This window comes from Salvelinus sp. IW2-2015, linkage group LG25, assembly GCF_002910315.2.
Source record: "Salvelinus sp. IW2-2015 linkage group LG25, ASM291031v2, whole genome shotgun sequence".
In the NCBI taxonomy this organism is placed as follows: domain Eukaryota; kingdom Metazoa; phylum Chordata; class Actinopteri; order Salmoniformes; family Salmonidae; genus Salvelinus; species Salvelinus sp. IW2-2015.
Genome location: NC_036865.1, coordinates 16,422,178 through 16,494,266, shown reverse-complemented (window position 1 = coordinate 16,494,266; position 72,089 = coordinate 16,422,178). Strand labels below are relative to the sequence as shown.

The window sequence follows — 72,089 nt, the reverse complement described above, 5'->3', positions numbered from 1 at the left end:
TTTGATCAGTTTATAGAACTCAAACTCAACCCTAAGCGCGCAGAGACCATTCCATAAACAATAGTAAAGGTCTGTTATCCCCCCACCTTTGACCCTGTTTCTCCTTGTTAGCCAATAAGCTAATTTTGCCTGAGCAAACAAAAAATTCAACAAAACACATTTTCTTTTCTCCTTACTCGAATACCTGTATCCCATTATAAACATCCCAACAGCCAAAAACCACCCCCAACCTCTCACACAGACATTCCAACAGAGACATTAATGGCATTAACCTGGTGCACACAGAAAACACATGAATCACCAGTTCATTCATTTGACAGAAAAGGACACCCCTGCCCAATTCCCGATCAACACGTGCCAACCAGGCTGTTATCGGCCAGCGGCTCCATGAAGAACCCTCCACTGGAGGTCCCCTGACCTCTTTTGGTACTGGGGTTTGTCAGAGCGCCCTTCCATCTAAAACCCACCATACTCTCCGCCCCACATACCGCCCTGCCACTATGTGCGCTTCACTCCTGTTAGCACTTCTAATGTTCCTAACCTAACGCAGAAGTGTAAGAGCTTTACCTCCCACCCGCTCAAATTCCCCCAGGCTCGGAGTGTAAAATCTAACAAGTCTTCCAGACCCCCTTGCCAGTCTCCAGTCTCTGCCGTCACCTGCAGTGGCGGAAACATTGTGGCCCCTCTCCCTTTGGCCTCTCAAACACCCCCCTTACCTGCTCAGACAGTGCCTCCTGGACCTCCTCCAGAATCTCTCCAAACAGTCTAAGAGACGTTATTCCTGTTTGTTGCCCAAGACCTCCGGGGTTTTCCACCCCTCCTCTCCCAGCAGTCTCAGTCACCTCTAGCCTTCGTAAACCCCCTCCATCAGTTGCCTCTGCAGGGTGGCAGACTGAACCGATCTCAAAGGATGCTGGGTTGTGGAAAATAGGCTCCTCCCACACCCCACTGCCCAGGCCTCCACACCCCCTTCTCGTATGGCCTTAGCAGCTGCCAGGCCTCAGCACCGCAGAGTAAAACTCTGAGAGACCTGCTGTACTCAGCCTCTCCAGCTTCATGAGGAACAAGCTGCCGCTCCAACCTAATTCACCAGCTCTCCTCAGCAGTTGCTGCATGCTGGTTCCTCCAGCCAACAGTCCGGTATGCATACAGCAGTCTCTGCAACCGCCCTTAGCCGGAAATACATGCCATCCGTGCCCTTCCAGTCTCCACCAGCCCTTTTCCTCCTTCGTGGTAACGCGTCATGTACAACACTCTGCCTTCACCAGTCGATGTCCCGACCAAAAGAAATCCGACCAGCTTGCGTTAGCAGTCTGCAACATAGACACGGCGGGAGGTGGTTAGACAGCCAGGTTTATGCCACAAGGAAGATGCCACCAGGTTGTTATATTATCGCAGCACACCTGCATCCTCTATTATGACACTTGGGATAAGGAGTCCACCTCCACCTGGCCAGTCTGACACCACTGCCTGTGACAGCCCCTCCAGTTCTTCCTGACCCAACCTCTCCGAGCACCACGGTAACACCCCCAACACTTTAAGCCCTTTCCACAAACCCCACTGGCAAAACGCCGCCTGGGAGCAGAGGAGGACCCTATCCCCCCCATGCCCCACAGTAAACAGAGACTCTTGCTCTTTCCCCAGTTTACCTTAGCTGATGAAGCTGCCTCTCGTACAGCCTATCCCAGCCGGTCTCTAGTTCCTGACATCATCTTGACCCATCCCTTGACCATCCACTACGAGAAACCATCACATCTGCGTATGCTGGAGTAGCGCTCATCGTCACCACACCCATGCCTGTCGCTAGCACACTCCCTGAGTTCTCCTGGCGAGGCATCCTATAAAAAGTGACTCAAATGGCTAGTGGTAGTATAGCGTGCGCCAGATAGAGCGGCATCCCTTGATCTCAAAGCCCCGTCTCACCAGACTGCCTCACTGAGCCCCCCCCTCAACCTTTAACCATAACATTGAACACACCCCAAGCATACAACAGCTTCACAGCCAGGTCACAAAACTCTTACCAAACCCAACACACAGACATCACATTAAACCAATATCATATCCCACTCTATTTCAAAAGCCTTCTCTTGATCTAGAAGAGACCAGTCCAAAGTTCACAATTAGAACCTCTTAAGAACCAAGCTCCAAACATTCCCTAATTCAAGAACCAAGTCTGTCCTGAGTAGCGTCCCCTGCATCAACTATGTCTCGGTCCTTGTGTATAGATAAGATTCCAGATGGGACTTCAGTCTGTTAAAGAAGGACCTTGGCAATAAATCTTTAGTCCAGCCACAGAGTAATGCCAACAGGCCTCCGAGTTCGTTAATTCACACAAGCTCCCCTTTTTTTGGGCAGGAGAGTCAGAGACCGCCCGACGGCAGCTCATCGGCAACTCTCCTACCCCGAGTGCATCACGCAAGACGCCAAAGACAGTCGTGTCCAATTATTCCCAGCAGAATTTTTGTTAAAATCTCCACTGGGAGTCCATCGACCCCGGTGCACACGGGGACAGTTCTGGGTTACGGCCTCTGCCCAGTTCATGTGACAACAGAGTGGAATGTCCCATTTCCATCCGCTCTGTGCCGAGCAGAGGCTTAGGGAAGTCCTGCGAACAAAACCTGAGGCCACACCATAGGCATCAATCAATGTTTCTAGCCCTGATTACAATCAGTATAAAACTCCACAGTCCGCTCCCGTCATCCTCCCCCACCACAGACGGTTCACCCGCCCATCAGGACAGCCGTAGACAAATCATACCCTGCTTCACTGGCCTTAGTCAATTTCCAAACCAAAGAGAAAGAAGGATGCTCGAGAGCATCCATCTCCTTGAGCATGATGGAAAACGCGTAGCTCATTACAAGTGCTCCCTATGCTTTAACCTGGAAAAAACTGTCCAGGTCCTACGTAATTCGGCCTAAATAGCCTAGGGCCTTACATTGCCTTGCCCCACCCATCTCTACTCTCCATACTCACTAAACACCCCCTCTAGTTCCCCAACATACTCTCCTAGCCTCTATGATGAAGAGCGTGTTACTTTGACAGAAAAAGCGAATCTGCACTCTTCCCCACATCCCACCATTGACTCAGAGACTCATACTCTCTTCTTCGCTGACCCCCACCTTCCCCAAAGGTCTGAAAACTGAGCAAAATAAGTGCATCTGTAAAGAGCTTTACATTGAACTTCCAATTGAGATGACCTGCCGGGGCCCTGGTGAAATAGACAGACCCGAGCCATGGTTATGTGACGTCGAAACCCCGACTGGGAAATGGTAGCGCCCAGCAGACCTATTGCTCTTGATCTCCTAGATATGCTAAAAACGATCAAGAGCGGGCTCACTCAACCCTAGCCCCAAAAAACCTTCACCCATGGTTATACTGTCTGTGTTGGAGCTTAGTTCTCCAAACATCCACTAGGTCATAACTGATTAATGATATCACCCCAACAACTGCCCACTGACATCTGAATGAGGCTCTTGCCCATTTCTGTCTTTTGTAAAATCCATTGTACCAGTTCCAAGGGGTCACTCTACCCGACACCAGCGATCTCCTCAGGCGCTACGTTGTGAGAGTTCCTGCTAAAGACTTCCCAAATAGACCCCCTTTCTTCTGCTACCCCTTGTTAGGCGATACACAGTATAAAACAAAACCCATGCTTGCTGTTAATTTCTGCTTTACCAACAAGCAACCTACCCTTTAAACAACACTCTCCTTTGAGGAGCAAATTTTACAGACTAGACCCCGTGCCCCAAAAAAGAACTATGCCACCCAGTGCCTAAGATTCTGTCCCATGGCATCTCAACACACTTGCCCCTTTCCACAGAGCCCCCAAATCAACCTTTCATTCACCCCATCACTCATGCGTCTCCTGCCAGAGAAGAATAACACATGCTACTTTTTCTTTGTTAACAATTCACCCAACACCACTCCTCTTCCCGCATCTCCTCGGCGCCATTTGAATATTAAGCGAGGCCTACCCGAAGAGTCTTCCATAAGAAGTGGCACGAAAGAGCCCACAGCAGAAATAGACCAATAGCCAAAGCTCAAAAAGCCCCATGTCAGAAAAGAAATCTAAACATTTAAACAGTGTTCTGAAATAAACCTTTTACGCACTTTGTACCCACTTCCCTCATTACCTAAACCGTTTCTTCACAGGTTGAGCAGGACACCCATAGCCCCTCATTTCTCATAGCTCATGCTTGTACCTGATCTTTTGACAAAAACTTTCTAGGATCAGGAAAAAAAGCCTCAAGATAACTGTTTTTTCCCCTTAGTATCATGTCAGAACCCTTGTCAGTTCTCCTCAACTGGTACTAGACCCACTCTGTTGACTGGCTGTGTCAAACTCCGGGCCAATTGAAAGAGTCTGAAGAAAAAAACTCCTCATCCTCTTCCTCAGACTCCAGCTTTCCTCCTCTTCTCTATCTCCCACCCTGACCACCTTCTCTTACTCTCTGGTCTTAGGCCTCACCCACAGACAGCAACCATTTCCAATGGTCGCCTTTGTCCACAACAACCTTTTTCCTGTTTCCGCTTGGACAACCCTCCGTCTACCTCGCACCCCCCTACTAATCTCTTACCACTTCCCCACTATACTCTCCTCATCCACTAAATAACCTGACGTAGACCCAGTATCATCCTACACCACCCTCCATAAGCAGACTAGGGCCAGCCTCAGTACCCACCCTCCATAGCATGACTAGGCCAGCCTCAGCTACCCACCATCCATAGCCTTGACTAGACTCAGCCTCTGCTATACCACCATCCATATCCTGCCTAGACCCCAGACCCGTCCATAAGCAAACTAGCCCAGCCTCAGCTACCCCACCATCTCTAGCCTACTAGACCAACGGCCTCTGCTCCCCACCATCTCTAGCGCTGACTCAGACCCACCTCCACTACCCCACATCTCTAGCCTGACTAAAAACTCAGCTACAGCGACCCCCACCATCTCTAGCCTGACTAGGCCACAGCCTCAATCTACCCCACCATCTCTAACCTGACTAGTCCAGCCTCTGCTTCGCATCTCCTTACCCCCTAAACACTGTGACTCGCATTCCCCCACTGCGCTTGTACCCTCACCTTTTCTAGCGGCCTTTGTGTGGCACGCAAAAACTCTGGCCCCAAATCCCCACATTCAAACACACCGTAGACTATACTGCTGGCTGGCAGAACCTCATAGAGCCCCTCCCCATGTCTCACTTTAAAGTGCACATTTAGCTGTTGCTCGTGTTGTCAGAAACATAAAACACGCCTCCCGGAACGAAACAACTGTTAAACGCATCGCCTGAAACCCTTGTGACAGTACACGGAAACCGCTAGCAAACTTACCAAAAACGACTCAGCTTCTTTCCTAATTTGCAATCATCCGTAATAAACGCAGGCAAAGTTTGCCACTGACAACTCGTTGAAGGTAGAGAAGGAAATGACACCAACACATCCCTTACAAAATATTCCGCTAGCAATTAGCCGCCTACCAACCAAATTAGCCCTTTCATGAACACAACCACATGCTTTGTTCATTCTAGAAGCAGAATGTATAAAACTCAGCTCCTACCTGTTTCACCGACCGCGAGCAGAACCTTCCACCTTAACTCCTTCTCAGGAACACACCTGAATCCAGCACATGTATAGACAGCGTCTCCTCCGCGCTAGGCTGAGAAGCCCACGCGCAACACCACAACTCCAAACCCCAGGGAAAGTTTCTCTTCCTCTTCCACCCTAACTTTGCAAAAAAAACTTTGGATACCGCTTAACAAAATGCATTAACCCTCCACCATAGAAAATAACATGTAAAGAAAAGAATCAAGAAAGTTAGTTAGGATAGTAGACTTCCACACCAAACACTCAAACTCCAAAAACACCCAGCATGCACTGCGAGAAGAGAGAGAGCCGAGAGAAGAAGAGAGAGGAGAGAAGAGAGAGAGAGAGAGAGAGAGAGAGAGAGAGAGAGAGAGAGAGCATTTTGTTTACAGAGGGATGTACTGTATCATAAGTTGTCAAGTCCTTGAACATTTCCAGTCGGTTCAACACTCTTAGAAAAAAAAGGTTATTTGGTTGTCCCAATAGAAGAACCATTTTTGGTTCCGTTCTTCAAAGGGTTTTCCTATGGGGATAGCCAAAGAACCCTTTTAGGTTCTCGACAGCACCTTTTTTTTACCCCGTTTTCTCCCCAATTTCGTGGTATCCAATTGGTATTTACAATCTTGTCTCGTCGCTGCAACTAAAGACTCGGGAGAGGCGAAAGTCGAGAGCCGTGCGTCCTCAGAAACACAACCCAACCAACCGGCACTGATTCTTGACACAATGCCCACTTAACCCGGAAGCCAGCCGCACCAATGTGTCGGAGGAAACACCGTGCACTTGGCGACCGTGTTAGCGTGCACTGCGCCCGGCACGCCACTGGAGTCAATAGTGCGCGATGGGACAAGGACATCCCTGCCGGCCAAACCCTCCCCTAACCCGGACGACGCTGGGTCAATTGTGCGCCGCCCCATGGGTCTCCTGGTTGTGGCCGGCTGCGAGAGCCTGGACTCGAACCCAGAATCTCTAGTGGAACAGCTAAGCACCTTTTTTTCTAATAGTGTACACTCAATTCAAATAAAACTGCCAAAGAGTGTGTCTCTGCTCATAGTTCTTCTTACTAATGGAATGGTTTTTCATAACTCATCACATGAATCAGATGTAAAGATGCTCTACCCTGCATCCACTTGCAGCTCTCGTTTCTCTCTGTAACAAATTCTACAGTACATTGATGCCAAACCCTGCTCTGGCTAATCTCCCACTCTGGACGCCATAATTCTCTTTTAGCCGCCTCACCTTGTCTACACTATCGATCTACTTCAATTCCAGCCTGGCCTTTTCCTCTGCTCTGCTCTCCTCCCCTCCCCTGTTGTATCCACCTTCCCTGATGCCTGGTTCCACTGGCTACCTCTACCCAGCAGCTCAGATCAGATTCCCATCATTGCTGTACTTTATCTCTCTAGTCAGCAGTCAGCAGTGCTGGATCACAAATTACCCCTCAGTATGTTGTCTATTACCATTCCACTTGCTGTATATTACAGTGCTATGTGCCATAAATCCCTCCTCAATGGTCTTTCTGCTTCTGTTAGCCACTGCAAGTGGCATTGGATTGTCCAGACATCCAGATATTCTCTCATTTAGACAGGTGCTCTCTGGCAGAATGATAAAATACTACACATATCCATCCAATAGCTCTGTCAAGTGCTGCATGGCTTTAGCACTGAAGGACTTCAAGATGTTTCCATTGTTACATATCTCATGATTAAACCTCCTGGTAGACACAAGAGCCTGAGAATTTATCAGCAAGAGGGTAGAAATGTCTGTCAACTAGGTGCAAATGTATGGTCTTTTAAAATGATAAACAACAACGGCACACATGAACACCCACAACAGAGGACGATGGTGTGATTAACCATCACACTCAGATTTGTAGGTGCAAGGAATCTCTCCAAAAGGAGCGGTGTTCTGTTTTTGTTTACCTGTAAATGCCTCAAGTTATAACACATCATTTTCATTTGGCAGTGGTGAAGTAGGAACCTCTGGCAATGTGTTCCTTGAATACCAATGGATGCACCTATCACTATCTTTAATATTTAACATTCTATGATGGAGAGAAAGTCAGTCACCCATGACCTGTCAGTCCAACTATGACCCTCGCTCTACTATGTGGGATAATTGTCTTGATTTAACATATTTTTCATATTCATCATAATACCCCAAACTCTACCAAAGTCCCCAGCTATCACAGCTTTTGTTTTAATTTAAGGGAAATGTAGGTATGGAAAATTGAAGAATGGAAATATATGCAAGACATGGAAAATCAAGACAATCTCAGTGAGCTAGCTATAACTTTTCCAATATTGTATCTTGTTTTACTCCCAAAAGTATCTGTAACCTGATTACAATATTTTTGTTGATAACATAACTGATTACAGTTACTGTTTTTTTGTTTTAATCTGATTACATGTAACCACCTTTATGCGCGATGAAACAATGAATAAGGTCGGGCAACCTGTCGTTTCCAAGTGAAACACCTACTTTTTTTTGTCCAATATAAATAACATTCTCCATGCACTGTAATTTACAAACTGATAAGAGGCTGAGCTGTTGATAAGAACTAGGTAAATGAGTAAGCTGTTTGGATAAGAGGATTGTAAATATAAATGACAATTGTTGTCACGCTCTGACCATAGAGAGCCTGTTAATCTCTATGTTGGTTAGGTCGGGGTGTGACTAAAGTGGGTCATCTAGGCAATTATATATCTATGTTGGCTTGGTATGATTTCCAATCAGAGGCAGCTGTTTATCGTTGTCTCTGATTGGGGATCATATTTAGGCAGCCATTTCCCCATTGTGCTTTGTGGGACCCGTCTTTCGGATGGGACGTTAAACGGGTGTCCTGACTCTCTGAGGTCATTAAAGATCCCATGGCACTTATCGTAAGAGTAGGGGTGTTAACCCCGGTGTCCTGGCTAAATTCCCAATCTGGCCAAACCATCACGGTCACCTAATAATCCCCAGTTTACAATTGGCTCATTCATCCCCCTCCTCTCCCCTGTAACTATTCCCCAGGTCGTTGCTGCAAATGAGAACGTGTTCTCAGTCAACTTACCTGGTAAAATAACGGTAAAATAAAAAAAAATAAAAAATAAAAAAATCTTGTCTAGGTATAGTTGCCTGTGAGCACTACTCTGAGCTTCACGTTTCGTTTGTTCGCGTTATTGTTTTTTGTTCTTTTAGTTTCTCTTCTAAATAAAAGGATGGAAACATACCACGCTGCATCTTGGTCCACTCCTTATAACGATCGTGACAATTGTTTTAGATATATTTTACCTTTTAATCGCTGGAGACAAATGGGAAACCAGTAATACGGCTGAGAACAGAAGCATATCAACATATAACATTTTCCACAGTGAAGTTGGAGACTAACTATAGGCTTCTGTAGCCATGCGCAAATGACAGATATAAATGTACACTACCGTTCAAAAGTTTGGGGTCACTTAGAAATGTCCTTGTTGAAAGAAAAGCACATTTTTTGTCCATTAAAATAACATCAAATTGATCAGAAATACAGTGTAGGCATTAACAATGTTGTAAATGACTATTGTAGCTGGAAACAGCTGATTTTTTATGGAATATCTACATTGGCGTACAGAGGCCCATTATCAGCAACCATCACTCCTGTTTTCCAATGGCATGTTGTGTTAGCTAATCCAAGTTTTTCATTTTAAAGGCTAATTGAACATTAGAAAACCCTTTTGCGAATATGTTAGCACAGCTGAAAACGGTTGTACTGATAAAAGAAGCAATAAAACTGGCCTTTAGACTTGTTGAGTATCTGGAGCATCAGCATTTGTGGGTTCGATTACAGGCTCAAAATGGCCAGAAACAAAGAACTTTCTTCTGAAAGTTCATTAGACAAGTACATTAGAGTGTCTAGTTTGAGAAACAGACACCTCACAAGTCCTCAACTAGCAGCTTCATTAAACAGTACCCGCAAAACACCAGTCTCAACGTCAACAGTGAAGAGGTGACTCCGGGATGCTGGCCTACTTGTGAGGCGTCTGTTTCTCAAACTAGACACTCTAATGTACTTGTCCTCTTGCTCAGTTGTGCACCGGGGCCTCCCACTCCTCTTTCTATTCTGGTTAGAGTCAGTTTGCACTGTTCTGTGAAGGGAGTAGTTCACAGCGTTGTACGAGATCTTCAGTTTCTTAGAAATTTCTCACATGGAATAGCCTTCATTTCTCAGAACAAGAATAGATGGACGAGTTTCAGAAGAAAGTTCTGTTTCTGGCCATTTTGAGCCTGTAATCGAATCCACAAATGCTGTTGAAGGCCAGTTTTATTGCTTCTTTAAATCAGTACAAGCGTTTTCAGATGTGCTAACATAATTGCAAAAGGGTTTTCTAATGATCAATTAGCCTTTTAAAATTATAAACTTAGATTAGCTAACACAACGTGCCATTGGAACACAGGAGTGATGGTTGCTGATAATGGGCCTCTGTACGCCCATGCAGATATTCCATAAAAAATCAGCCGTTTCCAGCTACAATAGTCATTTACAACATTAACAATGTCTTCACTGTATTTCTGATCAATTTGATGTTATTTTAATGGACAAAAAAATTGATTTTCTTTCAAAAACAAGGACATTTCTAAGTGACCCCAAACTTTTGAACGGTAGTGTACATTTATATCTGTCACTTTAGCTTCCTTGGATTTTTCATGTAATCAGTTATGCTCCAACCACTTATTCTCAAAGAACATTGGAAACTATATGAAACCATGTTGTCCCAAGTAGAGACTCAAATAGGCAGCAAGACTTCTATTAAATTAAACTATTATATTATGTGACTCCTGGTGACAGCTGCAACTGGCCAATGATATTTTCTATGTTATCCGTAATGTAACTCAACTTTATATAGCGAGGTACCGTGGCCAGCAAAATGTTTACATCTTTGTGTTTTATTCCATAACAACAGGCATAAGGATATGTTTCTGGCAGAGAGCCTTTGTCTGTAGTTACCATGGAGATAACACAGCACCATTATCTCTCTGTCCATCCCAACAGGACAGGCTTGTCTCAGACTCTCAGCAGGATGTGACATAATGAGGTCACCACACTGCAAATGTCCTTATTTCAGCCAAGTTGCTCTAAATTGCCGTCGAAATTGGACATATTTCCATGTCCTGAGGACGTCGGGAAATTACTTCAAAACCAGACACTAGGGCAACAGTGCCATCAAGTAGGGTTGGGTTTTGCTAGGGCGTTGTGGATAGGTGTAATCTCATGACTCTGGATCAGAAGGTTGTGTGTTTGATCCCAGTCGTAGACACATTGTTTTATGTTGACCATGAGAAGCAAGATTAACTTAACCATTCAGAATGATTGCCTAAACTTAACCCTTATTAACTTTTAAAAAATTGACTTTGGAGAAACGGAATATACAGAGCAGCAGGAGCAACAAAAACACAGAGAACGTGGATCAAATCAAATCATATTTTATTGGTCAGATACACATATTTAGCAGATGTTATTGCGGGTGTTAGAGAAATGCTTGTGTTCCTAGCTCCAACATGAACATCTGATTCTGCAGTGAGACTGTGAGAGCCTGTTGCTTATTTACCAAGGGGGTCATTCCGACCTGAGTTAAGCGCAGGTAAATGGAACGTAATTCCCTTTTTATGCACTTTTCTCCCTAGGTGTATTCTGACCTTGAACTTAAGCATGAGAATAGCATGCTATTTTCACCTGCTATTCGTTTGGGGTGAATATCAAAGAAATCAAGGTGTGGCAGAGGTGTGTCTACAGATACACAGTATTTTGACCTTGACTTAATTCCCTCATAATTCCACCACCTTTATGCGTGATGAAATTATGAATAAGGTCGGGCAACCTAGCGGTTCCAAGTGGAACAACATCTACTTTATTTTTTCCCATAGAAATAACACCAGGCATGCTCCATATATTGTAATTTACAAATTGATAAGAGGCTAAAATATTGATAAGAGCTAGGTAAACAAGGACATTCAGAGACTTGTCCTGAAGCAACTCCTGCACTGTCTTGGCTGTGTGCTTAGGGTTATTGTCCTGTTGGAAGGTGAACCTTTGCCCCAGTCTGAGGTCCTGAGCACTCTGGAGACGGTTTTCATTAAGGATCTCTCTCTACTTTGCTCCGTTCATCTTTCCCTTGATCCTGACTAGTCTCCCAGTCCTTGCAGCTGAAAAAAATCACCACAGCATGATGCTGCCACCATCATGCTTCACCGTTCTGACGGTGCCAGGTTTCCACCAGACATGACGCTTGCCATTCAGGCCAAAGAGGTCAAGGTTGGTTTCATCAGACCAGAGAATCTTGCTTCTCATGGTCTGAGAGTCCTTTAGGTGCCTTTTGGCAAACTCCAGGTGGGCTGTCATGTGCCTTTTATTGAGGAGTAGCTTCCATCTGGCCACTCTACCTTAAAGGCCTGATTGGTGGAGTGCTGCAGAGATGGTTGTCCTTCTGGATGGTTCTCCCATCTCCACAGAGGAACTCTGGAGCTCTGTCAGAGTGACCATCGGGTTCTTGGTCACCTCCCTGACCAAGGCCTTTCTCCCCCGATTGCTCAGTTTGGACGGATGGCCAGCTCTAGGAGGAGTCTTGGTGGTTCCAAACTTCTTCCATTTAAGAATGATGGAGGCCACTGTGTTCTTGGGGACCTTCAATGCTGCAGACATTTTTTTGGTACCCTTCCCCCAGATCTGTACCTCAACACAATCCTGTCAACATTTCTAAAAACCTGTTTTCTCTTTGTCATTATGGGGTATTGTGTGTAGATTGATGAGATTTTTTATTTATTTAATCCATTTTAGAATAAGGCTGTAACGTAACAAAATGTGGAAAAAGGGAAGGGGTCTGAATACTTTTCGAATGCACTGTCAGATGGTTCGTGGGAATCCATCAAAGATGGATCTATAATTTACCATCTGTGGTGAGTAATAGTTGTATTTTAAGACTGGAAACATGGCTAACCCCAAGTATGTGTAGCACAGGAATGTTAAACAGCAGAACTTCTGCAACAGAGACATAGTCCATCAACTGGAATGAGAAAGGACTTTTGGATATGAGTTATGAGAATACCAAATGGTGTGTATTTTACTGTGTGCCTTCCTCACTGGCAAATACAGATATGAAAATGTTTTATAACAACAACAAAATGAAAGAACTAATATTTCAACTGATAATAAGAATGCCACCATCATTCTGTTGTATAAGACTTAAAGAATGAGTGCAAACTTGTTTCAAAGGGAAACAAATAGGGTAGCCTCTAACATTTCCACAGAAGAAAAGAGCATGCTAATCAAAGAAACTGTCTGGCACGGAGGCAACCATAAATAAGGCTGTGAATATAACCTCACAATGAAATTACATGCCCCATAATGTGTGTGCAGGGCCTATAACAATAACCAATAAAATGTGGCTCTTGGTATGTTCCTTGTTTGACTTGGGGGAAGGATGTAATGATATCTCAAACTGTAACGTTATCATTTCTTGAGAGCTGAACTGTTCTGTGTTCAATATTGTTGTGCCAACCATGACCTTGTAGGCATAATTTCCCTCTCATTTGATTGCCTTGTTCTCATTGGTAGTTTGGAGAGGAGGGGGCTCTTTGAAGGCAATGCAATTTGTTTTGATCAAAAGTTTCATCACCCAATTGTGAGCAGATGATGAAACATAAGGAGATCTTGGCTCCTCGGAATACACTTATCATGTTCCAATTGCCCTCCTGAATAGGGCTTAATGTAATGTTCATGCTCTAGATTTTCTGCCATTTTGTATTGATTTCAGTGCTATATTCCCCTGCTCATGTTCATAATATGTCATTCTCAAATAAGCTTTTATTCAAAGGTTTATTCCTTATGGAGACCATTTCTAGTCCAATTAGCCTGATGAGCTAAGGAAGGAAATAACACAGAATATGGCGTGTGATGAATTAAAGGAGAGTTCCACAGCCTGTTGCATAATCCTTACTTATGTGATAACGTAAACAGAACAATTACTAACTACAGCGCATTCGGAAAGTATTCAGACTCCTTGACTTTTTCCACATTTTGATACGATAGCCTTATTTTAAAATTGATTAAATAAATGCAAATCCTCATCAATCTACACACAATCCCCCATAATGACAAAGCAAAAACAGGTCTTTAGAAATTGTTGCAAATTTGTTCAAAATAAAAAACTGAAATATCACATTTATGTAAGTATTCAGACCCTTTACTCAGTACTTTGTTGAAGCACCTTTGGCAGCGATTACAACCTCGAGACTTCTTGGGTATGACGCTACAAGCTTGGCACACCTGTATTTGAGGAGTTTCTCCCATTCTTCTCTGCAGATCCTCTCAAACTCTGTCAGGTTGGATGGGGAGCGTCTCTGCACAGCTATTTTCAGGTCTCGCCAGAGATGTTCGATCGGGTTCAAGTCCGAAGTCTGGCTGGGCCACTCAAGGACATTCAGAGACTTGAGCAGAAGCCACTCCTGCGTTGTCTTGGCTGTGTGCTTAGGGTCGTTGTCCTGTTGGAAGGTGAAACTTAATCCCAGTCTGAGATCCTGAGCGCTCTGCATCAGGTTTTAATCAAGAATCTCTCTGTACTTTGCTCCATTCATCTTTCCCTCAATCCTGACTAGTCTCCCAGTCCCTGCCGCTGAAAAATATCCACACACCATGATGTTGCCACCACCATGCTTCACCGTAGGGATGGTGCCAGGTTTCCTCCAGACGTGATGCTTGGCATTCAGGCCAAAGTGTTCGATCTTGTTTTTCATGGTCTGAGAGTCCTTTAGGTGCCTTTTGGCAAATTCCAAGCGGGCTGTCATGTGCCTTTTACTGAGGAGTGGCTTCCGCCTGGCCACTCTACCATAAAGGCCTGATTGATGTAGTGCTGCAGAGATGGTTGCCCTTCTGGAAGGTTCTCCCATCTCCACAGAGGAACTCTGGAGCGCTGTCAGAGTGACCATCAGGTTCTTGGTCACCTCCCTGACCAAGGCCCTTCTCCCCCGATTGCTCAGTTTGGCATGGTGGCCAGCTCTAGGAAGAGCCTTGGTGGTTCCAAACTTCTTCCATTTAAGAATGATGTTGGCCACTGTGTTCTTGGGGACCTTCAATGCGGCAGACATGTTTTGGTACCCTTCCCCAGATCTGTACCTCGACACAATCCTGTCTCGGGGCTCTACGGACAATTACTTCAACCTCATGGCATGGTTTTTGCTCTGACATGCACTGTCAACTGTGGGACTTTATATAGACAGGTGTTTTGCCTTTCCAAATAATGTCCAATCACTTGAATTTAACACAGGTGGACTCCAATCAAGTTGTAGAAACATCTCAAAGATTATCAATGGAAACAGGATGCACCTGAGCTCAATTTCATGTCTCATCCTAAAGGGTCAGAATTGTTATGTAAATAAGGTATTTCTTTATATATATATATATATATATATATATATATATATATATACACACACATTTTCAAACATTTCTAAAAAACGGTTTTCACTTTGTCATGTGGGTTTGTGTGTAGATTGATGAGGAAAAAATGTATTTAATACATTTTAGAATAAGGCTTTAACTTAACAAAATGTTGGAAAAGTCAAGGGGTCTGAATACTTTCCGAATACACCGTATATAGTATGGAAAACCGTTTTTTCTTTCAGTCACATTGATAAGGCAATCGAATTCCTCTATTTGGATTAATTCAAGCTATCTGAAATGGTTGTGTTAAAGCAAATGCAAGTCCCCAGAGAGAAGGAAGTGAAGACAACTGCATAGACAGGTTGGTTGTTTAGCAACAAAACCGATGCGTGCACAACTATGGGGCAAAACAGACAGGGTTGGCATAGATTGTTGACAACATGTAAACTATATTTTGTCTCCAATGGTTATTGAAAACATAAATACATTTACACAGTGAGCACCTCTTGTCTCTCAAATACATTGTTACAGATGTTGATTAGTTGGCTCGCAAATATTTAGCTATATTAGCATTAGCATAGATATGACATCTGTCAAACACCTCAAAACAAGACATGGTATCAAGAACAAGATAAAACTAGCTGAAATGAGCCACATACGATTCCCCACATGGCAGCTTCTTGTCATTGTTGCTAGCTATCTGGCCATCCAGAATTATAACCACACACAGCCTTCTGCTCCATTGAAGCACGCATCGTTTTGTGACATTGTCAGCTAACCTGTCAATACATATTATGATTAGATAGTTAGTTTTGCTATGGATCATCAACAGGGGTTGCAGTGAGTCATGTGTGCATCACTAACATAATTTACTATTCTCTGATGGCAGAAATCCAACACCCATCGATTAAAGGAAAATTCCAACCAAAAACTATCTTTTGGTATTTGTTTCATTAGTCCATTGTTGACATAGTCCCAAAATGTTTTGCTTGTCAGCAATCAAGTTTTCAAGATATGCAACTTTCAAAATATAAAAATCATCCCCATATGATGCATTATGCATCATATGATGCAAAATGCACTATCATATGATGCAAAAAAAACATATATTTTGAAACTTGATCAGCTTGATCAGTGACAAGCAAAACATTTTGAGACTGTCAACAATGGGCTAATGAAACAAATACCAAAATAAATTTTTGGGGTGGACTTTTCCTTTAATGTACTGATGTTTTAGTGAAAAAAATTATAACCTTTTCTTCTTTTGTGTTCATCCTGCCTTTTTGCAGGCTGTGAGTGAAAGATCATATAAATAATATACTGTATTTAGCATGCACCATAAAATCAGTTGATTCTGGGTGGATTACTGGCATGGTGTTTCCTCTCGCTACTGATAAAGACAGAAATAATCAAATTATACTGGTAGGGATGTCTGCAGTAGGATGATTCAGTCTGTCTTGCCATGTGGGAAACCAGGGATCTCTTTCTGTTATCTCCTCTGGGTCTGTGCAATATGGTACATGAAGGTTGAAACATTGTCCTTATTCAGTAGGTAGAATACAATGAACACGTTTAGAGCGTAGTGTTTTGAGTTATAGTACTGGTTTTCTGGAACATTTACATAATGTACAAAAATCATACCCCTCAAACTCAATTGGTACCCCAATGCATGTATGCTTATAGAACTTACTGTAATATTCAGGGAATACTGTAATATTCAGGGAAGACATGTTTAAATATGTTTATTCATAATACATGCATATGCTCCCTGACATTATGCATGAAAGAATTATAGCCTAGATATTAACATTTAACATTACATTATGGGCAGCAGTTAGCCTAGTGGTTAGAGTGTTGGGCCAGTAACTGAAAGGTTGCTGGTTTGAATACCTGAGCCTACTGGGTGAAAAATATTTTGCTCCATATTTTGCTCACCATACTACTATGGCTGATCCTGTAAAACAATACATTTCACTGCACCTATCCGGTGTATGTGACAATAAAAACATACTTTTTAAAATGTATTTTTATTAAGCAAGATCCATGGAGATATTAGCCAGCTCCCTCACAACATGCGTGAASTAATAAACAACATGGCATTCATTAGTTTCAAAGTCAAATACATCTAAATGGTTGTAGTGGGATTAAAGATTGTAATGAACTCAAAACTATTGTACATTGACACACACACACACATAAAAACTGTAACAGATGCATTACAATTGATCACAGTTTGCTTGCAGCACCCCACTGGGCACAAATGTCAATTTAACGTATATTCCAAATTGGTTCTACGTAATTTCATTGAAATTACATTGAAACAACATTGATTCAACCAGTGTGTGCCCAGTGGGACAGAACTGAATATGGAACATTTTGGGAAGTTGGGAAGTTTTTCCCAATAGGTAAATTTTCTTCCCATAAGAGACTGTACATGACCCCAACTTCTAAACAATGAAATCTGTATTCAGACAGGAAATAGTAGCTAGTCCAAAAAAAGCTTATTCATAGCCCTCGTCGATCCCTTTTGCAAAGGATCTTTTTGAAAGACCTCCTGAAGTCATTGTTGAATATAGTGTATATGACTGGATTCAGCGAGCTATTGCARTATCCGAACCAGAAAAAGAAATTGAACAATGTCTCAGGGACACAGCAGGAGTCACATATTGCGGTGAGTGTGTACGTGAAGAAGAAGGGGAACCAGCAGACAACAAACACTCCCATGACCACAGCCAGAACAAATGTGAAGCGCTTCTCTCTGTTCTGCCTTCCTTTCCACCGGCTCACTTTCACATACTGCTGTGCATCATCACCTTTAGGGGACGGTTCTCCTAGTTTCACCTGACACACTTTGGTCTTTTCCTTGCTCCGCTTCATTTTGATGGAGCACTGGTTCTCATTCCCATCAGACGAGGAGCACTCTTCCTCCACRTTTAGTCCATTGACCTCCTCGTCCTCCTCCACTCCATCTCTCCCTCCTTTGTTCCCTCTCTCCAAAGGGTCCTGCTGAACTAAGCCATACTGACTTTTATCTGGATTATCGTTTTCTCTTCTCCTCTCACCCGGAGGGGCCCTGGTTCTCTTCTTGGCAACCTGGTAAATTCGAACGTACACCAGAATCATGATCACACATGGGGCAAAGAATGAGGCGGTGCTGGAGAATATGATGTACCACTTCTCCTCATTGATCTTACATGTGGGACCCTCCTCTTTGGCTCCTTCCTTCTCCATCGAAATGAGAGGTGGGAATGATATAATGGCAGCCAGCACCCACACGAATAACACTATACATTTGATCCTGCGGGGCGTCCTTTTTGAGTTGTACTCAATGGCTTGAGTGACCGACCAGTATCTGTCCAGACTTATKGCACACAGATGTGTGATGGACGAGGTGCAGAACAGAACATCCAGGGCCAGGTAGATCTCACACCACACTTGACCAAAGTACCAATATCCCATCAGTTCATTAGCCAGAGAAAAGGGCATTACCAGAGTGGCCACTAAAATGTCTGCACATGCTAAGGACACTAAAAACAAGTTCTGAGGGGCTCTTAGGGCCCGGCTGGTGAACACAGCGATGACCACTAGGACATTGCCGAACACTGTGAGTAGAATAAGGATACCCACCAGTATTGTCAGAGGCACAGAAGTCTGCACAGTGTAAGGGAGCCTAGCAGGCAAAGTCCCGTTGCTGTTGGTCAAGTTATCACAACCCATAAGGATGAAGCGTGTGTCTGTATAAGAAGAGTCCTTGTTCGAAGAGCCACAACCGATCCACTATTTTCACACATTTGTTAATGAAGCAGAAGTAGCCTTCATTTTTGCCCACTGGGGAAAATAATGTCATATGAACAATCTAACAAACAAATCATCTCAATGTTAGTTMTTTTTGCTGATAAAAAAAAGTTGATAAAAAAATAAATAACCAGGTAAAAGAGAAAATACTCCTTAAACAGAACTGTAGTTTTACTCCCTCTTTGTTTTCCAGCATCAAAAAACTCAGCTTTACCAACTACAAATTCAGGAAAAAAGTGGTCAATTGTTATCCTTCAAAAACGTAAAATGGCCCCACGTTGTGCGTAGAATAGCATCTGAGCAGGATGATATTTCTCTGCCCACTGAAACACTAGTTGGTGAAACAGACCTTTATGTGGCAGAGGATGGGATTGCTGCTTTATATATGGTTTGGAGCCTTCGCTCCTCAGTCAGTATATTTCAGTGGGAATTATGGGCGGGGTCCAACTACTATCGCAGCTACAGATTAGTTGTATTGCTGCTTTCCAAACTGAACATTGACAATATATCGTCATTCCGAATATTCTCCGGATATACATATATATTTTGTATTTTGTGACTACGTCTACTGTTTATTAATGAGCCAAATTAGACATTGTTAAAAATGTTAATGACAGGAAATAGMCCAAGATAAACGCTGCAAGCAGTAAATTATTGTTTAATATACTAATTGGAGCGGGGGTTAAATTGACATGAAGACAACTTAATGGCTTTTATTTAAGAAGACAACATATTATAGAATAAGATTTACAGTCAGAGTTGACCTTTTACAGGTAATTCGTCAGGGAGTCGAATCAAAGACCCAATTGTTAAATTGAATCACCATGGACAAAAATTATTGGGATAAAGCCCCATCTGCTGACAAACCACGATATGACACTTTAGGATACTGTGGTATCGCGAGAAGAACATGTTATATCAACAATCGGCATTTCCGGTAAAATTTGCTGAGGAGGAAGGGAACTGTTTTGTTGTTGTCTACGATTTGATTTTATTAGAAACAATTAAAGTAAAATCTGAATATCTTGAGTCTGTATTAATTTGACGCAAATACGGGAAGGTAAGATTATTAATGAACATTTAATCATTTTGAATGAGTTTTTTTATTGCCAAAATTGTCATTGCTGCCAGCGGTCGCTGTGTTGTGGTTGTGATGATGGCCTAGCTACTAACGTTAGCTATCTAGTGGTAGCTAACATTCTAGCTAGTGATGCCTATTTGAAATGAATTTGAAAGTCGGTAGCTAGATTTTATACCTATCAGAGTATGGAAATATAGGTCAATAACTAACTAGTTACTTTAAAAACGAGTGAAAATGTGTTAACCTTCCCCTAACACCGAAATGTAACTAGCTAACGTTAGCTAAGCCTACTACTACTTAGCATAGTAGCTAGCTAACTTATTTGCTATTTGTTGGTCGTCACAACTTGCCACAAAGTCATAATTATAGATAAACTGCCTATTTTTACAATCTCTGTTTAAAATCCGTTTTTAAATCTAACCATAAACTTTACCACACTGCTAACCTTATGCCCAACCATATCCCTTGATCATGACTCAGTGTCATTCAATTTCACACAAGTAACGTTATTTGCTTTGGACAAAGACGTCTTCTGAAGGGGGGGACTTTTGTTAATTAAGAGCAGCGACGCTCGGTCTGAACATTAACACGCATCGCTTGCGGTTATGTTTTGGAAGCATAAGGAGCAGAGATCATATATTTTCAAATCGGCGGAAAAAAGGTTAAATTGATATTCACCTTTTATGGGTTTATGGTTCCCACGCGGACATATTTCCATGTTACAGCGCTTGTTTATGAAAACAGATGGAAGACCGAGTGGAGTAGCTGTGCTAATTGGCTGTCAAACACCAGTGGCGTAAAGTACTTAAGTATTACTTTAAAGTATTTATACTTCAAGTTGTTTTGGGGGGTATGTGTACTTCACTATTTATATTTGACAACTTTTCCTGAAATACWTTTCTAAAGAAAATGTTGTACTTCTTACTACATACATTTTCCCTGACAACCAAAAGTACTCGTTACATTTCGAATGCTTAGCCAGACAGGTAAATTGTCAAATTCATGCACTTATCAAGAGAACACGTGGTCATTCCTACTGCTTATTGCCTGGCAGACTAACTAAACACATGCATCTTTTTGTAAATAATGTTGGGAGTGTGCCCCTGGCTATCCGAAAATTGTGGTGTTTTCTTTGCTTAATATAAGGAATTTTAAATGATTTATACTTTTTTCTTTTGATACTTAAGTATATTTTAGCAACTACATTTACTTTTGATATGTAAGTATATTTAAAACCAAATACTTTTAGACTTTTTCTCAAGTAGTATTTTACTGTCTGACTTTTACTTGAGTAACTTTCTAATTAATGTATCTATACTTTTAGTATGACAATTGGGTACTTTTTCCACCACTGTGTTTTAACGGAAGGCAGACGCCTCAAAGGTGTTATTTTTAACTGTGTTAATTAAGCGATAAGGCGTGGGGGGGTGTGGTATATGGCCAATATACCACAGCTAAGGGCTGTTAAGCGTTACGYGGAGTGCCTGGATACAGCTCTTAGCCRTGGTATATTGGCCATATACCACAAACCCCCGAGGTGCCTTATTGCTATTATAAACTGGTTACAAACTTAATTAGAGCAGTAAAAATATGTTTTGTCGTACCCGTGGTATACAGTSTGATATACCACGGCTGTCAGMCAATCAGCGTTCAGGGCTCGTTACATCCAGTTTATAAAACCGGTTAAAAAATTGTCGAGTAAATGTGTATTTTGTATTTGTGAAATMATTTTTTGTGATTGGAAGTAGCGATTTCTGTTTATAGAACAATACTGTAATTGAGAGTGGAATCMATAGTCAATTCATCCTTTCCACAGAACATGTAATGTTCTTTGATTAAGGAGTAACGTTAGTCCAATATTGAGCTAGCCTAACCCTAGGAAATATGACGTTTGCTTCCAAAACCGGACTGCCACTCATAACCCCCCCCTTACAAAAGAAGCCTTCGTCCAATGACTCTTATGTGTAATGTAATGGCACTAAGAGTCATAATCAACGGCTAACCTTAAATGAAGACAAAAARCACATTTTAGTTTAAATGAATTTTTACGATGTAGCCCATTTTGACTTTGTGGCTGTGGTAACTAGTGACAACCATATTTGTTGTTAATGTATAGATAGTTAGCACCACTAACAAAGTAGTAGAAATGTATTGATTTTATTTGACACTTTAAAAACACAATACAAGCACATGTGGATACAATGCATTCAAAAATGTCTAGGATAACACAACTTATTTCCATTGTGGTCCTCTTCAAAAATATAAATCATGTTACCCATTCACAGCTAAAAGCTGAATTGTAATAAACATCACCAAAAATAATGAAAGAATGCAAAGACCAAAACAATAAMACATTTAAATAGTCMTTCACTGTCCAAACCCCGTTAGTTGCGACGACTTGCGAGTAGCCTGGCTCCGCCTTGCAAATCTTTCCACTGCCTTGCCATCCTCGCTGAGTTGTTTATTCGCTATTGTTACTTTGTTTCAAGTGTAATTTTACTCTGTTGTATCCCCCCCTTTCATTGTCCATTATTAGATGTCAGAGGATTTGTTGAAACAGTTGGGCAGCTACAAAGCCCAGTTACAACAAGTGGAAGCCGCCTTATCAACCGATCCTGAGAATGAAGACCTTCTCAAATTACAGAAAGACTTATCGGTAACTAGCTATCCATGTCACGAGTATTAGCCATGACATTTTTTGGTTTTTAAGTCAATGAGTGTCAATAGGTTTCTTAGTGTGYCTGTCTTCAAATGTGATTATTATCTCGGAACAAAATGACCTCAATGTTATGTATCCTTCACAGGAAGTCATAGACTTGACAAAAGACCTCCTGACGTCGCAGCCCTCTGAAGGTACTGCTAGTGCCAACAGCTCCGATGCAGCCCCCCTGAAACACAGCTGGAGCGTTGGGGACAGGTGTATGACTGTGTGGAGTCAGGATGGACAGTGAGTGTCACCAGAAGTTYCTCAGTCAATATTAACCTACACTGAACAAAAATATAAATGCAACCTGCAACAATTTCAAACATTTTACTGAGTTACAGTTCATAAAAGGAAATCAGGCAATTTAAATTAWTTAATTAGGCCCTAATCTATGGATATCACATTACTGGGAATACAGATATACATCTGTTGGTCACATATGCCTTAAAAAAAGGTAGGGGCGTGGATCAGAACCAGTCAATATGACCACCGTTTGCATCATGTACCGCGACACATCTCCTTGACATAGAATTTGTCMGGCTGTTGACTGTGGCCTGTGGAATTTTGTCTCAATCTTCAATAGCTGTGTGAAGTTGGTGGATATTGGCGGGAACTGGAACACGCTGTTGATCCAGAGCATCCCAAACATGCTCAATGGGTGACAGAACTGGGACATTTTCATCTTCCAGGAATTGTGTACAGGTCCTTGYGACGTAGGGCCGTGCATTATCATGCTGAAACATGAGGTGATGGTGGCGGATGAATGGCACGACAATGGGCCTCAGGATCTCGTCACGGTATCYCTGTGCATTCAAATTGCCATTGATAAAATGCAATTGTTAGTTGTCCGTAGCTTATGCTTGCCCATACCATAACCCCACCGCCACCATGGGGCACAATGTTGACATCAGCAAACCGCTTGCCCACACGATGCCATTAACGTGGTCTGCGCTTGTGAGGCCGGTTGGACGTACTGCCAAATTCTCTAAAATGACAGAGGYGGCTTAACATGAAATTATCTGGCAAGAGCTCTGGTGGACAKTCCTGCACAGTCAGCATGCCAATTGCACGCTCCCTCAAAACTCCTTCAAAACCCCACCACGGGGCACTCTGTTCATAATGTTGACATCAACAAACCGCTTGCCCAAWCCATGCCACACACGGTCTTCCATCTGCCTGGTAAAATTGAAACCGGGATTCATCTGTGGAGAGCAYACTTTTCCAGCGTGCCAGTGGCCATCRAAAGTGAAGATTTTCCCACTGAAGTCGGTTAYGACGCTGAACTGCAGTCAGGTCAAGACTCTGGTGAGGACGACGRGCACGCAGATGAGCTTCCCTGAGAAGATTTCTGACTGTTTGTGCAGAGGTCCTTCTGTTGTGCAAACCCACAGTTTCATCAGCTGTCCRGRTGGCTGGTCTCAGACGATCCCGCAGGTGAAGAAGCTGGATGTGGTGGTCCTGGGCTGGCATGGTTCCACGTGGTCTGCGCTTGTGGGGCCGRTTGGACGTACTACCAAATTCTCTAAAACTCCTTTGGAGGYGGCTTATGGTAGAGAAATTAACATTAAATTCTCTGGCAACAGCTCTGTTGGACATTCCTGCAGTCAAAATGCCAGTTGCACGCTCCCTCAACTTGAGACGTCACAACACAACGCCATAAACAATTACACATTTTAGTGGCCTTTTATTGWCCCCAGCACCAAATAATTATGGGACCAACACTTTATGTGTTGCGTTTATAGTTTTGTTCAGTGTAAAATAATCAACTGATACATGACCAATTTTACAATGCTGCTAAGTGGGAAGGTCATCTTTGTTAATCTTGCTTGCACACTATGGTCTTGACTTACCATTTGACCTACWCTCTTGTAATTTATATATTCAATGAAGCAGTGATAGACCTGACAAAACTGTTGTGAGATATTTTTAATTAAGAGCCTAGGCCCTGAATAAGAACAATAACAAACACTCAACTGTATTTCTTCACAATGTTGTGTAGTAGGGCTTGGGTCTGTGGCTCGTACTCACCTGCTTACAGCCGTGATTCTTTGACAGGGTGTATGAGGCTGAGATTGAGGAGATAGACGGCGAGAACGGCACGGCGGCCATTACCTTCTTCGGCTACGGGAACGCAGAGGTGGTGCCACTGCAGAACCTCAAACCTGCCGAGGAGGGCAAGCATTCTGAGGAGGATGGAAAACCMAAGTCCAGGTAGGGGAGACAACGCTTATGTTAAATATGTTCTGTGTAGGGTCAGAAGKTTTTCACTTTTCCATGATGTCCCGAACAGTCCATGGAGGATCTAAAATTGTAACTTTGTGTGTGCGTGCCATGACAGGAAAGAGCAGATAGCAGACCAGAGGGAGTACAAGAAGAAGAAGGCCCAGAAGAAGGTGCTGAGGATGAAGGAGCTGGAACAGGAGCGAGAAGACCAGAAATCCAAGTGGCAAAGTTTCAACAACAAGGCCTACAACAAGAACAAGAAAGGACAGGTAACACATGTTCATCTACTTTACACACACATCTTAACACTAGAAAAGCCGGGCCCCGTCATTTTTTTTACTCAACATTCAAACAGTCAAATACATTTCATATATGCTATTGCAAAAATAATAATTTGGTTATGTTGATGAAAGTATTAGGTAACATTTAGAGTCTGGGGGGGAAAAGTGATTTTAAAAATACAGTAGCATTTTCATTAGTTTGTTACTGTAGGCTATACATAAAAATGAAAACACACCACAATTCAGTATAAAATCCATCACAAAGAAATCCATCATTATTTCATTTTGGTAGGTTTTAAGAAACAACCTAAGAAAATCTATTTCAAAATAACAGAGTAGCATATTTTAAGTTGTATTATGTTACTAGTCTGTGTTTAGTAGCCTAGGCTATATGCTGCGAGTGCTCACGTGTTGAATGCATGGATTTTCAGTTGTTCTTGAAAAAAGGGATATTTTGAAATGCAGCCTGTTGTGGCAAAAGTATTTTGTTTTTTAGAAACCTTAGAATATGCCATTTCAAAACATCTGACCTGTGTGAACCTCGGTAGGGTGATTTGAAGAAGTCGCTTTTTGGTAAKCTCTGGTCCCCCCTTTGTCAACTACGCAAGCATCAATTACAATTTGGCATTTGATAATATTGTCGCCCATCATACTTTTGTCAATTTAATCTTGTCTTTAGGCTACATCTATCATATATGAAATTAGTTTTGATGTAGTTTCGATGGGCCCMGTTATCAGACGGGCAGCCAACTGTCCGGTGAAAGGGGGGGGGGTTTACATTTCCTCCCCAAACTGCTTATAACACAAACTCTGTGATATTGACATTCTAACAACGTCAGTGTGTTAAATAGACTTATTTAGGRAAATGTAAGGATGAATGGGGACACGACTTAAAAAATGGCAAAGATATTACAATTTGAAATTCATGTGAAGTTAAAATGACAGTCTCTGCGCTTCTAGTCTTAAACTAAGTAACATTTCATATGTTATTTGCACATTTTCAGCCATTGCTTTGTTGCAGGAGAGAGTACCATCACAAATAGTCTGAGATTTCCATTGTGTRTTGCAGGTGAAGAGGAGTATATTTGCATCGCCGGAGAGCGTAAATGGAAAGGTGGGAGTAGGAACATGTGGCATAGCAGACAAACCCATGACCACGTATCACGACACATCCAAATATAACGTCAGGCATCTCATGCCACAGTGACCAAAAATGTTTTCTTGGTGTTTAAAGTATCCCATTGTATAGTAGGAGGATCAGTGTTTACCATTGTGTTTATATGGCTTAGGTTACTCAAGTAAAGGAGCTTTGAAACTAATCGCTTACTCACCATTGGTTGGCTCATTGGAATATTGTTCTTACCGGTATGTCATATAGAACAGCAGAATTCTTAATAAAATAAATTACCCCTGTAATGGATCAGCACAAATAAGTGTACTCAAGTGTTTAGATTGTGGTGACATTAGTCTGGGTTGCTGTATCTTTCTGGATGCAACAAAGGCAAAAACTATAATATGTGCATGTTTCAATGTTACACATTTTTTATAGCTTTTTCAGGGTGAACTGGACTATATTAGACATTTTTACTTTTTGCTGTTTAGTGGTAATAACTATTTTTAAAGCATTTCAGTTTTGTACATTTACAGTAAAACAAATTGTCATTTTTGTTGAGGTAAGATGTCCCTCTCATTTTGCCCTGAAATTACGAGTAGGTTTCCATATTGGTACTGAATGTTTAACAGTTCCTCCAGATGGCAGTAATGCATTTTGTACCATCTTTGTTTCCGTGATGTACATCAATGACCTTGTATCACTGCTGGCGACGTAAGCTTTTCTTTTTCTCAATTAAAATCAGGGATGAGTTGTGTAGTCTCCTATGTTTGTGATTTATTGCATCTGTCTGGTGCTAGCGCAGAAGTGTACTGCATAGAAAATACATGATTTCAGTAATGAATAGTGTATATATGATTATAGCTTTGACACACCAATAACTAGGAACAACTGGACACTGTATAGGTACATGGGGTGGTAGAGGTTTATTGATCAAGTTTAAGGGACCACTACCAGGAAACACAAAATGGTGGCAGGGGGCCAGCAACATGTTMTTTTGTAAAAGTCACCTTTGATGGCTGATTTAGCGCAGTAGTGTTAAGAGACACTTTCTTAGAACAAGTCTTTTTCATAGTGCATTTTACAAATTACCCAACACTGACATTGAATAAAGACTTGGAACTAAGAAACCTGTGCAAGAGTCAATTTAGCCATGTTAAGACACAGTTGGTGGTGATAATCTATTTAGTTGTACCACAAAAATATGGGTATGGTCATAAAATGACATTTCCAATTTGGTTAGTGGAATAGTCTTGCAGTGCAATTGGGGGAAAGTGTGATTTTTGTACATAAATACTCAGAATATACAGTGTCAGGGTTTTAACATTGGAATGCTTCTCAGCTACAATGCAACAAATAAGTTACTAAGTAAAAACTCTGCCATGTGTTCATCAATACAAAGACATGAGCTCTCAACTGATCAATCCAAAGCCCATGATGAAAAAATGGAGACCTACATTCAATACACATGCAACATGACTTTTGTTCAAACCATTATCTTAATATTGATTACTATTTGTAATTAAAGCTATTGAAGTTACAAAACAAGCACATTCAATTTGGTGTTGACGGCCAAAATGGTGTGCCTAAAACAGCCAACTCAAGAGTTGACATGAAATGGCAAGTGTTATTGCTTCAGAATTGTGCTTGGGCCTTGAAGTGCGGTATATCTCATAGCTGCCTAATGTATACAAACAATTATTTTGACATCTCAACGGGGATAAATGTCAATCTCACAACAGACCAGAGTGATACATTTAGCGTGTCATGTACCATTGCACTAGCTTTTGTCTAAGAACTTGTCAACGCTCAGTTCAAAACCACAAGACTTATATAAAACCAAACATTACAGTTGTCAAAACATCCAAATAATATTATCCATTCATTTCATAATTCAAGTGTGACCAARACAGTACAGCACGATAAATATTGGRAAAATAAATACATTTCTTAATCATAAAGGTAGGAATAACATTGGTGGCTTGTCAAAGATTTGGGGTATAACTGTGGGTACTGTATAAGAAAAACGGTTTGGATTGGAGATAGAGAAGCCCTAGTAACTTGCTTGGTGATTGACAAGAATTGTTTCTTTTCTCAGATGGTCATCTGCTAGGGGTTTCCAAAGTGGGGGAAAAAGTTGCCCTTGTCACTGGTGAGCTTCTGGCTGGTTTTATATAGTTTTTGTGCTGGTTTTAGGAGGAGATGGGTAACAGACACATCAGAGTCAAGATTTTACAGTTGAGGTAAGATCTGTCCTTCCAAACTGTAGGTGGGGTTTAGCTTTTAGCTGGTTCTTGATTTAGGCTGGTTCTTAGGAGGTGAGTCCAGATTTAGACTGCATAAGGAGTTGAACTTCAGGTTGGTTCGTAGTAGAGGACCAGTTACAGACTGCAGGTGGAGTGGAGTTTTAGACTGGTTCTTAGAAGCCCAGTTTAGACTGCAGGTGTAGATGAGGAGCTTCAGGATGATTCTTAGAAGGCCAGTTTAGACTGCAAGGGTGGATGAGGAGCTTCAGGCTGGTTCTTAGGAGGAAAAGGCCAGTTTTAGACTGCAGGTGGAGTAGCCCTCGTCGCTGGCCAGGCTCTGCCGACTGTTGTGGTCTTCCAAGTCACTGCAGCCATTGGTGCTGATACTGTCCAAATCTCCATGGGAGAGGTCAGTGCTTTCCACGTCCACCTTGATCTCTTCTACAGAAATTAGAGTCAGAGGAAAATATGTAATAATGATACTCCCACACTTATTAATCAGGTAAATGTATTGAGTGACAATTAATGCTTGATGACACCCAATGCTACATTATATAGACTGTAACACATGTACATTCTATTGACTGGTTTGAAATGGAACTGAACTAAACTGTCTTAGTATAATATAACATTGCCACTGTCAGACAAAATACAGTGAGCTCCAAAAGTATTGGGACAGTGACTGTTTTGTTTTGGCACTACACCAGCACTTTGGATTTTCAATTTGAAACAGTGACTGAGGTTAATGTGCAGACTGTCAGCTTTAAATTGAGGGTATTTTCATCCATATCGCGATGAGCAGTTTAGAAATTACAGCACTTTTTGTCCATAAGCCCCCCCCCCCATTTTTGGGGACCAAAAGTATTGGGACAAATTCACCTATATGTATTAAAGAAGCAAAAAGTTGAGTATTTGCTCCCATATTCATAACACACAATGACTACATCAAGCTTGTGACTACAAATGTGTTGGGTGCATTTGCTTTTTGTTTGGGGTGTGTTTCAGATTATTCTGTTCCCTCTATCTCTAAGGGACTAAGCTCTGTGGAATGGTTGGCTCACCTTGGTCCGAGTCAGAGTGTTCTGAGGCCAAAGGGGAACCTAGGCTGTCCATACGGACCCTGTCCCTGTCTCTGCCTCCGGGGGTCTGCAGGTGGGCCAGCTGCCTCTGCAGGTACCTCTGCTCTCGCTCCAGGCTTTCCAGCTGGTGCTGGCTCCTCCGGTCCATCTCCTCTAGTTTCTACAAACATACAGAGAGGAGAGAGAGTTAATCAACCTAATGTGTGCATAACCCTTCATATTTTATTAATAATAATTGCATATATATATACTTTTTAAATGTAACCTTTATTTAACATATAAATGGTGTAGGYTAAAGAGCAGCTATTTATCAAATTTCCTCAGACATCTGCACATCGCGAGTGGCACAGCGGTCTAAGGCACTGCCTCTCAGTGCTAGAGGCATCACTACAGACCCTGGTTCGATCCTGGGCTGTATCACAACCGGCCATGATCGGGAGTCCGATAGGGCGGCACACAATTGGCCCAGCGTCGTCAGGGTTAGGGGAGGGTTTGGCCGGGGTAGGCAGTCATTGTAAAATAAGAATTTGCTCTTAACTGACTTGCCTAATTAAATAAAGGATAAATAAATACAAAAAAACACAGCACTCTGTCTCACAGTACACATTCAGTTTTACTGTACAAATTATAGAATCTTCAACAGCTGCCATTTACAAACATTTTTAATTTAATGTTTTTATTTTCATTTTACTCTACTCTTGCAACATTCAAGATTGAGGGACAAACTGTGTGTTGTGTTCTTCTGAGCCTGAATAATCATATGTGAATTCATCCACATCAGACCAGGCTAAAAATACCAACAGATCCAAACGGCTGTAGTGGCAAAGTAATTCCTGACATTTTTGTATGATGGCCAATTGTAGACCTGTATTTGCTGCTTGGAGGAAAACAAAGGCAACAGCTGTGTTGGTTAAGGCTGAACATACAAGCCACACTTCCTTTAATTTTGTATTTTAACTCTGAAACACAGTAATGTGCCAAACATCTCAGATCCACTGCAAAGGCTTTTTCTGAGTTAACAAGGGGGAGACAAATAGGTTCTCCAGACTCAGGGCCGGTTGCAGGCTTAAGCAGTCACCCCCACCCCCCCCCAAAGAATACATTGTATTCGTAAAGTACTCAGACCCATTGCCTTTTACACATTCTGTTATGTTACAGCCTTGTTCTAAAATGGATGTAATTGTTTTTGTTCCTCATCAATCTATACACAATACCCCATAATGACAAAACACATATTTGCTAATGTATTCAATATAAAAAACTGAAATATAACATTAACACAAGTATTCAGACCCTTTACTCAGTACTTTGTTGAAGCACCTTTGGCAGCAATTACAGCCTTAAGTCTTCTTGGTTATTACACTACAAGCTTGGAACATCTATATTTGGAGTTTCTCCCATTCTTCTCTGCAGATCCTCTCAAGCTCTGTCAGGTTGGATGGGGAGCGTCACAGCACAGCTATTTYCATGTCTCTCCAGAGATGTTAGATCRGGTTCAAGTCCGGATTCTGGCTGAGCCACTCAAGGATATTCAGAGACTGGTCCCGAAACCACTCCTGCGTTGTCTTGGCAGTGTGCTTAGGGTCGTTGTCCTGTTGGAAGGTGAAGCKTCGCCACAGTCTGAGGTCCTGAGTACTCTGGAAAGGTTTTCATCAAGGATCTCTCTCTACTTTGCTCCGTTCATCTTTCCATCGATCCTGAATAGTCTCCCAGTCCCTGCCACTGTTAAACATCCACACAGCATGATGCTGCCACCACCATGCTTCACCGTAGAGATGGTAGCAGGTTTTCTCCAGACGTGACGCTTGGCATTCAGGCGAAAGAGTTCAATCTTGGTTTCATCAGACCAGAGAATCTTGTTTCTCATGGTCTGAGAGTCTTTCGGTGCCTTTTGGCAAACTCCAAGCAGGCTGTCATATGCCTTTTCCTGAGGGGTGGCTTCCGTCTGGCCACTCTACCATAAAGACCAGATTGGTGGAGTGCTGCAGAGATGGTTGTCCTTCTGGAAGGTTTTCCTATCTCCACAGAGGAACTCTGGAGCTCTGTCAGAGTGACCATCAGGTTCTTGGTCACCTCCCTGACCAGGACCCTTCTCTCTTGATTGCTCAGTTTGGCCGGGCGGCCAGCTCTAGGAAGAGTCTTGGTGGTTCCAAACTTCTTCCATTTAGGAATGATGGAGGCCACTGTGTTCTCGGGGACCTTCAATGCTGCAGAATTGTTTTTGTAACCTTCCCCAGATCTGTGCCTTGACACATCCTGTCTCGGAGCTGTATGAACAACTCCTTCGACCCCATTGCTTGGTTTTTGCTCTGACATGCACTGTGAGACCTTATATAGACAGGTGTGTGCCTTTCCAAATCATGTCCAATCAATTGAATTTACCACAGTTGGTCTCAAGTTGTATAAACACATCAAGGATGATCAATGGAAATGGGATGCACCTGAGCTTAATTTCRAGTCTCATAGCAGAAGGGKCTGAATASTTATGTAAATAAGGTATTTCTGTTTTTGCTAAAATGTCTAAAAACCTGTTTTTGACTTTGTAATTATGAGGTGTTATGTGTAGATTGATGAGGAAAATRTTTTATTTAATCCATTTTAAAATAAAGCTGTAACGTAACAAAATGTGGAACAAGTCAAGGGGTCTGAATCCTTTCCGAAAGGTACTGTATATATATATTTTTAGGAACTCCATTGGGGTCTCAACTTACTATTGAGAGTAAGAATAGGAAAATACACCTGGTGACATTTGGYTGTGCATCAGCAGTTTCTCTCTTGTTAGAGTAGGCTATGTCAGTCACTCAATTAGGCATGTCGGCTAACTATTTTTAGATTGGTAGTTAGATAGCTGGCTAGACTATCTAAACTTGTAGTAATCATGGCCGAATACCAAACCGGGCATGCAGGGCACGTGCCCAGGAGCCCTGACCTCCAGTGGGCCCCCATAGATTTTGTCATTCTCACTCAGATATAATTAGGCATAAGTCATTACAAAATATGTAGAATTGCAGGAAATTAGCTGTAAAACTGCAAAAATGTCCCATAGCAAAACGAATAGAATTGCATGACATTTTGTATAAAATTGCWAAGTTCACTCTGCCTCATTGCAAAATGTGTAGAATTGCAGAAAACTTCATTCAAAACTGCAAAATCTTCTGTACACCCATTGCAAAATGTGTACAATTTCAGGAAATTAACTTTAAAACGTAAATGTTTCTCTCGTTAGAGCTGGCCCTGTCCAAACTACATCTACAACTAGATAAAATGGGGGGRAAACCTTTCTAACCAATCATGTTTGATCAATCAGTTAGACCCATTAAAGGTATATTCACATTTTCATTGGATTTGCTTAAGTTCCATTGGATTTGCTTGAGTCAGGCCCAGAAGTGTGCAGTCAGGGGTAGCAAGTGATTTGCAGGCTGAGAAAGTAGATCACATTGTGTTTCTGTGCTGCAGTGCTATGGCAGGTCATGGGAGCACAAAGCTTCTCTATCCATAGGCTAGGGGCTTCAATTTAACCATTCACCAGATCCCATGACACCATGGTCCCCATGACACCACCATGGCGGCATTGTTGACTACAATACCTTAATGTGACCCTTGGCCTTGTTAAGCAACCCCAGGGTAGTGTGCCGACTGCAGTCTGGTCCCAGTGGGATCAGCATCTTTAACCTCTCCAAACACAGGCGGAGATGTGCTCGTCTGAGAGGGGGAAGAAACAATAGAGGACTAATCTTTAGTGAAAACWATAATAGGAACAGTCTCTCTACATCCAGATACAATTCCTGGAATTGAATGACATGATTGATTTTATACATAAATTAATTCCTTGATGAGACCCTATTATTCCCATCCCCTCCACATCGATGGATGAATAAATTCATATATTTGGACAAATCAGACATTGATCTGTTTTTTAGTAATGACTTTACCTATAAAAGCAGACCCTTTATATTTTTTTCAATTTTGTTGGATAGACAGGCTAATCCATTACTTAGGTGGAATACATAGTCTGTGCCCAGAGCTATGAGCTGACAGGAAGGCAGGCAGACAATCTCATTTTAAGGCCAGGGCCTTTGCACCATAAAAACTGAACATCCTAGTGTCTACATTTGGAAGGGCATTATTCTTACTATCAAATGTATTGAAATGTAGGTCAAGTTGGGATGTCAACTCCTGTCTGGCTAATGATAACCAAACCTTTGTAGTACAAAGAGTCTGTTTGAGATTACGTTTTATCATCCAGATGCCTGGCCCTTCGCTCTCTGTGATCTACATGATTCCCACACTGGCTGCTCTCTCCAGATTAGCACTTGTCACTGTATTTTGGGAACTGTGCCCTGACATGTGCTTTTCATTGGAAACAAAGATCAGGTCCTGTGCAATAAGCTGGTTTTCAATGCACAGAAAAGCTTAGTTTATGTGGAGGGAGGCACACCGTCTAAAACAAGCAGTTCCAGTTMCAACTGTGGAAACGTATGGTTAAGAACCTGTACTGGACTACACGCCCTAATTTGCCTTGCAAAACAGACATCTTTGTTCTATGCATTATGCTACCCCCAGAATGCTAGCATGACCACCACTGTACAAACAAGCTTGAAATTGTGAAGATGTTGATCAAATAAGTGGTGTTTGAAGTCCAGCCATGAAATAATAAATAAGTCAGTATTACATTTCAAATTGTGGGTCAATATATTTAGCATATCACCAGGATATCCAAAAATATATGCAGCCTCCAGAGTATTTTGGATTATYAGCTTGAAGTTCCATTTTGACAAGACAGCTTGCTCTAGAGATAAACTCCCCGGAAATAGCTATTTGCCACATTACTTAAAATTGTATGAAATTTGTAGAAAAACAATATTTCCATCCCTGTATTATATGTGTGCTATCAAACCATGTATCGGTCTGCACAGTTGAATGATTTTGTGGACACATAATGMACCATAAGATATAAGCACAATATCTCTTTGACTAATGAATTATCTTGTAACTCAAGTGTTTTACCCCGTAGTACACAGTTGTGTGAGCAAATCACAGTTCGGTGGGGAATGGAGTAGAGAAGAAAATGGCAGATTAATGCAAATGTAGTACTTACGGAGATTGATCAATAATAACCATTAACTGTCAATGGAAATACTCGTAATGGACTCTAACACAGAATGATGGTCACAACCCCTTCTGACTCACCTGTTTTTTTCCAGCTCATTGTGTGCTGACCTGGGTGTAAAAGAAAATGGACAGGTTATAGACATAAATCAAAAAACAAGATATGTTAGCAAGAGAGAACAAAAGACTGGTTTGACAGTTTCTAGTTGCACAGTCTTTTTCCCCACATTTGACTGATGTTGGAGCCAAGTCCAATAATGAAGAAGGGATAAAAACTAAATGTTATCATGCAACTGTAACATGGGTATTTATAATAAGAGTTATGAATAATTATGACAAGATTAATTTACCTGTTGTGAATATTGTCAATTTTCTTATTCTTGAATTTCCTTTGTCTCTGATGATGCGTGCTCTGAGTTGCAGGGTATGTTGAGGCATATCCATGTTCACATTCTGGTGATGAAATATACACTAAGTATACAAAACAGTAAGAACACCTGCTCTTACCATGACATAGACTGAACAGGTGAATCAAGGTGAAAGCTATGATTCATGTTGGATGTCACTTGTTAAATCCACTTCAATCAGTGTAGATGAAGGAGAAGAGATGGGTTAAAGAAGGATTTTTAAGCCTTCAGACAACTGAGACATGATTGTGCATGTGTGCCATTCAGAGGTTGAATGGGCAAGACAAAAGATTCATGTGCCTTTGAACGGGGTATGGTAGTAGGTGCCAGGCGCACAGGTTTGTGTCTAGAACTGCAAAGCTGTTGGGTTTTTCAAGTTCAACAGTTTCCTGTGTGTATCAACACTGGGGGGGGTACCTAATATTTGGTATACTCAGTGTGTATAAGTACAACCGTTTTCAGCTGTGCTAACATATTTGCAAAAGGGTTTTCTAATGATCAATTAGCCTTTTAAAATGATAAACTTGGATTTGCTAACACAAAGTGCCATTGGAACACAGGAGTGATGGTTGCTGATAATGGGCCTCTGTACGCCTATGTAGATATTCCATWAAAAAATCTSCAGTTTCCAGCTACAATAGTCATTTATAACATTAACAATGTCTACACTGTATTTCAGATCAATTTGATGTTATTTTAATGGACATTTTTTCTTATTTTCTTTCAAAAACAAGGACATTTCTAAGTGACCCCAAATGTTTGAATGTAGTGTGTGTGTATATATATGGCTGTAGCTTGACCCAACACTGTCGTTTACCTTCTCAACAGCTGACAAGAGGACAGTTTTAAAGCCACCTGCAATGCATTTTGGGATAAATTCGATCAAGGTTATTTTGTTTGAGCAGCAACAAGTGATTTATATATACTGTATATACACACTAGATTACTGATAGGGGGCTCTGTGTTGAAGCCACTGTTCCTCCATCTTGGCACTCCCCCACCATTCAGGCAGTCGTCCTGATGAGCCCTTCCCAGGCCCAGCAAGGTTATGCTGGCAACAGCAGCATGGTGCTAGTTGAAACTTGTCATCTGGATTTGTTCACCATCTCCAATTCTTTCCATTCCACTTGATTTTATTTAGAGTAGTATAGCTGCCTACATGAGAAATAACTTGTAATATTGATTGTTACCATCTGGATGTCACTGTGATGCAATCTACACTGCTCAATGGGGAGAGTTTGCGCTGAAAGCCGGCAACACAACCACACTGGACACAGTGTCCATTGCTCCCGCTTGCCACAGTAAGGAGAGGGAAGCGGCCACTAGATAGTGCAGCCAATATCAGGCCAGGGTGACAMCTAAAGAAGATGTATTGTAGTGATTTTCACCGAAAATGTACAAAGTTATGGCTTTAACATCTAACATTTCATTTTTGTAAAATAATAATCACTCTTGTAAAAACTGAATTATTCTAAACACTCCCATGTCCTAACTTTGGCAGACAAGTTTAAAATTCCAGYTGAAGTTCCTATCCACAAGCATAAAATAGCTAGATGGGGTGGGCTCATCAGGACAACTGACTGAAACTGACGGAACCGAATCTGTTCATCTCCACTCATCAGATGTCATCAATTTGGGCACCAAGCATGTCAGTATAGCTTAAAAATGTTTTGGAAGCTATAGAAATGCATTTATTAATATCTACATTCGTTTTTGACACATTGCATTATATTACAGACACCTTAATGCATACTTTTAAATTATATGTGAGCTAAACATAATGTATAATTATTTGAGATAACTAATGTTACTGTCCCCACTACAAAAACAAAAAATATTAAATACATGTAATTGTGTACTTGAAACGTTTAATTGAATTACTGTATAATTCATTCCTATGGAGGCCTGCTACTACTGGGGAGTGCCAATATGGCCGACATGTGGCTTCAAACCCCCCTAAATGCCAATAAATAGCAACGTCATCGATCCAGTTTATATACATCATTAGCAGCAACCTAGTGTTCGTGCTGCAAAGCACGTAGGACTAAACCTATATTTTGTACATGGTTTATTGAAAAATACCATCGAACTCTTTCTTCAAGACATAGGCCTATTCATTAATTAGGTAATGATGGAATATCACATAGTAGACTATTACAGTACGCAATCAAATRCATATAGAAGACTAGTGTCTATAAGCCTACAAATCCCAGAGACACTTTGCAAATCGGAATGCGACGTCAAAGTTGAACCTGTGTTTGGTTGGATAACTGCAAGGACTCGGAAGATGGGAACATGTGTTTAGTCCAATCAAAACGGTACATTTTGCTCCATGTGGATAGAGAGGAAGCGCAAATGACAGGAATAAAGAAATTATAGGGATGAAATTATAGGGTTTTTCTATTCAGTTTCTGCACAATATGTCGAGTTTTCTCAAAGAAAATTAACATTTGTAAAAGGTTTGATTTGCCTCATTTGACTTTGGTCTGAGATAAACAGGCCGCCTAGGAATTAAATTGCTTTTCTTCGGCCTGCAGGCATCCACAGATAGAAGTTGAAGGAAACCCTATGCTAAATGTTGAGTAGGCTAGGTAAAAATAAAAAAAAGTGAGTGAGTTTGATAGATCGATTAGCCTATTATGTAGCCTAAATATTTTAATACGTAATTCGACGTGCTCAAAGGAAGACAGTCTATTTTACAAACACAGGGATGCCTTCACTGATACCATTAGGCTGTTTAGTTTAGACTGTCTCTAAGGAAAGGAATTAATGGAGCCATAGGCAAGTCTCATCCAATTCGAAAATGCGCAATTTAATATACATTTAAATACGGTTACCGTTCATGGAAAATGCCAGAGGGTGAGAAAGTAATTCGATGTCACGGGTTTGTTTTTGACCATGTATTGTTATTTGTAGGCTATAGGCTCTCTTTCATTTAAACCAATTTGCATTGGCATAATAGGTTTAAATATGATTCACAATCAGGCAAATTGCCTCATGTTTACGGTTGCCTCTCATGTTTGCGTCTTTTGTCGCCATTTCGGTCCATTGCATTGTTGTCTGCCTTGGCCAGTCTGCGTCTGAAATCACCAGAATAGACCACATTACTTACTTCCGTTGTTCTTTTCATGGTTTTCAATGTAATTTGCTGCATCCAGCAACACCTGAACGTTTTTCATAAAAGTGTCGATTTGCTCCATTGCGGAACATTCGGAGTATATGACGTCGTTAATAGAATAACCAGACATCTCGCTAAAATCTTGTTGGTCCATGGACTCATCCGACTCCAAAACAACCTCGTTGGATTTCAACTCGCTCTGCTGTCTCATATATTTAACTATTTTATTTTATGACAACTGCCAGTGAGACTGAAGGTCCTCTTGTCCAGACTGTAATGTGCAGAGAGAGAGACTGAAATGAACTGGAGTAGATGAAATTGTGCAGTCCTTGAGCCACTTGCCCTACCTACTTGGTGGTTAATCCCTCCCACCAACGCATGCGTCGCATTCAACTTTGTCAACTGTATTGAAGCGTCATAAACATATTGCTGGAAAGTAACATTAATACATGTAGCCTATGCAGTCTTAAACGCACTACATCATTATGCACAATATAGATAAACCCGATGAACAATTACAACTCCCTGAAATGGACTGAATAATATACTTAAAATGTTTTGCTCAAGTGATCACTCCACCTTCATGATACAAATAGTTCACATAATTTGTAACACATKATTTAATGTATTTGGTTTTAGACTGGTTCAAATAATTGCTTTACTTGTCTTGTATATTATTACCGTCATTATGACTAGCATCTGTATCAAAACACAAACTTAAGTTATGAGGTAAAAACAAATGAGGCTGGAGGGCATTGGATGTTATCAGTTCTAAAAAATCAAGTGTGACCAAGGAGAGGGKAAATTAACCTGCTGGAAATGTCTTCTTCTACCTATCACATCAAGTCCTCACATAAAGTGCATTGTCATCCGGYCTCAATCACTTTGATGTATTGAAATTGGATGCTCTGCAGGGCCTTGATGTGATTGGGAGTGTGCCTCCAAAGTTACAGTTTAGAGTATGAGTACACACTGTGGAAGCATTTGGGATTATATATCCCACGTGTTCCTTCCCCAAAGTTTAGGGCTCTATTCAATCACGCTGTAAAGTTCAACTTCCGGGATGCGGGTTGAATAGAGCTCTTAGTTACTTTAGCACCCCCTGTTGCTACTTTGAGCCAGGTTTAAAACATACAGTGCCTAAAGAAAGTATTCATATCCCTTGACTTATTCCACATTTTGTTGTGTTACAGACTGAATTCAAAATGTATGAAATACTTTTTAACCCATCTACACACAATACCCCATAATGACAAAGTGAAAACATGTTTTCAGAAATTTTTGCAAATGCATCCACCACCGTGCTAGAAAATATGAAGAGTGGTACACAGTGATATGTTGTGTTGGATTTGCCCCGAACATAATGCTTTGTATTCACAAAATAAAGTTCATTACTTTGGCAAATGTTTTGCAGTTTTACTCTAGTGCCTTATTGTAAACAGGATGCATGTTTTGGAATATTTGTATTCTGTACAGGCTTCCTTCTCTTCACTCTGTCATGTAGGTTAGTATTATGGAGTAACTACAATGTTGTTGATCCATCTTTAGTTTTCTCCTATCACAGCCATTAAACTCTAACTGTTTTAAAGTCAACATTGAAATCCCTGAGCGGTTTCATCCCTCTCCAGCAGCTGAGTTAGGAAGGACACCTGTATCTTTGTAGTGACTGGGTGTATTGATACACCATCCAAAGTTTAACTTCACTATGCTCAAAGGGATATTCAATGTCTGCTTTTTTTCCTATTTTTTTTTACCCATCTACCAATAGGTGCCCTTATTTGCAAGGCATTGGAAAGTCTCCCTCGTCTTTGTGGTTGAATCTGTGGTTGAAATTCACTGCTCAACTGACGGACATTACGTATAATTAAATGTGGGGTACAGAGATGAGGTAGTTGTTAAAAAATCATGTTAAACACTATTATTGCACACATAGTGAGTCCATGCAATTTATTATGTGACTTGTTAAGCAAATTTGTACTCCTGGACTTGCCATAAGCTTGCCATAACAAAGGTATTGAATACTTATTTAYTCAAGACTTTTCAGCTTTTCATTTTTTTTCAATTTGTAAAAATCTCAAAAGACATTCCACTTTTACATTATGGGGTATTGTGTGTAGGCCAGTGACACAATCTCAATTTAATCAATTTTAAATGCTGTCTGTAGCACAACAAAATGTGGAAAAAGTCAAAGGGTGTGAATAGTTTTTGAAGACAATGTAAACATAACATATTCTGGAGACAAGCTTTATTTACCAAGTTAACATTTTGTATTGTTATGTTTGACTTCAATAGACTTGACTTCTGAAAGAGTCAAYTCTAAATAAATTGTTCCATTGTGGGACCACTTCAAATGAAGTACAGAATAATATTTATTGGCCCATATATATAGGATACCATGAAATGACCATATTTCACCATCTAAAATTGAAAGCCCCAGAGCTCTACAATAAAGCTTACTTTGAAATTGAATTAATTTCTAGTTGGACAGTCTATTACTATTGTGCCTTTGACTGATTAAGAAGTCATTTTTTCCTTGGCAGAGAAGGAAGGGGGAGGACAGAGGGTAGAGGGGCTGGCTTTTAGGGGGCAGCCATGCGTGTGAGCCTGTGTTGAGCAACTGAGACAATGGCCGCAGATGGCTGCCCCACTGCAGAAGTGACCGTGGCTGTGGCTGTAACGGATGCCTGGAGAGAGAACACCCTCCCACGGAGTCTATTTCAGCTGCCTGGCAAGGACTGACACACACACACACACACACACACACACCAACACAACACACAGAAACAGAAACACAAATAGTTTTCTCCTCATCACACAACACAACAAACACACCCACACCACACACACACACACACAACACACACACACAAACACACACACACACACACCACACACACACACACACAAGTAGTTACGAGAAAGGGAGTGAGACAGATGCTCATGTTGAAAGCGTATGAGGACTGGGTTTAGGTACGAATAGTCAAGGCCTTTTAGTATAACCCGTTTTGTGTGGTACACTGAGGCTCATCTTTTCTTTAGAAAAACTATTTCAACTAGCACTCTAGCAGGCCTTTCCAACAGTATGTCCCTTGCCAGGCCTTGCTCGGTGCAATCCATTGTTATTAACTATATTCGTTGGCTTGCTGAGACGCATGCTCAGGGATAGTCAGCTGTGTAGTGAGGTTAACCAGGTTAATCCGCTGTCTTTTTCTTATTGGATAGATATACACTTTGTTTTCTACCTAATGAATATGCAAATTAAAAGCACAGTCATAGAGCAGAGAGGGTGAGGATTTTGTCTAGACTAGAGAATGTCCTGTCCATATTACAGACTGGGCTAGTGGACAGACTGTCAGCTYTCTGCTTTGACACAGACAACATAGAAAACTGACCCAGTGTAGGATGGTGTAGAATGTGACTCCAACTGGAGTAATCTGAAAAGCTTGAGGATTACACCAGTGGCTCGGCTGTCACAGAGGAGGCAAAGTCACACGTTGTGTGTGTGTGTGTCAGTCAAACCAGCAGTCCCTATGGTTACCCTCAGTAGGGAGTGTATCACATGTAATGTTCTGAACAGCAAGCTGTGTGTTCTTAAAGAGGAAGGAAAACTATAGATAATAGGCATGTGGAAATTACTAACATTGTCTCTTTCAGCGTGTACAGACATAATGTGGGTGATTTGTCTAATGCAGGTCACATTTTGAATGCAATTGTGTCTCCTGACTAATAACAAATGCTATCACATAGTGACCAGAAATCAGTTATACTGAACAAAAATATAAACGCAACATGCAACAATTTAAAAGATTTTACTAAGTTCCAGTTCATACAGTGTAAGGAAATCAGTCAATTGAAATAAATTCATTAGACCCTAATCTGTGGATTTCACATGATTGTGCAGGGGTGCAGCCATGGCTAGGGGTTGGAGGGCATTGATTCTAACATACAGTGGCAAGAAAAAGTATGTGAACACTTTGGAATTACCTGGTTTTCTGCATAAATTACTCATAAAATTTGATCTGATCTTCATCTTAGTCACAACAATAGACAAACACAGTGTTCTTAAACTAATAGCACAGAAATTATTGTATTTTTCTTGTCTATATTGAATACATMATTTAAACATTCACAGTGTAGGTTGGAAAAAGTATGTGAACCCCTAGGCTAATGACTTTTCCAAAAGCTAATTGGAGTCAGGGGTCAACTAACCTGGAGTCCAATCAATGAGACGAGATTGGAGATGTTGGTTAGAGCTGCCTTGCCCTATAAAAAACACTCACAAAATTTGAGTTTGCTATTCACAAGAAGCATTGCCTGATGTGAACCATGCCTCGAATAAAAGAGATCTCAGAAGACCTAAGATGAAAATGTTTGACTTGCATAAAGCTGGAAAGGGTTACAAAAGTATCTCTAAAAATCTTGATGTTCATCGGTCCATGGTAATAAAAAATTATTTATAAATGGAGAAAGTTCAGCACTGTTGCTACTCTCCCTAGGAGTGGCCGTCCTGCAAAGATGACTGCAAGAGCACAATGCAGAATGCTCAATGATGTTAAGAAGAATCCTAGAGTGTCAGCTAAAGACTTACAGAAATCTCTGGAACATGCTAACATCTCTGTTGACGAGTATAAGATACATAAAACACTAAACAAGAATGGTGTTCATGGGAGGACACCACGGAAGAAGGCACTGCTGTCCAAAAAAACACTGCTGCACGTCTGAAGTCCGCAAAAGAGCACCTGAATGTTCCACAGCACTTCTGGCTAAATATTCTGTGGCCAGATTAAACTAAAGTTGAGTTTGGAAGGAACACACAACACTATGTATGGACAAAAAAAGGCACAGCACAGCACACCAACATCAAAACCTCATCCCAAATGTAAAGTATGGTGGAGGGAGCATCATGGTTTGGAGCTGCTTTGCTGTCTCAGCTCCTGGACAGCTTGCTATCATCGACGGAAAAATGAATTCCCAAGTTTATCAAGACATTTTGCAGGAGAATGTTAGACTATCTGTCCGCAAATTGAAGCTCAGCAGAAGATGGGTGATGCAACAGGACAACGACCCAAAACACAGAAGTAAATCAACAACAGAATAACTTCATTAGAAGAAAATACACCTTCTGGAGTGGCCCAGTCAGAGGCCTGACCTCAACCCGATTGAGATGCTGTGGCATGAYCTSGAGAGCAGTTCACACCAGACATCCCAAGAATATTGCTGAACTGAAACAGTTTTGTAAAGATGAATGGTTGAAAATTCCTCCTGACCGTTGTGCAGGTCTGRTCYGCAACTACAGAAAACGTTTGGTTGAGKTTATTGCTGCYAAAGGAGGGTCAACCARTTATTAAATCCAAGGGTTCACATTTTTTCCACCCTACACTGTGAAAGTTTACACAGTGTGTTCAATAAAGACATGAAAATGTATAATTGCTTGTGTGTTATTAGTGTAAGCAGACTGTGTTTGTCTATTGTTGTGACTTAGATGAAGATCAGATCAAATTTTATGACCAATTTATGCAGAAATACAGGTAATTCCAAAGGGTTTGCATACTTTTTCTTGCCACTGTACTGTCTGCTGACTGACTGTTCTCAAAACTGTTACACAAAATGAAATATTGTGTAAGTGTTCTAAGATATTATATTTTACTTTAAAGAGTAAGATATTTCTTATCTGACCTTATTGKAACATATTGTCTATATATAACTATGTTATTACATACCATGGTGGTCATCTGATCTGAGATGCTATTTATGTCTGTAGTGAGGCATTATGCAGTTGTGCCTATTGTCTGAACACAATGGTTGTTCTCTGCCCTGAGGTCACAGCAGACGGTCACTCCACCAGGCCAGAGTGTCACCTGTTCCTTAAAGCGTACCACCACAGACTCCTCCTCCTGTTAACACTCAGACAAAGCGGGGGTTGTTGTTCAGAAAACTTTTGAAAGTTTGTCATCCTACTTTTTCTGAATTACATTCTGAATGATTTAATCCTCCATGTTTGCCTGTCACTTATTGTGTGGTTCACTAGAGGATACAAATATGCGTYTTATATGAATTCCAAATAAAACTGGATTACAAATGTTTCTTTGACTACTTTAAGAATAATTTAAGTTACTGCTTAATGCAGGGAGATCTCACTCCCAATTATAGTCAATCTGTCACCTCCTGAGATGAGGGTGGTGGTATGATCCTGTCTCACACCCCTTACAGGAACACCTGTCGGATTGTAAATCACCTCTTTGTCTCCACGGCCCCTCTCATTGGATTACCATGGCAACCTCTATTTAGGTACTACAGCAATAGACCGAATGAATATAGAAAGGGCTTCACAGGCAATTATCAATCAGGAAGATGCATAGTTTTTTTGGGTGATACCACCATTTTCTAGCACACTGCTGTGTCTGCTAGAAAATGAAAGCCTTATTACCTGCGGTATTGTATGCGTGTGGGTATTGCCAGGGGTATTCTACCTGGAGCCTGTTGATAGGAGCATGCAACATTATAGAATGTTCTGATCTAAAAGTGTTATGTAGAACCAATATGATTGACTGTAAAGTATCTTCAAATAAGAGGCAGCTTTATTCATGACATTTCCATCTGCAATATTCTGACATCTAACATCACGGAATACACCCCTGGTTGGTGTTCCCATTTGGATTTGAAGATGGTCTCATACCGCCAGATATACACTGAGGGGACAAAMCATTAAGAATATGTTCCTAATATTGAGTTGCACCCCCTTTTGCMCTCAGAACAGCCTCAATTCGTCGGGACATGGACTCTACAAGGTGTCGAAAGTGTTCCACAGGGATGCTGGCCCATGTTGACTCCAATGCTTCCCACAGTTGTGTCAAGTTCGCTGGATGTCCTTTAGTGGACAATTCTTGATACAAACAGGAAACTGTTGAGCATCAAAAACCCAGCAGCATTGCAGTTCTTGACACAAACTGGTGCACCTGGCACCTACTATCATACCCCGTTCAAAGGCACTTAAATATTTAGTCTTGCCCATTCACCCTCTGAATGGCGCACATACACAATCATGTGTCAATTGTCTSAAGGCTTAAAMATTCTTCTTTAACCCATCTCTTCTCCTTGATCTACATTGATTGAAGTGGATTTAACAAACGACATCAATAAGGGATGATAGCTTTCACCTGGTCAGTCTGTCATGGAAAGAGCAGATGTTATGTTTTCTACACTCAGTGTATGTGTCACGCTCTGACCATAGATAGCCATTGTTTCTCTATGGTGAAGTAGGTCAGGGCGTGACTGGGGGTGATCTAGTTTGTTTATTTCTATGTGGTGTTCTAGTTTATTTTCTATGTTGGTGATTTGTATGATTCCCAATTAGAGGCAGCTGGTGATCGTTGTCTCTAATTGGGGATCATATTTAAGTAGCTGTTTTAGCTGTTTTTCCCACCTGTTTGTGGGATATTATTTTGTGTTTTGTGCATGTGCACCACTTAGACACGTTTCGTTGTTTCTTTATTGTTTTGCTTTGCTTAAGTTTCACTTAGAAATAAAGATGTGGAACTCAACCTCCGCTGCGCCTTGGTCCGTCTCTACGCACGGTCGTGACAGTATGTCAATGTTTGCAAAAAATGCAAAAATATATTAAAAAATGCAAGCAATACTGTATGTTTCAATCAACAATGGACCATGGTAAAATAAAACAATCACGTAAACGCACACTGTTTTTATTATATGTTGTGAAATGTCATTTCCTAAGGAAAGTAATGAAATTCTATGAAGCTGCTATACAGAGCACAAGTTATATTACARAAGCTCAGWCCATACAAAAGCAATTCAAACAAAAGAACAAGGACAATATAAGCATTAGTAATGCAGGTTACAAACTGGGAATGTGAACACGATATACTGGGTTTATGCATCTAAACTTGTAATACTTCAACAGACSATAAACTGACAAGCATCAAAACATACTAAGTAAAATGTCAGACCGTTGCAAATTGATCAACCTTCATTTCAGTATTGCATTTAAAAACAGCTTCACAAAACACAGTATTTACAAAGGAAAACCATGTTTCTCCTTTTGGATCGAAGCAAATCATTCACATTGCTTACTGGGATAAATCCAATCCTCGATYTATACCATCTCTGGATGTTTTACTTTGTCTTTAGGTTTAACTCAGAGAACAGCCTTTTTTTTATTTATTTTTTTTATAACATATTGCTATTAAGGCCACACACATTTAATTAAATGTTTGTGAAAAGTAGACYCCCTCTTGTTAAAATACTATAATGACCTTAGTTTAACACCTGGTGACCTAATCAAGAGATTTTAGCCTCTTGGGGAGGCAAAAAGAGGTACAATTCAGCCATAATCAGAAAGTTGTATATCTCTACTCGAAGCTTCACAACATAGTTTTTTGCTATAATCTTGCATTTCTCCCTTCAATGTCAGATTTCTCCCCCMAAAAATATATATGTTAAGAGGGGCATCCGTTAAACATTTTATTACATTTGTATGGCCTAATCAACTTTCAAATGATCTATCAAAATACTGTCTCAACAAATCTTTCACACACACAGCACATTCATATAACATTTCCATAGCCTTATATAGGCCTAGCTATCTCATATCATTACATTTGTCATTTCACTTTCAGTCATATGATATCCATGCCTACATATCGGTGAATGTGGTAAAACGTATTCAGCAATATAGAGCTCATGAAGATTGTATTAATCATCATACTTTCAGTCCATTTAGTCACAATAACAAATAAGCAGCAACCACTAAAATAATATCACTGGCATAAATAAAAGTTGAAAAGTTTCTGCCTAGCTAAAACTGCCTTCTCTGTCTTGCATTGTTAAAAGTATTATGTATAACAAATGGATTATTAAGAACACAAATATGTACTGTAGTGTATATCAAAATGTTAACCGAATAATCATAAACACAACTACAACCCATACTTTATCCTACTTACTTATCCTAAAAATCTACTAAAACAGCATTATTATGTCTAGGTCCAGATACAAACCAACCACACTTCTTATACATTCAATACATCCAGGCACCAGCATACAACACTCACTTGACACTGCCTCATGACATTTACATGTCTTACCTTCAACTATGGGCTACTGTACATTCAAGGATGAGCCGACTGGAAAAAGGATCTGACCACAAATACATAGCAGGCTAAATGTGGTATTTCAGTGAGTTTTCTATTTTAAAGAATGAGTTTCTGTAGCTATATACTATCATGTGTTTTGATTACACAATGGCGAATTGGCAATTGTACATACTGAGAACAATAAAGCTGATACACTACATGTTCATCACCATGCCTGCTATTCATGTGTGGAGTCCTCAGAGGAAGTAATTGAGTAATAAGAAGATTGTAATAACAGACTTATTGTCACAGTTGCTCCCTCCCAAAAGCTGGAGATCTATTAAGATCTCAGTGACTCATACATTCCCTCTCTAAGGAACGCACCTCATCCTATGATCCCATACCAAACAGGCTGACCTGGCTTTCTTCAGGTTCTCTCCCTCTAGGCCTCAGCCTTCTCCTTCTTTTTATTCATTTTTAGGAAGGAAGGAGTGCGAAACTTTTTCTTCTTCTTTGGGGACTTGGTTTGGCTCTCAGGGGTCTTGTCTCCCCCTGATTTCTCTGTTATGGAGATTTCAACCGTTTCTGTGGTGCTGACGCTGATCCTGGATACCTTGATGTTCAGTTTCTCCTCCAGTTCTTCCATATAGTCTTTCCCATTGGGTATGATCTCTGTTAACAGGAAGAAACCAAGACAGTGAGAAAGGGTTGGTGAACGAAGCACTTACACACTTAAAACAAAGAATACTCCTTTACAGGAAGTATGAAGATGACAATTTTGTCTGTAGTRCACCCTTTCCAAAACGATATGGATTAGAACCAATTCAATGTTTAAGAGAAGGAATGCCCTGATTTAGGAATTAAGCATCTCATTGAAACTTTCTTTCACACAATGGTCTTGTTACTTTCGAATGAAATAGCCTATACCTTTGGCTGGAGACATGAGTGGAGACAGGGACAGTGAGATGGTGGACTCGTCAAAAGTTGTCATCTCATCTGCATCTGTGACATCATCAGCATCTGCAAGTTCAAAGTTCAAGGGTTATCAATAGGGCCTGGAGTTTTATCTTGACCATGTGACCTGGCCAGGTAAAACTTTGGGCCCTAGTCATCACTACTGGGCCCTAGTCATCACTACTGTAGATAACAGAGGTGGCAATAAAATGATCTCATCATGACAGAGTTGATATTTGTAATGAGATAGGGGAGAATCATACCATCCTGACCCAGCTGCCTTTGCTCCAAAACACTCTTATACTCTTCTAGCATTTTCTCTGTCAGCTCACTGAAGGGGTTGGGAGGAAGAGAGCGTGTCTGCTCCTCATCCTCAATGATAAAGGCCTGAGGGGAGAGAGKTATATAAAAATGGGGTTAAACTTTTAACTGCTAGACATACATGCAGTTAAACCTAAAGCCATTGGTAAGGCCAATACATACCCGTGATCTCCAACCCAACTACTTCACTGAACACATAMTATAAGGATGGACCAACGAAGACCMACATTAGTCTTCTGATCATGACAACTATGAAACTCACTACCATATGGGCCGGTCCACCAATTAGGTGCCTTTTGAGAAGTGCAACTTGCAAAACATTTTTCTTTTTTGATTTCACCTAATTTTAACATTCTGTCATAAAGATCACATGTTCAACTTGATAAAAAACAAGTTTTCCCATCAACAGGTTAAATAAAMAAATGGACTATAGTAAGTGCTATATATACAGGGTTGACGATTTAATCTTAAATCAGCCATAAAACCTCTTGTGACAAATCAAATGTTATTTGTTATGTACACATGTTTAGCAGATGTTTTTGCGGGTGTAGCGAAATGCTTGTGTTTCTAGCTCCAACAGTGCAGTAACATTCTGTCATAAAGAGCACATTTTCAACTTTATAAAAAAACAAGTTGGAATGGAAGCGTGTTGTGTGCAACAGGGATGGGCAATTGAATGCAAGCTTCACAACAAAACAAAAAAACATTTCTAGCCTATGGATAACAGGGTTGACGTGGTGTGCTYGACACACTCAGTTTTCCACCACAAAACACCAGAAAATGGCCAAAAATAGTAGAACCAGCTCATCTACTTTTACACTATGATATGACTATTAGATGTTCAATGTTCCTTTTGAAAAAAATATTTTAAAAAGGAATAGTTTCACCATTATAAAACGAGAATTGAGTTCAGGTAACTGGGTTGACTTTATAATAAGGGACAGACGTAAATTAATCACGAATCACATGAAATAAATAATCATCTTCAGAAATGACTGTCAAAGCAACAAAATAACTTGGGCTTTAGAATGATGGTGAAAACTTGGCGAAATGATGGGGTTAAAATCTTCCTAGAGGTGACACAGGGTTGACGGACATGTCAAAATGGACATGTCAAAATGCTTAATTTTGGCACTTTAGCAAGTCCCTTAGTCATAATATACATCTGATTTATTGAATWCTCCATGTGGTCTATATTAGAGGGCACTTCATTTAATATAACAGGCTTTTTTATTTATTTTATTGGTGCACAATTTCTACTTAAAATATCAAAGGGACGCAAAAGGCAAACATTTCGTGGAACGACATATATCATGTTAGGGTTGTGTGGTGTGACGTTGATCCAAGTACTTACAGGTCCTGGTATGGTGTCCACAACGATGCCAGCTAGAAGATGGGACTTTGGTCCTGAAGTCATGTGATCACCAGTGTTCTGYTGCCTTATCTAAAAAAACAAATTTCCATTACAAATAATTGTAAGTTCTGTTTTCAAGACATTGGCATAACTCTCTGGGTAATTAGAACTATCTACTACACCCAAATGAGTCCCTAGACTAACAGGTGTCTATTTTTTGTCTGTTTTTGTTCTGAAATGATTCAGTGACACCACATTTTGACTCCATAAAAATTAACAGAAAGGTTTTATGACTTATTGATCCTCTGGTCCACCCAGCTGTCATGCCAGAGGGAGACAGGTTGCACCCTATAGGTCACTGCGATCAATACTAATTTTCTTGGGAAGAGAGTTCAATAGTACCTCCTATGGTCAGGCTGTTGAACTCAATATTTATCCCAGCCCAATATGTCTGAACTTTCAATCAGGAACATGATTAGAAAACACAATGTTCTAGCTCACCAGGTTCCTCTTCTCCAGAACATCAGTGGGGTTTGTGTTAAGGGGAACAAACTGGTTGGGGTCCTCGATCTTTATGGGGGTGCCAGTGCCATTGCTGGTCTCTTCAGATTTCATCCACTAAAAGGAAAGATATTGGTTTAATAAAGACATTTCAGACTGGAGCTCATTAACACATTTTATGCATTGGGTAAGCTAAGAAGATTTTGTGTAGAAATATGTTGGTGTTTCATACATACACAAGATTCCACAAGAGGGCAGGCTAACCCACACATTTAAAACTGCTCTGGCAACCTACAAAAAAGCCTTATATTTGAGCAAATATTTTAGCTCTGCCATAGGAACACAGATTGTCATGTTGAAGCAATAGAGAWATTACTGCATGTCTACCGGTACACAAGGTAGATTGAAGAACAATGGTTTATAGCAGCTCACCATGGTCTTGGTCCTGGGGCTGCACTCTCCACTGGGTGAACGTTCAGGCACATTGACCTTCAGGTAGCTGTTGGGAGAGTTGAGCCAGCGGGTCCTCTCCCTCTTCTGTTTCTGCACCAGGACGTTAAACGGTTTTCTCTGACCCAGATCACTGTCCACCAACGGGACAGTGTAGACTGTGGCAGGAATCTCCACGTCGTTTTTGGTCCGAATCTTTTCYCTCAMTATGGGGTGGTGGTACGCGTAGCCTGTCCGGTAACCCTAGCAACACAGAGACATTGTTTCAGTCCACCTGTCAAAATGGACTCCATGAAAACTCTGCCGCCTGTTATCCATCAACTGTAAAGCCTTTATACATGAATGTTAATTAGGAAATGTGATTTTCAAGGAAAAGGTTTGTGCAACATAATTACGCTCAGTACCACGAGGTGTTCTCTGTTATGTGATTTGCACCTTGGCAGCATATAAAATCAATCTCCCAAAGACATGTTTTCGGACATTGGTCCTGCAGTTTTCCACCACAAAGTTTGTAAGATTATTTCCATCTTTAACCATGTGAAACATTACACTCCATAAAAATGACTTAAGCCAGTGGTTTAAGCAGTTCCTAGAACACCCAATGTTCAGCCTCTCCAGTGAAGACATTCTTTACATTGTTGGAACACTTTGTACAGTACATATAAACAACGCTTTCAGAAGTGCCTGATTTCAAAGGGAATAGATAAAGTCTGGCCACACAGTGCAGTTGGCAGGGGAAATGTTGTGTGGAACACATCAAAGAAAAGGGGGRTGGGGGACCGCAAACCCCAAACTCAACCATGTTGAGCGGAACCCAGGGAGTGTGTTGAGTTTTCCAGTCAATCGACTCTGAAGGATTGTGTGGTCTGTGCTCTTTACTCCACACAGCATGGCCTGCCATCTGGAATACATGATGGGGGAGGCGGGCTATGATGACACAGGGCTGTACAAGCTAACACAGCTGTAGCCTACCCAGGAAGTAGCATGTCATTAGTAGTTTCAATAGAGGCTTTCTCAGAGTAGGGTGTGCTGTGCCCAGAGATCGTGTCTGTCCCTTATCATTAGTAGTGATGTTGAGATAGTAGTGTTTAAAGGGGAGAAGCCCTCTGAACATCACAGTTATCTACAGGGGATGCTAAACAGACCCAGCATTAGCAAACAGTCTGCTAGTCGCAGGCTAAGATTGGACGTTCATCTTTGATAAACCCCCAACGGTGTGGCACTCTTTAATAGGTTATATGGGACAATAATCGTGCATTAGTTCAAGGAGCTACAGCTGGCATTCATGATCTCCCATGTTCATGGGAGATCTGGTTGGGATTATGATGTCAATGTATTCCCACACATCCTCAGGATGTGCATGGGAGAGGAAATGCTAAGCATTGTGGGAAAAGTCAGATAAAATAGTGAGGTCACTTACCAGGTTGTCCAGCATCCTCATGAGTGACTCGAACTCTGCCTCGCCCACTTTCCACTTGACCTCGCTGTCCACGGTGAACCCAGCAGCAGCCACTCCGTGGGTCAGGGGCTTRAGCCTCTCCCTGTCCAGGAGCACCAGGTCCTCCACTCCTGCAGAGCACTGCAGAGCACTGACCTGAAAGACCACATCAAAAACACATATCAYAGTTAAGACCAGGAGTTTGTCTTGACCATGTGAAAAGACCAGGTCTGGTGAATAATGAGTAAAGTCTAAAACTACAGACGTCGGATCTTAATTTGAACCAGTTTGCTACAGCAAGAAAAATTATCCTGCAGCAACAGGAAATGTGAATTATTATGTGGATAATAATTAATGGACATCTTTGTAGGAGTTGATACATTTTTTGTAAGGGAAAAATCAATTCAAATTTCAAGGTGCAAATTACAAACTTCAGAAGCCTTTTTAAGCCTCAAATACACTACACGTTTTACAATTCCTGCATTGGAAGAAAGTTCTCCTGCAAAAGGGTAATCAAATTAAGATCCGACATCTGTAGCTATTATAGTGAAAATATGAGGTAAAAATGTGTGTCACAAGGCGACAGTAGAGTCTAGTAAAGCACTGGAATCCAAGACTGACCACATGTGGAATGACCTGCTCAATGGAAACACTATCCCAGACATATGATGATAGGAGAATACTATCTGTCTGCTCCACATAGAGCTATGAGCTACAATGAGACTCAACCAAGTCGTAGAACACTAAACTCCACCTGGTGCTCTTTGAGAACAGTGGTTTCAAAGACACATAGAGTCCTTGATTTAGCTTTGTTTTAACAGATGTCTGACTTATCACTAATTTTTCTCTCATGCAGAGAATGTAAAACCATTCAATTGGGAAAACGACCAACACCAAGTTTGATCCCTTTCCAAAACCAGGGACCATTTTTCTTTACATGAGGGAAACCATTCGACAAGTATAACCCAGTGATTTATATATACACTAGGGATGCACGATATATCAGTAAGCATATCGGATTCGGACGACATCAGCTAAAAAGTCCAACACCGGCCTGATGTCTAGTTTAACGGCGATGTGCAAAACCAATGTTAAAGCTGACGYGCATACCTATATTAATGTAGGTAGATGACGTAATGACGCCACGAAAAATACAGCGCTACACAGCATTTCTAACCTAGCCCACAATGTCTGCTGTGTGGATCTAGTTTTGAAGTTCAGCGACTACTTAGAACAAAAGCACAAAAGAACTAAGCGCACACTTCCAACAACTAAACAAGTTCAAGTCGAGCAGTCATTTGAAAGAGTAAGAACATTTCAGCGAGACAACTCAAAGACGAAATCCATTAACGCCAAGATAATGRAATTCATTGCCCTTGACAATCAACCGTTSTCTGTCGTGGATGATGTTGGCTTTCACCGACTGGTCAAGCACCCCGAGCCCCGGTACATACTACCAAGTAGGCGCTATTTTTCAGGTGTTGCCCTACCGGAGTTACACAGTATTGTTGAAACACACATCCATGAGCTACTTGCCATTGCTATTAGCTTCACGACTGACATTTGGACCAGCGATGTCAGCCCCATGAGCATGCTGAGTCTGACAGCACTGTGGGTCGACAAGGATTTCGTACTGAGGAAAGCCGTATTGCATCCTCAAGAATGTGCTGGTTCTCATACAGCTGCTGCCATTTCAATGGCATTTGAGAACATGTTTGAAACATGAACACACTTCTAGCTCCATTCGAACAACTGACTCGAGAAATAAGCTCATCAACTGTGTCTSTAGCAGACGTAATACCCTGTGTCACGGCATTGAAATGCCTGCTCAACAAAACTTCCGACAGACAGTGGGGTTAAACTTGCAAAAGTACTCTACTAGAGGCTSTGAACAAGCGATTCGGTGGCACTCTCTCTGAGCCTCTTTACTGTGTCACCACTATGCTCAATGCTAGGTACACGGATCGCTACTTCGATGCAGACAAGAAACAGGGTTTACGTGAAATGTTACAGACACAGCTGAACAAGATGGAAACGGACACAGTGACAGTGCACACTGAGGAAGAGAGGCCACGGACAGACAGAGCTGAAACTTCTCTGCTTGACATGTATGATGAAATCCTGGTTGAGAATGAAACRACTAAACAAATGAACAACGAAACAGCACAGCAAGTAAGTGAAAGAAATAGGTTTTGATTATGTTTTACTGGTAATGGGGACATACGTAAACGCCAACAAAATAACTTTTTGGTCAGTGTGTGTGTTTAAACTATTTAACTTAACTAGAATGCTTAAAATGTTTAATATCGGTTATCGGTATCGGGTTTATTGGCAAGGAAAATATTGGATATTGGTACATACCTAATATACACTAAATATACAAAGTATGTGGACACCCCTTTAAATGAGTGGATTCAGCTATTTCAGCCACACCTGTTGCGGACAGGTGTATAAAATCGAGCACACAGCCACGCAATCTCCATAGACAAACATTGGCAGTAGAATGGCCTTACTGAAGAGCTCAGTGACTTTCAACATGGCACTATCATAGGATGCCACCTTTTCAAGTCAGTTTGTCAAATTTCTGCCCTGGTCAACTGTATGTCCTGTTATTGTGAAGTGGAAACGTCTAGGAGCAACAACAGCTCAGCCGCAAAGTGGTAGGCCACACAAACTCGCAGAATGGGACCACTGAGTACTGAAGCACGCAGCACGTAAAAATCGTCCATCCTAGGTTGCAACACTCACYACCGAAACACTAAATTCGAAACRTTTTTCAAGGTTCAGGCWAGGCCCCTTAGTTCCAGTGAAGGGAAATCTTAATGCTAGAGCATACAATGACATTCTAGATGATTCTGTGCTTCCAACTTCATGGCAACAGTTTAGGAAAGGCCCTTTCCTGTTTCAGCATGGCAATGCCCCCGTGCACAAAGTGAGGTCCATACAGAAATTGTTTGTCGAGATCTGTGTGGAAGAACTTGACTGGCCGGCACAGAGCCCTGACCTCAACCCCATCGAACACCTTCGGGATGAATTGGAAGGCCGACTGCGAGCCAGGCCTAATCACCCAACATCAGTGCCCAACCTCACTAATTCTCTTGTGGCTGAATGGAAGCAAGTCCCTGCAGCAATGTTCCAACATCTAGTGGAAAGCCTTCCCAGAAGAGTAGAGGCTGTTATAACAGCAAAGGGGGGACCAACTCCATATTAATGCCCATGATTTTGGAATGAGATGTTCGACAAGCATGTGTCCACATACTTTTGGTCATGTAGTGTACAAGTAGTTATTCATTTAATACATACTGATGTGTTTAGACCACACAGGTTAAGTGCAGCAAAATAACACATATATTCTGTATATTGGATCGCAACACACCCTCATCAAATTTACACGATAAGAACACAGAAATAGCAGTGAACTAACTATTTCATGACCTATACAATGATGTGGTAGAACAAGTGTGGCTGATTAATTAAAGTGTTACCTGGATTTCACAAGCCTGCTGTGAGTGGTAAATGTAGTGGAAAGCCTCCTCTATAGTTTCCCCCAGAGCAACCAGGCCATGATTCCTCAGAACAAGCACCTGCAAAAAGATGAAGAGCGGGACAACAACAAGTTCAAAAGGTGAAATGATAAGTGAATACAAATACATGAAGAAAAAGTGAAAACAACTTCCAGTAACACATTACATATAGAATGCTCTTCTACCTGTGTAAAAACACCAATTACTACAGTAACAAAACAGTTTGATTAAATGGCAGGCAGTCTAATCTCCATGGTGATGGAATTCTGTGTGTTCTGTTTCTATGTATGGCACACACTACAATACCTGTTGGTGTTGTTAAGGAAACCAATARTTACCTTGGCAGTGGGCCCTAGGGCTTTCTGGAACTCCACCTTCTCGTCTTGATCATCCAAAAAGCCTTGGTAACTGAAGTATGCAACATCGCCCAGAACCAGAGCCTCTTGGGAAATTGGCAAGACGCCACATTTCATTGAGGACACCTGTGAATTCAGGATAAAAGCAACCGTGACTATGCTGTGTCAACAACAACTACCTAAAGGCACCTTTTATTTTATTTCTGGCTGGTAAAACATCAGACATATTGCATGAACTATAAGAAACGACCTCAAAAGGCAACAGTACTAGTACATTAGGTGTACTTACAGTACAAACAATAATGAAACCAAGAGGTTTCTCTTAATTATAAACTGAGTGGTTTGAGCCCTGAATACTGATTGGCTGACAGCCGTGGTATATCAGACCGTATAACACGGGTATGACAAAACATTTATTTTTACTGCTCTAATTACGTTGGCAACCMGTTTATAAAGCAATAAGGCACCTTGGGGGTTGTGATATATGGCCAATATATCACGGCTACAGGCTGTGTCCAGGCACTCCGCATTGCGTCGTGCRAACAGCCCTTAGACCTGGTATATTGGCCATATACCACACCCCCCCGGGCCTTATTGATTAACTCAGTCATTGAGTATCATGGCCAGGTGACATGGCCACTCACTGAGTTTTAGTTGAGAGTGTACTCACTGCAGCGGTGGCAGAGGTGTGGATGTGTATGATACACCTGATGTCAGGGCGCATGGAATAGATAGCAGAGTGAGGGCTGAAGCCAAAGTGGTCCACCTCCAAATAGGTTGGTCCCTGGTCGACAACATCCCCAATCATGTTCACTTTCACCTGGAAACAGACCAGGACACAATATCAGTAGGGCTACCATGGCAGCCAGATACTGAGTCAGATGCAAAGCCGCACAACTGTATTGGGAATTATTCCAACTCACTGTAGGCCGTCATTGTATATAAGAATGTTCTTAACTGACTTGCCTAGTTAAATAAAAACATTTTAAACGGTGCTACCATATTGCTGCACTATTAAAATAGATTCATTATTCCACTCTTGTTTTTTCATATTTGAATTCAACTATATTCAGTTGTTATTATGATATTGCAAGAGGATTACAAGTGATCTAGTTATCATTCTATTGGGACTTAGCGCTCCATCAATACTGTAACTATTGGCAACTACATGCTGACAACAAGCTGAAAAACATCCATTCAACAAAACTGTAATTTCTCCTTGACCCCTTGGTGAAGTAGAGTGAGGCGTGTCTCAGCACACCCAGAGGCTGTCTGGGTGGCTGGTTATTGATTATGTGGCCATGTCAATAGTCTGAACACATATTCTGCATGATTCACATCTCAATGGGGTTTTCTGGATACTGTTGGTAATGATAGTGTTGTTCACCCACTGGAGAAAAGCACAAACTGTTATTTTCTATGGTAGTTCTAATAAATCTGGAATATGAAAAAGCATGCACCATTATACCTACCAGATTGCCAGCCGTCACTTCAGTGAAAGAGAGCCCTTGTGGGATGATAAGAACATGGTCTTGTTCTTTGCTAACCCGGACCTGTATAAGGAAAAGGTCAAAAAGCAAAATGTCAAAAGGCATTGCCAAGAACAACATTGCACCGGTTACATACAGTAAACTGGATGTAGACTATTCTCAAGATAAAAATGTCTAGACTATTTATTTGTATTTCAACAATGCTTGAAAATTGCTCAAATAAAATGTGTATTGGGTGACTGAGGACTCTGTGTCGTTTTGACATGCCTACAGTAATCACAATTCCTACTGTGCTTATAATGCTACATTAAGTTCGTGTTACATGTAAGTAGAGAGGTCTAATAAGTTTTTTTACGAGGGTAATACTCACAGTAATGTATGAGCTGGTGAAATGGGCCCAGCTGAAGAGGTCCACCAGTCTGTAGACACTGGCTAGCTTACAGCGACACTGTTTCTCCCCTTTAGTAAAGGATGCAGACTCTACCCCATAGAGGTCATTGACCGGGGTGACCATCCCTAGGCCTGGAGAAAACACATGCATTCATAGTGAACTGATGTGACAAGAGCACAGTGACTAACATCCCACAGCCTTCGTGACAACCACCACAAATTACAGCTTTCTTTGTGTGTCTAAACAAGCTGGTGTGTTAACCATTCATACTTCAGAGATATAACATTTATGAATGTTCATGAAACAAGAACATTCTTCATGTTGAAGTTGCATTATGACACGGTCAATGTCATTTGCTTTCTCTCTGGTTTGAGCTTACAAGCACCATCTATGCTTACTTGTTTAACTTGAGCAGCTCTTAAATGGTCGTGCCTCTCTCTTACAACATTTAGTTCAAATGATTGCTATAAAAAAAAAATCTTCCTCATAAACTCACTACATCTCAGCATCCCATGCTTAACTTTTGGATCATAAAAGCGGCTGTTCTCAGTACTTCTCATAAGAGCTGTGAGTAGTATATTTTTCCTACTGTATAAGGGCATTGGACAAACCGGAACCCTATTCTTTTACAAGTACTTTAGGAGGGACTGTTGATGTATAAAGAGACAGTTCTGCCTCCATTACCTCAAAGCCATAGGAGACGACAGTTCGTTTTACATTTCCTAACAGTCACAGTAAGCATTCCTAGTGTTTTTAAAATGGAACTTTTTAGCCCTAGGGTTCATAGTGACCCCCATTGAAAGACGGAGGGCAACATAATTTACGCTCCAGACAGCTRTAATTCATTATAAAGCCGGGAACATTTGGTTCACTTAGAAACATTCGGAATGTGGTCAACAAGTAATTGAGCAGAATTTTGCTGCATAAAGGGCTCTCAATGTCACACGTTTTTGTGAATTCCATGTCCCAAAACGTTGACAATGCAGAGAATCAGGATGCATCACTGAAAGACTATGCAGAATGCGCAGACCTACACGCACACAGTTACTTACTGAGAGGAGATGTGAAGGAGCCTGGCCCTCCCATAGAACTGGCCATGATCAGATCAGCTATCTGCCTCAGAGCCAGCAGCCCTGTTGGATTATTGCCCTTTGTCATCTGATCCTGGATCAGTCCTTCCAGTTCATCCTTAAACACCTGGAAACCAAACAACGACATATTAAAATGACACACCTTGGAATCCATGACTCAGTGAAAATAGTTCAAATGACCACTGGCTTACATCTATCAATGCTTACCACTCCAGGATAGTGGTCACAGGTCACAAAGAAAATGAGGAAAGGATGTTAGCTGGGTCATTCCTACTCTGCGGTGCCTTTTCTGTCCCTAGGAAATATAATTTCTTATTTAGTGTAAAATGTGGATTTAATTATAAGGTCAGGTGTCCTTTACCTTAAAAACACCCAAATATGGATCCTGAAAGGGAATTTTATGCAACACTTTCTGTCCATGGATGTAGGAGTGTTTGTTTGCTGTCCACAGGTGTTATTTATCAACTTCCACAAGAAATATTAGGCATGAAATAAATCAAATCTTTCTTCATTATTTTATAGTCCTAGTTAGTCTCTTTCATCAATATTTTTTTTTCTTCATGATTATTGTATTTATTATTATAATTTTATTTAAGATTTTCTGTGTCCCTGATACCACTTTCCACCCTGTTAGTTTGTTGTACTTCTCCATTTAAGAAAACAACCTCTTCCTACAATTACCCCACATTCAGGAAGTGTCATAATTTATTTGGTGGGAAACTATGGTGCAAAGCTAAATAAACATCAACACTCAGTTTTATCTGTTTGTCCATGTTTCATGTTGTTAGTCTGTATGTCCCACTCATACATTTCCACCCTGTTAGGCTAAATTATATATAGAAAAATATGATTAAAACTGCTGGTATGGTCTGTGTATTTACGCAATACTTTTCACCTTGACCCTGTTCCAATTCCATGTCTATTCAGCCGTCCGCATTAGGACAGGGTGCACAGTGTACTTTCAGTGTACTCTCAGGCCTAACGAGGCCCTCTTTATTACAAGTTTACACAAATCACATTAGAGGTTTCTAAACCCCTCTTTATGTCCATGTGAATAGAGGTGACTGGGAGGTAGCCCTCCCATTAAGTCAGCCTATTAATTTATGCTCACAGTATTGTTGTGAATCTTGGGTATCCTTCCCAAAAAAAAGACGATTATTCTGCAAGCCTCTTTGGTGGAACGCCAGCATTCCACACCATCTCAGAGCGGTTCCCATGGTGATGAGCTGAGTTCCACTTGTTGGGGTCTGTTATGCAATCACAGATGAGCGTGGGCTCATCTCATTTTTTACAGGCATGTGTTTGTTGCACCTCCTAGCAGCCTCTCTAACCACATTTTATTGCTTGATTATCTGCCCCTCTGATTCACAATGGCATATATGATGCATTTATCATCGGTGCACGTAGGCAACATTTTCTCCTTATACTCAAGGGTTTGAGTCAAATAGGAATACATAGAGTGGATGCCAATACTTCTTCTGTTCATGCCTATATGTTGTTGTCTCTCCATTTGATTTAATTAAAGGCCCAGTGCAGTTATATATATATATATATATATATTTCCACACTGTGATGTTGAAATAATACCATAAAATTGTAAAAAGGATGATAATGCCCTTTTGGTGTAAGAGCTGTTTGAAAAAAACACCTGAAATTTCAGCCTGTTTTGGTGGGATGGCGTTTTGGCCTTCCTGGTGACATCACCAGGTGGTAAATTAGTAGACCAATAAGAAAAAGTTCCAAACATAGAAATAGATTGAATAGACGGGCGTTCCCATTCAAGTCATTGATGGCATAATGGGTGGACTTGTGGCCATTGCGAGTGTACCCATAGGAGCAAAGCAGGAAGTAAAAGCAGGAAGTGTACCCATAAATCTGTGCTGTGATTTGTTGAATYAACTCAACTGACATTACAAAAAATACATTCCATTACATGAGGCACATCAGTTAGAATGAACATTCTACATTACCATGGAAATTATTGCATCACAATACCAGGCAGCCATCATCACATGATAATAAGCAATTCCCCATYGACCACACCCACAAATTGGGGAAAACCCCCCCCAAAATACTATTGACCCCCATTGTAAAAGAGACAACTTCGCCGTAGATTTTTTTGTTATACAGAAAGAACAAAACATGTCGAAGTGCTGCTGTGTTGTTCAATGTACATGTAACCAGCTAAAAAAATCCAGACCTAAGGTTCGCAACGCTCTCACGTAGGGAAATGGAGCCTGTGAGAAAAGCCCTGTGACTTCTGGGCTACTCAGCGTGGAAGAGTTGGAAATGTGGGGACCCGTTGTCCATGTAGGCTACACGTAACTATATGTGTGGAAAGCATTTCCCCACAGGTAAGACATTTAACTTGTTTAGTATAGTTTGTGTTGTTGGTCTTGGCTAGCTAGCTAGCATCATGGGGCATGAGGGAAGCCCTAAAATATAACGTTTTTCTAAGTAGTGAGAACAATCGAGAGCAGGCAATGTTGAAAAGTAATCTTTAGACATGTTGTACTTTTCTTAAAATGTAGTTTTTTWATTGACTAAAACAAGCAGACAACAATAAAATGTAAACTTTTTTTGCTGTGAGCCAATGSGGTAACCTAGGTAACCACAGGTTGTTTCCCCACAAAYTGCCTGGGTTAGAGGTTCTAAGCCCATTATGTTTCCCAAACCTCTCTGCCAATAACAGCTAGTTTTCATTCTTCCCCTCCCCACYCAGACCACTCCCTGACAGTCCTAGCAAAATTCTTGCTTGAGAAAATGGCTCTTTGCTAAGAAGCTATTTTTTGATAATTTCTGACCATTTCAATTGAAAACAATCACGGTAAGATACTTAACTGTTACCCAGAAATTATTTGAAATTTAAATAAAAATGGCTGCATTGGACCTTTAATAATGCTAAAATGTGAACTTGGTCAGGCAATATATATTAAAGCTGACAATTATTTTTGGACTGGTTAATATTTAATATTGTTTCCTCTGACAGTAGCACATTTCACTTCAATGCAACAAATATTAACACTAACACATGGTGTCAGTTGATTAAATGTTTTGCCACCATTGCTGTTCTGACCAATCGGAATCCACGCTTCGGCATGGCCGATTAATTAGGGCCGATTTCAAGTTTTCATAACAAATCTGCCTTTTTGGACGTCGATTATGGCCGATTAGAGTGCAATCCATGAGGAAACTGCATGGCAGGCTGACCACCTCTTACATGAGTGCAGCGTCAAMAGGACCTTGTGGCTGCAATGAGCCAAGGTAAGTTGCTAGCTAACATTAAATTKATCTTACAAAAAACAATCAATCTTCACATCATCACTAGTTAACTACACATGGTTGATGATATTACTAGGTTAACTAGCTTGTCCTGCGTTTCATGTAATCAATGTGGTGCCTGTTAATTTATCATCGAATCACAGCCTACTTSAACTTTGCCAAACAGGTGACAATTTAACAAAAGCGCATTTGCGAAAAAAGCACATTCGTTGCACAAATGTACCTAACCATAAACATCAATGCCTTTCTTAAAATCAATACACAGAAGTATATTTTTTTAAACCTGCATACTTAGTTAAAATAAATGCATGTTAGCAGGTAATATTAACTAGGGAAATTGTGTCACTTCTCTTTCGTTCAGTGCAAGCTGAGTCAGGGTATATGCAACAGTTTGGGCCGCCTGGCTCGTTGCGAACTGTGTTTCTTCCTAACAAAAAACGTAATTAATTTGCCAGAATTTTAGATAATTATGACATAACATTGAAGGTTGTGCAATGTAACAGTAATATTTAGACTTACGGTTGCCACCCGTTCGACAAAATACGTAATGGTTCCGTATTTCACTGAAAGAATACAATTTTATTTTCGAAATGATAGTTTCCGGATTTGACCATATTAATGACCAAAGGCTCGTATTTCCGTGTGTTTATTATAATTAAGTCTATGATTTGATATTCGATAGAGCAGTCTAACTGAGCGGTGGTAGGCAGCAGCAGGCTCGTAAGCATTCATTCAAACAGCACTTTACTGCATTTGCGAGCAGCTCTTAACAATGCCTGATGCACAGCGCTGTTTATGACTTCAAGCCTATCAACTCCCGAGATTAGGCTGGCAATACTAAAGTGCCTATAAAAACATCCAATAGTGAAAGGTATATGAAATACAAATGGTATAGAGAGAAATAGTCGACGCGTCATAAYTCCCATAATGACTACAACCTAAAACGTCTTAACTGGGAATATTGAACCATCAGCTTTCATATTCATGTTCGAGCAAGGAACTTAAATGTTAGCTTTTTTATGTGGCACATATTGCACTTTTACTTTCTTCTCCAACACAGTTTTTTTTCATTCATTAAACCAAATTGAACACGTTTCATTATTTATTTGTGACTAAATAGATTATGTTTTATATTAAGTTAAAATAGAAAGGTTCATTGTTCATTCAGTATTGTTGTAATTGTTATTATTACAAATATAAAAATCGTCCGATTAATCGGATTCGGCTTTTTTGGGTCCTCCAATAATCAGTATCGGCGTTGAAAAATCATAAATCGGCCGACCTCTAGTACAGAGACAAAGTGGAGTTGCAATTCAACGGCTTAGACACGAGACGCATGTGTCAGGGTCTACAGACAATCACGGACTACAACAGGAAAACCAGCCACGCCACGGACACCGACGTCTTGCATCCAGACAAACTAAACACCTTTGCCCGCTTTGAGGATAATACAGTGCCACCGACGCAGCCAGTTACCAAGGACTGTGGGCTCTCCTTCTCTGTGGCAAACATGATAAAGACATTTAGGCGTGTTAACCCTCGCTGCCGGCCCAGACGGCATCCCTAGCCGCGTCCCCAGAGCATGCACAGACCAGCAGGCTGGTTTGTTTACGGACATATTCAATCTCTCCCTATCCCAGTCTGTTGTCCCCACACGCTTCAATATGGCCACCATTGTTCCTGTACCCAAGAAGACAAAGGTAACTGAACTAAATGACTATCGCCCCATAGCACTCACATCTGTCATCATGAAGTGCTTTGAGAGGCTAGTCAAGGATCATATCACCCTAGACCGCCCTAATAGGCCCACAGATGATGCAATCGCCATCACACTGCCATATCCCATCTGGACAAGAGGAATACCTATGTAAGAATGCTGTTCATTGACTATAGCTCAGCATTCAACACCATAGCACCCTCCAAGCTCATCATTAAGCTTGAGGCCCTGGGTCTCAACCCCACCCTTTGCAATTGGGTCCTGGACTTCCTGATGGGCCGCCTCCCGGTGGTGAAGGTAGGAAACAACATCTCCACTTCGCTGATCCTCAACACTGGGGGCCCCACAAGGGTGCGTGCTCAGCCCCCTCCTGTACTCCCTGTTCACTCATGACTGCGTGGCCATGCAAGCCTCCAACTCAATCAACAAGTTTGCAGACGACACAAGTAGGCTTGATTACCAACAACGACAAGACAGCTCACAGGGAGGAGGAGGTGAGGCAAGTCAGAGTGTGGTGTCAGGAAAACAACCTCATACTCATCTCATATGTACACTACCGTTCCAAAGTTTGGGGTTACTTAGAAATGTCCTTGTTTTTGAAAGAAAAGCAAATTTTTTGTCCATTAAAATAACATCAAATTGATCAGAAATACAGTGTACATATTGTTAATGTTGTAAATGACTATTGTAGCTGGAAACGGCAGATTTTTATGGAATATCTACAGAGGCGTACAGAGGCCCGTTATCAGCAACCATCACTCCTGTGTTCCAATGGCACGTTGTGCTAGCTAATCCAAGTTTATCATTTTAAAAGGCTAATTGATCACTAGAAAACACTTTTGCCAATATGTTAGCACAGATGAAAACAGTTGTTCTGATTAAAGAAGCAATAAAATTGGCTTTCTTTAGACTAGTAGAGTATCTGGAGCATCAGCATTTGTGGGTCGATTACAGGCTYAAAATGTCCAGAAACAAAGACCTTTCTTCTGAAACTCGTCAGTCGATTCTTGTTCTGAGAAATTAAGGCTATTCCATGCAAGAAATTGCCAATAAACTGAAGATCTCGTACAACGATGTGTACTACTCCCTTCACAGAACAGCGCAAACTGGCTCTAACCAGAATAGAAAGAGGAGTGAGAGGCCCCGTTGCACAACTGAGCAAGAGGACAAGTACATTATTGTATCTAGTTTGAGAAACAGACGCCTCACAAGTCCTCAACTGGCAGCTTCATTAAATAGTACCCGCAAAACACCAGTCTCAACGTCAACAGTGAAGAGGCGACTCGAGGATGCCGACCTTCTAGGCAGAGTTCCTCTGTCCAGTGTCTGTGTTCTTTTGCCCATCTTAATATTTTATTTTTATTGGCCAGTCTGAGATATGGCTTTTTTTTAATTCTTTTTTTCAACTCTGCCTAGAAGGCCAGCATCCTGGAGTCGCCTCTTCACTGTTGACATTGAGACTGGTGTTTTGCGGGTGCTATTTAATGAAGCTGCCAGTTGAGGACTTGTGAGGCGTCTGTTTCTCAAACTAGACACTAATGTACTTGTCCTCTTGTTCAGTTGTGCACCGGGGCCTCCCACTCCTCTTTCTATTCTGGTTAGAGCCAGTTTTCGATGTTCTAAGTGACCTCAAACTTTTGAACGGTAGTGTATATATTGTATTTTATACCATCTATTGCATCTTGCCTTTGCCTCTCTGTCATTGCTCATCCAAATATTTATATATTCCYATTCCATTCCTTTACTTAGATTTGTGTGTATTCAGTAGTTGTTGTGGAATTGTTAGATTACATGTTAGATATTGCTGCACTGTCGGAACTAGAAGCACAAGCATTTTACTACACTTGCAATAACATCTGCTAACCATGTGTATATGACCAATAACATTTGATGAAAACATCAAAGGTGTAGTGTCTCTACAAGAGCCAACGACATAGGCCTGGATCTCAAGGAGCAAAACTTTTCAGGCCATTTGATGGTCTGCAACCAGATAATGAAAGTGACTGTACTGTGTACACACATTAACATAGACAGAGAACAAGCAACATACTGGACTCTGTAGAATCTGAGTGACTCTCTTCTTCTGCTCCATCATGTTGAAGTCCTGCTGTATTTCAGGTGACATGTTCCTGCTGCGGAGGTACTCAGGGTCGCTCTCATCCACCCGGTCAAAGTACCTCTCCTTGGAGTCTGTGCTGGATAAGGACAGGGTCATGGACCCAACAGCCTGTCTGATCTCCACCAAACTCATACTGTCCAAATTTTCAGGATCGCGCCTCACCTCTCTCTGGTCCTCACCTGCCACACTGCAGGACAGCTGGCTCTGGGAATCTGTTGGGGACAGACCAAAACTTCAGTTTCTCACCAGAGCTAATCAACAAGTGGGGCCAAATGTTGAAAATGTATTTATTTCACAGGAAACTTGATTGATACTAAATCAGTTCATTTTATTGCTGAGGAAATCTAATAGGAGGCTTACACCAAGTTGCACACACACACACAATTTGGGCTCCCGAGTGGCACAGCGGTCTAAGGCACTGCATCTCAGTGCTAGAGGCGTCACTACAGATCCTGGTTCGATTCCAGGCTGTATCACAACCAGACGTGATTGGGAGTCCCATAGGGTGGCGCACAATTGGCCCAGCGTCATTAGGGTTTGGCCGGGGTAGGCCGACATTGTAAATAAGAATTTGTTCTTAACTGACTTACCTAGTTAAATAAAGGTTAAATTAAATTTAAAAAACTCTAACCACTATCTCTGCAGGCAGACAGAGAATCCAGTGTCAAATGTTATCTGTGAGGGAAGGAAACGACAACCACCTACATCTACTGTCATGCCAACAGCCATAAAGCATGTCAATAAAACATCATAGGGGTGCTTTGTGTTACCACCTCATGTAAATCAACTAGTTTTGGAGGGCAGTTAGCACCTCGGTTGTTAAAGTAACACCTATTGGGGTGGTGGGCAACATACTTTTTTTGTTGCTCTACTATGCCTGATCAATGGCATGGTCGTCAGCACGTTCTCATCAACACAACTAGATGTGATGAAGGCTGGACAAAAATTGTGGCAACACATATTTTACTCGTTTTACAGTGTCAAACGTGGGCTATTCAATGTACTTTTCTGCAATGAAATGCCAAAGATTACTGTATATTATTTTCAGGTAACAGTTTAAGTTATCAGTAAACATCAGCAGAGCATTTCCTGTATTGTACCCATAGAATAACAAATGRTGGGGGGTTTCTAATCAAAATAAATGGTAAATGAAATCAACCATTTGTTCAAAAATGAGTAAAACAATACCATGCTCTGCTAATTCGTACTGGCAAGCAGCATACCGAGGCACTCAATAGAGTTAACGCTTAAAATCACATCCAACAATGTGATGTGATGGAAGAGCAGACTAAGAGAACATTGCATGCATGAGATCAATCAAAAGTTTAACGAAGATACTCAACTCACTGGAAATAGCGATTATGTATATTATGGACGTAGTCGAGTATACTTAGAAAACTCGAAATCGGCTACTCCATTGGGGAGCGCATCAAGACAAAAAGTTAAATGCATGCCAATTTATAGTCGACAACGACTAGTGACTTTCACCTTCCATGAGTATTATCAAGACGCAGTGTTACAACACTTTGCACAAAACCAGTCCACAGCAAACAGACAACATAGTATGCAGTAACTATTTGAAACATCAAACCTTTTTGGCAGTGATCGTATCCTCGTAGGCTATCTAACCGAAGAAGAAACCACAGTCCTGGACAGAATTAGAATTCAAAGATCGAGAYGGAAAAGTGTTAAATGTATTCCAGATTTCGATGCATTCTGACTGCAATGGTGTAAAACATTTATCCGTATGTGCATTGTAGCTAGTGAATATCTAAACAGCTGTGTGTGCACGATGCAAGTACGTCCGCGTGTTGTGTGTGGGCATACTGTACTCTCTTTGGAGTGGGTGTGTTTGTGTGGGGAAAAAGGGAAAAGAGAAACCATGTGACTTCTCATATCCGCCTACTAATTTGCCAATTTGGCGGGACAAAAAAATGGAAATTCGCACCCCCTCTCAATCTAACMGAATCCAACTCATGATCAATTGACTGACTTCAGTAAGAGTAGGCTAATTACATATAAAGTGAAGTGAAACTCAGTTATGTTATCAAGACCTCCAATAGGCTACAGTAAAACAGATCATGAATAGATCGTATTGCTGGACTAATTTCCTGAATACTTATACTTATAACAATGGGAATAGGAATGATGTCACTGTTGGGAAAAGTGTGTGTGCACGYGAGTGTGTGTGTGTGGAAGTGCGTACGTGTATGACGATCTTGAAAATAACTATCGGCTATTTCATTTCATGAATAATTGAGAAATCTGCCTTTCCCATGGCCTTGGAGAAGAGGTTGACGTCAAGTCTTTGGCCCAACATTACCAACAAATAAAACTTAAAAGCCTCAATGTGCTGTGTATCTCCCCTGGTGAATACAGTCAAAAAGTGAATGCAGGCAGTAAGTAGTAGGCTATTCTAAATCAGGTGGTTTGCTCTGTGGCTCAGTGGAAGCAATGCAACACAAATGTTCACATATGCATGCCTCAATAATACACATTACAGGATTGTCCTTTCAGTTCACAGTGATCAGACATCCTTTTAGGAACAGGAGTATTGTGTATGTGTCACACTGAAATAATCCCATTTCCACAATCTTGGGTTTGTCAGAATATGACTTAACCTACAAAGCACTTTGAAGGGCAACGCATTTCATACAATTGCATCACTTACTGAGAGAGCTCTTGAGTCAAGACATCATAGCTACACTTGATCTGTTTCTTGAATAATCTGACTATTCTATAAATACCATTGACACCAAGTCTAACTCAAGGGTATATTTCACAACTCTCAGAACTTTAGATTGAACAATTATGTATCAAATGGACAAAATTATATTTCCTGTGCCATAGAGGGCACACATAGACATCACATTTCAAACAGCAACATAGTGATATGCCCCTCAAGCACTGGTGGGATTGTGCAAATATCGTGTTGATTAGCCTACAGACATAGATAAAATTATTCCAGTTCTAGTCAAGGGTTGAATGAATTAAGAACATTTAAAAAATAGAAATTACAGTTCACTACCTCTTCAGATTGATGTAAACATTTTATTCCTTACTTGAATTAAATGTAATAGTATATTCTGGCATCCTTTTAAAATTATATTTTGAWAAAATGTGTATCTCTAGCCCCTGTTTTGGTCCCTTGGGAATGTGGTTCACTAACCCATTCAGGAAATAATACTACTTAACTCTATTAACTCTGTTAATGAACTCCCACTCTGGGTTGTGTTCTAACCACACGCAAAATATTTTTGTTCTGAGAAATTAAAATGGCTTTGTTGCACAAAAATAGAAATAAGATTGACACAAAAGTTGGCAGAACACAAACACAAAGACATACAAATGACAACAAATCATTGATGTGCTCTGGCAACTTTTAGGAGCAATTAATAACATTGACTTACTATACGAACACAGATGCACTCACTCCTACGCAAACACACACAGAAAGTTTAGAGTAGAATTTGGTCTCCAAATGCACCAAACGTAAACATTTCTTACTGCACCAAGGACCTCTAACCTATCGGTTCAAAAGGTGACACACGCACACACACACTTGGGGAGAGGAAGCAGAGTGGAGTCTCCACGGCGAGGCAGATACGGGGACATATGGGTTGATTTAATGAAAAGCAGAACATTCTCACTGCAGAGTTGTGTGACCCTTCAACTCCCAAAGGCTAGAATGGTTTCAACCCTGCCTGCACACTACACTAAACATGTAGTGCACATACACACACATACTCAGCATCCTCCCACTGAACCCTTACATTCTCTGTAACTATATTTTGACTTTTTTAACAGGGCAATCCCTCTCGTGTAGCATTGACCAGATGTCTTGTGTTATTACTAGAGATCTTATTCATAAACAGTAAGAAATATATATCAGAAACACAAGCATACCTCTTTCTTATGATTGATTACTAAGGGCCTAAATACAATCCCCCAAAACACAATATATTCCACTCAAAAACAATATATTGTTATTTGTTTCATTAGTCCATTGTTGACATAGACCCAAAATGTTTTGCTTGTCAGCAAACAAGTTTTCATGAAGAACTGAGGAAACCCATATTATCTTAGGATAACAACTAGAGAGATAACAGCACAAAAGCGTTTATGAGATCCTACGTCATCCCTGACATGAACTTGACCTCACTCCTTGGCAGAGGGAACCATATAAAAGGCTGATTTATAGAATAAAATGGGTTTACAGTAACAAGTCTCGCTGTTCTTCCAAAGGCTTCCAATGAACTTCCAATATGTCCACTCTAACATTATTAACAAGTAGAAGGAGACAAAGGAGATGATCGTGGACTACTGSAAAARGAGGRCCGARCACGCCCCCATTCTCATCGAAGGGGCTGCAGTGGAGCAGGTTGAGAGCGTCAAGTTCCTTGGTGTCCACATCACCAACAAACTAACATGGTCCAAGCACACCAAGACAGTCGTGAAGAGTGCACGACAAAACCTATTCCCCCTTAGGAGACTGAAAAGATTTGGCATGGGTCCTCAGATCCTCAAAAGCTTCTACAGCTGCACCATCGAGAGCATCCTGACTGGTTGCATCACTGCCTGGTATGGCAACTGCTCAGCCTCTGACCGCAAGGCACTACAGAGGATAGTGTGAACGGTCCAGTACATCACTGGGGCCAAGCTCCCTGCCATCCAGGACCTCTATACCAGGCGGTGTCAGAGGAAGGCCCTAAAAATTGTCAAAGACTCCAGCTACCCTAGTCATAGACTGTTCTCTCTGCTACCACACAGCAAGCGGTACCGGAGCGCCAAGTCTAGGTCCAAGAGGCTTCTAAACAGCTTCTACCCCCAAGCCATAAGACTCCTGAACATCTAGTCAAATGGCTACCCAGACTATTTGCAGCCCCCCCCCCCTCCCACTCCCTCTTTACTCCACTGTTACTCTCTGTTGTCATCTATGCATAGTCACTTTAATAACTCTACATACATGTACATACTACCTCAACTAGCCGGTGCCCCCGCACATTGACTCTGTATCGGTACACCCCTGTATATAGTCTCGCTATTGTTATTTTACTGCTGCTCTTTAATTACTTGTTACATTTATCTCTTATTCTTGTCCATATTTTTTTTAACTGCAATGTTGGTTAGGGGCTAATAAGTAAGCATTTCACTGTAAGGTCTACACCTGTTGTATTCGGGGCATGTGACAAATAAAATTTGATTTGTTTTGACTCTAGACTCATCGCAAAGTTATGCATTTACATACAGAGCCACTGATTAAAACTCGTGCGTCAATCTAAGTAACATAATKTAAAACATCCCCATCAAAATCCGTAAATGTAAGCTCGAGATATACGTTTTTTTGCAATCCACTGCATCCGCCTATGTCGGCTTTCCGCATCTGTGGTGGAAGGTGGCCGAGCTCCAGCGGTGTTTGTCAGACCATGAGACATCCCAAAAATCGGTCTTCTCATGRAAACGTATGTAGCATCCAAACGGTTTGGTGTACAAACTATTATGACCACTCCATGGAAAGGGGAGACTCCCACAAGTGTCCCGGGACTCGTTGAAGGTAACCCATACAAACAAATGGAAGTATGTTTTGTGCCAACAAAAATAAGGGGTTAATTATGTGTCCATAAAAACACATATTTCCTGAGCTTTCTTATATCTCCTAGATACAGGACAGACACTTCAAAACCTTATACCTTATGATTTATTTTTAGACGGTCTTTTTGACCATTTATGAATGTGTTATTCAATGCGTTTCTGTGGGCTATAGTAGTAAATGCCAAATTCAATATTTTATAAAATATTTTTTATATATTTTGGSGGGATACCTAAAGGGGTCCTAAAATTCAAAATKAAATAGCTAACTGATCCATATTAGGACCATGTT

At 41.1% G+C, this 72,089-nt stretch overlaps 4 protein-coding genes across 4 annotated transcripts; 1 reads left to right on the top strand and 3 right to left on the bottom strand.

The window, feature by feature from the left end:
* Nucleotides 1-17,040: 17,040 nt before the first annotated feature.
* Nucleotides 17,041-19,103, bottom strand: LOC111951776 (alpha-2A adrenergic receptor-like). The gene has a single exon (XM_023969981.1). It carries the CDS (start codon nucleotides 18,692-18,694, stop codon nucleotides 17,483-17,485), a length of 1,212 nt encoding a protein of 403 aa, XP_023825749.1. The 5' UTR covers nucleotides 18,695-19,103; the 3' UTR covers nucleotides 17,041-17,482.
* Nucleotides 19,104-19,693: 590 nt separating this feature from the next.
* On the top strand, nucleotides 19,694-26,931 carry smndc1 (survival motor neuron domain containing 1). Its single transcript, XM_023969984.2, has 6 exons — nucleotides 19,694-19,832; nucleotides 22,390-22,509; nucleotides 22,658-22,800; nucleotides 24,613-24,768; nucleotides 24,896-25,049; nucleotides 26,131-26,931. Exons 2-6 carry the CDS (start codon nucleotides 22,390-22,392, stop codon nucleotides 26,266-26,268), a joined length of 711 nt encoding a protein of 236 aa, XP_023825752.1. The 5' UTR covers nucleotides 19,694-19,832; the 3' UTR covers nucleotides 26,269-26,931.
* A 1,224-nt stretch (nucleotides 26,932-28,155) lies between these two features.
* On the bottom strand, nucleotides 28,156-38,483 carry LOC111951777 (max-interacting protein 1). The gene is made up of 6 exons (XM_023969982.2): nucleotides 38,126-38,483; nucleotides 34,957-35,059; nucleotides 34,688-34,717; nucleotides 33,085-33,199; nucleotides 29,480-29,657; nucleotides 28,156-28,859 (listed from the first exon to the last, which is right to left on the bottom strand). The coding sequence occupies exons 1-6, from the start codon at nucleotides 38,340-38,342 to the stop codon at nucleotides 28,696-28,698; spliced, it is 807 nt and encodes a 268-aa protein (XP_023825750.1). The 5' UTR covers nucleotides 38,343-38,483; the 3' UTR covers nucleotides 28,156-28,695.
* An 8,579-nt stretch (nucleotides 38,484-47,062) lies between these two features.
* On the bottom strand, nucleotides 47,063-68,009 carry LOC111951830 (gamma-adducin). Its single transcript, XM_023970069.2, has 15 exons — nucleotides 67,800-68,009; nucleotides 66,140-66,420; nucleotides 59,052-59,196; nucleotides 57,979-58,130; nucleotides 57,591-57,671; nucleotides 56,789-56,938; nucleotides 56,101-56,244; nucleotides 55,724-55,822; nucleotides 52,221-52,394; nucleotides 50,783-51,043; nucleotides 50,351-50,467; nucleotides 49,850-49,939; nucleotides 48,438-48,561; nucleotides 48,148-48,240; nucleotides 47,063-47,892 (listed from the first exon to the last, which is right to left on the bottom strand). Exons 2-15 carry the CDS (start codon nucleotides 66,338-66,340, stop codon nucleotides 47,663-47,665), a joined length of 2,061 nt encoding a protein of 686 aa, XP_023825837.1. The 5' UTR covers nucleotides 66,341-66,420; nucleotides 67,800-68,009; the 3' UTR covers nucleotides 47,063-47,662.
* Nucleotides 68,010-72,089: the final 4,080 nt, after the last annotated feature.

Excerpts from the sequence above, each read along its gene's own strand:
- LOC111951777 (XM_023969982.2), bottom strand. The coding sequence starts at position 38,342 with ATGAGACAGCAGAGCGAGTTGAAATCCAACGAGGTTGTTTTGGAGTCG. Across the intron at positions 33,200-34,687 it reads AATGAGCTGGAAAAAAACAG|ACGAGCACATCTCCGCCTGT; the intron begins GTGAGTCAGAAG and ends TCCCCCTCTCAG. Across the intron at positions 28,860-29,479 it reads ACACTCTGACTCGGACCAAG|AAGAGATCAAGGTGGACGTG; the intron begins GTGAGCCAACCA and ends TAATTTCTGTAG.